The 72,089-nt window shown below is 32.9% G+C and overlaps 1 protein-coding gene and 1 pseudogene across 1 annotated transcript; both read right to left on the bottom strand.

Moving 5' to 3' along the window:
- Nucleotides 1-5,812: 5,812 nt before the first annotated feature.
- On the bottom strand, nt 5,813-8,790 carry LOC149566271 (putative disease resistance protein RGA3). Its single transcript, XM_089817372.1, has one exon. The coding sequence runs from the start codon at nt 8,571-8,573 to the stop codon at nt 5,907-5,909; it is 2,667 nt and encodes an 888-aa protein (XP_089673498.1). The 5' UTR covers nt 8,574-8,790; the 3' UTR covers nt 5,813-5,906.
- A 22,044-nt stretch (nt 8,791-30,834) lies between these two features.
- On the bottom strand, nt 30,835-31,391 carry LOC149566270 (putative wall-associated receptor kinase-like 16; annotated as a pseudogene).
- Between the last annotated feature and the right edge of the window lie 40,698 nt (nt 31,392-72,089).

The raw sequence follows: 72,089 nt of genomic DNA, 5'->3' as shown, positions 1-72,089 counted from the left end.
CTACCTCCTTTTATTAACTGTAGCAAAGTAGTGATGACTACACACTAACCATGATCTTGCCTTCACAACATTAACACTAAATGTTATTTCAAACTTGCAATACTATGATGGTCCTTTGAGTTTAACTACTACTTCATTCGCAAGCTTGCAACTCAAAACTTTGACTCATCTTTTAACCCTATGAACATGTGATGACTATTTGAGTTAACTGCCACTATTTCTCATGTCTTTGTAGCCTTAAAAGCTTTAATTACATGATTACTTGTAACAATGTGATTACTAGCTTTTGCAAGTTTGCAACCCTGACCTTTAATTACCTTTAAATGCCTACAAAGTAGCGATGACCATTTAGAATTAACTATTGCTATCTCTCACACCTTTGTAGATTTGATCACAGGTTATTCTTTAACTTCATGCAATGATGTGATAACCTTATACCTTAACCATCATGTTAACCCTTTGTAGTTTTACAACTTAGAATCTTTGATCAAGGATTATTCGTGCGATGGTGTGATCCATATGTTTTTGCTACTTCACAACTTAAAATGTCTTGAATGCCTTCTAACTTGTGAAGATGCACACATTCACACTGTCACAATGCAAACCTCAAATCAACTTAAACTCCTAGCAATGATGCAACCTTTAGCTTTTTATTGCATCATAGCTTTAACCATAGGTAGCTCTCAACCCTTTGCAAAGATGTGAATACATGTTTTTCCTTGTTCGCGACCTTAACCCAAGGTTGACTTTAATTTCCAATTAGCATGCAATAAGTATGAAGCATTTATGATCTGACAATTGAGGAGATGCATCATTGGATACTTGCAATTTTATCTTAAAACACTATTTGTCAATTTGGTCTTCATCTGATGATCTAGACTTAACCTCTAAGCCATTTTACTTGTCAACTTTGCATTGTAGTCCTGTGGATTAAATATAAGCCATTGATTGGGTTTCAAAATGAGTCATACCACCTTTGATTAAGTTCTTGCCCATTTCTAAGGATTTATTTGCTTATCTTGCATTCAATCTAATTTTTCTCGCTCTGATGGTGTTCCTATGATCTGCATCTTGGTCTTGAGCTCCAATCCTAATGCTTTTATTTGCCATCTACTCTGAATATAGTGTGATCTCTCCCTTTAGATGTATCATGCCTTCAATGAAATACTTGATCATAGAGTTAGGTTTTCTAAACAACTTTCCTCTCATCTAGGAAATGTATAGACTTACCCTCCCTTTCCTAATCACCTAATATGAATTAATGGATTAGATTGCTTTTGAATACCCACCTAAGTGCACAAAAAAGGATATATGAGAAGAGAAATTCCTTAAGGGAAATCAATGTTAGAATATATAGTCCACTGATATAGTTGGGGGGGCGGGGAGTTGGGGAGGCGAATTAGTTATATAACTATCATCATCAACATTAACCTAAAACAAATTTAACCATGTGATTAATATAAATTAAAATCACAACAAAAAACTCATACGTAATTAACTCCATATATGTTAACTAGGGAAACCCTTGATCAAAGGGAAAACCCTGGTGGGGATGGTACCCACAAGATGATGTATAAATATTCCTTGTTAGAGGATAGACCTTGTTAGGAGTTTGTTACAACATTCAGTACATGTATGAGTTCCTATTAGGAGATTTTGAATCACTGTTAGGAGTTGTGGAAGATAGTTGGACCCACTACCCAAATAGCTTCAAGGTTAAGATCAAAGAACCCACTATCCAAATGATCTTTGTATTAGTCCTTGAAGAATAATAGAACTGAAATGTGTTTCCTTCCCATGTCTCTGTCCTATCAACCAGACTTTTGTTCCTTTAGATATTGTAACTAGATCTCATACTGTGCATCCAATGATCCCTTGGATCACTAACATGCATTCAACAAGCATTCTACTCCTTCTTGTACTCTGCACTAATACTTTACATTGTACTTGATCCTCTTGATCCAAGTCTCTCATCACAAACAAAGAAAACAACTCTGCTTTACACCATATCTTTGTAATAATTCCTTGAGTTAGCCTTGAGGCTTTCCCAATTAATTAAAATAAGATAATTAGTTAATTCACAATTACAACAACAATGTTGGCTCAAAGTCTATATAAAACTTTACACGTGTGAAACCATGTCTTGTGCACATGCTGGTCTCACCACATAATTGTCCTCTATCACTTTTATCTGTGCATCACCTTCATTACATCTCATATGAAAGATAGCAATAGATAATTAGAAGTATGTTTTCCAATGCTCTATTTTTATACTACTTGTAGTAAAACACGTAAAACTTCCATACAACATTGAATCAAACATAGTCCTTTAAACCACATCATCAAGACAACCTTAGGAACATGTCTTCCACTATGCATCATGTGAAACTTTCTCAACTTCTAAGCATATTAAGATTACAGACTGCTATTTTTCTAGTCTTAATAGAATTACTACTATGTTGACATCAATTAGGATACCCCCCCCACCCCCCCCCCCCCCCCCCCCCCCCAATGTAGTATGCTAACAATCTAGACATAGGCATGACCTTACATTGACTCAACCCTAACCTTAGAAGTTTGAAAAATATAGGGGGACTAAAAACATGGCAACAACTCTATAACTCCTTAAATTGGTAATTCTTGCTTTTTCATTTTCCATGAGCACCATAGATCTTGAGGTTTACGATCTCATTCATTAGGTTCATTATATCTATTCTTCTTCTTGATCATCCTCTAGAAACTTTTCATCCATTGAATTAGATCATAGGTATTATACCTAATCCTCTCCTTGAATTTAATGATGCAACTCATCAATCATATCTTCAACACGGTTTCCATATCTCAAGAAATCAACTAATTCAGCTGGCAATCACGATTCTCAAAAATATTCAAAATATTGTCACTCAGCAATCATTAAGTTTTGACACTCAATCTCTATAGAAATTTTTGGCTCCACGTCAAATAACTTGCTCAGTTGATATTGATGCTTGGTAAATGTACTAGATTTACTCGACATTTACTGTGACTTGGTTGATACTAGCATCACTCGACATTGCTTGATCTTTTACTCTTTTTCTCAGCTAAGTTTTACATTCATGATATAAACAATCACTTTTTCTTATCAAAGTCTAACTAATCAAATGTCTATTATAGCTTCCTTTTCATGGCTCAACCTTCCTCTAGGTGTTATTGTTATGAGCAATCTCTTAAATCCTCTTCATCAATCAAATAGATATGACATTTGGATCAAATAGAAACATGTCTCATTAGTAGAATTGACATCAATGAAAAAACAACAATTGTTTTGGAATTGTAAGTTTCTAGCATTGTGGCACATAATTAGGAGTAGGTCTCTCAAGATTTCCCTAGTGTTTTTGTGGATGCTATATGTGGAAGGCTTTGCATCATTTTTAACTTTAACAAAGAGGGAACTAAAGACCAAATTACAATAGCCTGACAAGATTTTAGGCCTTATGTATATCAAAATGATTATGTTGCCACACATATCTTCATTGATAAGAAGTTCTCTTCACTACAGATGGAAAATTCTCATTGTGAGATTTCTTCTTTGGATTAGCTTTATTTGTTTCCAAATTCGATTATATAATCTTGTTGGAGTTGAGAGAAGTATGGGTCTCCTTTTTGTACCTCCTCTTTGATCTTTTGTCTTCTAAATCGTATGACTCTCTCCATCATCTTTTTTGTTGGTGTTCTTGTTAGTACTATTATCGCCACCATATTCTATGATTTATGTGAAGTTGGTTGGAAGAGCTCCACTTTTGGCTATCCACTATATTTCTTTAGTATTCTCTAATGATTTTTTTTTCTGTGTATTTGTAAGTCATATATTTTCTTTCTATCAATATATTACATGTATATTGTATTTTATAAAATAAAAATGCCAAAAAAAATTATCATAAAGTGTTATGATAGATATTTACTCAAATATTTGCATGACCATTGTATTTCTTAGTTATTTTGAATCCACTTTGATAAGAATTCCAAGTAATAACATGCAACATGTTCTTATTTTAAGCTTAGTTCATTATTCCTATCAAAACACATTTCACTCCTATAAATCCAATATTTTTCATGCATTCATCATTTGCATATCATTTTTTCTAGCTTTATTCATTATTCCTTCTATTTATGTTCCCCCATTTCAAAATTATTAGTTTATCCTTAAGTTCACTTTTTTATTGAAAAACAACAAGAATTTTGTATTATACATGTGTCTTATTAACACAACTATAACTTAGAAAATTAAAGAAATAAATTTATCATATTTCATTATAAAAAAATTCACAGTATCATTACAATGAATATTTAAAATATGATAATTAGAATTTAAATGGACAATCTAGATTAATAAATGTTTTATTTTTATTTAAATATATTATTTATGTCATGTCTAGAAACAGTAAATGATCTAGTATAAATTTAAAATTTGTATAAGATAACAAAATCCTTAATTATTATGTATATATAATATTATATAAAATTGAACAATACTCATTCATTATAAGTTGAGTTTATTATAAGTTTTTTTAAGGTGCATTGAATTAAATAAAATTATTTAACTTTATTGAATGATATTAAAAAAATTCAAAATCATAGTATTATAGATTCATGTATATGATATTAAAAAAATTTAAAACATCATGTTATAGATTTATGCATAGGAAAAATCTATATTTAAAAATTTTAATTAATTATTATTTTTCAAATAATCTACACCAATAGAACTTTAAAGTAACTAAATGGTCACTAAGTAAGAATTAAAGAGTCACTAGAAGAATGCATGCTTATTCAAATGAAGAGAAAGTTGAATGTACGCACTTGACATTGTTTGGCAAGGGGAGATTTTATCAGCACTAACCTTTTGCATTCCAATTTGGCAAAATTTCTTTGAGACGTTCCATTTAAGCATATAAATTTAAAACCTTGAAAGAGATGGATTTGTAACACCTTTGCACCGTAATAATAAGTGTCCACTACTAAAAAAATTTAATAGTTCACATATGGTTGAATAATAAAAAATATTTTGAAAAAAAGAAAAAACATTTGCACTAATATACAGAATATACAAAAAAAAAAAAAAAAAAAATTGAAAATCTAGCACTATTATACATAGAGATACAAAATAATTAAAAACCTGATACTATTATACATCTAGATTTCTACTTTCCTTGGGAGGATTAATGTGCAACCATTACAAACCATGATCATTGACAATAACCGCTTAGCTTAAAATGAAAAGTTAAAATGATTTTTCATTGAGAAAAATTGAAAATAAATAGCAAATACATAATAAGAGACATCCTTGTAAAGCATGTCTGAAACACTGGAAGGCGGGCATAAAGTACCATAGTAGCATATGATAGAAAATTTAATTTATATAAATAAATAAAACAAAAACAAGCTACAGTTTTACAAATTGTGATTGTGAGTGAATAAAAAATTGATTTTGGTTGTAACAGATGAGCGTGAAATGCTTTTTTTTCAATTTATTAATGCATTTGAATAAGATCAAAAAGAGTTTTCCCTGTCATTTTTTAATCTTCTACCTTCCTAAATGCAAATCTTATAAATATATTGATAACTCTATTTATGTCCAAATAATAAAGTGAAATGAATATTTTATCAAATGGAACACTCCCAATTCATAGTAAAAAGATACATTTACTATGTTTGATTTCATAATCCTGAAATTAGAATACCACGTGGAACCTTATAGTTTTCAACTACAACTATTACTACAAGACTAAAAACTGCAATATATTAAAAAATATATCTTCTAACAAAACAATCATTTGTAATTGTCCATAATGAAAGTTTTTTTATCATAGCTTGGAAAAAAGAAATTTGATCTAAGGTACATTTTGCAGGGAGGATAGGGAAAACTTCTATTTCATTCCTCTAATAGTTAAACGGGGATTTCTGGATTTGATTGTTGTACAGTATTCTCCACCATCCTTCAACGTCGCCCTCAATTCATCTGTCCCTGAGGAGCAATAATCAAACTCTTCGAGTCTATTCAGCCGTTCCAACCCTTCAACTTTATTCACTTTTCTACAATTAGATAGCTCTAACTTTTCAAGGCATGCCATCGCTTCATCTTCTATTTTTGGAAACTCCTCCAAATCATCGAAATAACCAACGAAAAGAAAGCGGAGCTGTGGAAACCCTCCTGATTTTCCAAAAGACTTTGGCAATTTCCTACAGCTTTTATTCTTAGACAACGCCAAACTCATTAGTTTAGGCATTGCTTGAAATTCTGGATAATCATTGCAATCACAACCACATAAATAAAGGCGCCTGAGATTTTCTGAACATGCCCAACTTGGCACTGCAAAACCATACAGGGAGAGATCTTCTAGAGCACTTATTGTCTCCGGGAGCTGAGGAAGATTTGATCGCATTCCTTTCACTTTATTTTCGACTTTCAGCCTACGCAGCTTCTGCAAGGGCGCAAGGATCCCTTCTTCTATCTTCAGCAACTGGGATTCATGTTCAACTTTTATTGCTATTTCCTCAATCTCACTCATTTCCCCAACATTGTCTAAACTTAACACACCATCATCTTCGACGGACAAGGACAAGAAGTCAAAAACTGATCCCCGCAGTGTTCTCAAAGATTTTAGCTTTGCTATTTCCTTTGGCATTCGCTTAAACGGGCCTTCCAAATGCTGAAGAAATTTTAGTTCACTTATCCAGTTGGGTGCCTGCCTCCGATCTAGTTCATCGCATTCAGAGACATCAAGGAAAGTGAGACTCTTTAGACATCTCACACACTCTGGCACCTTCTTAATCTCTGTTCTTCTTAAACTCAACACTTTGAGAAGCTTCATTTTCCCAACACAAGCAGGCAATGTGGAGATATATGTGTAGCTTAAATCGAGCACCCGCAGAACTCTCATGGAACTAAACAACATTTCTGGAATATTTCCCCCAATTTTGCTATTGCAGGAAAGTGACAATGTCCGAACAAGCTTCGGAGAAACAGGGAGCCTCTCTGAGATGGCTTGATCATCGATATCTTTTTTCGCCAAAAATAAGCGACAACAGCGATCACCAACGTCTACGCCCTTAACACCGAAAGCACAACAATTCTGTTTAGATATTGAAATAGCCAATTCAAGACATGAATCGTGAAGTTTACAATATTTGTCGAGAAACTCATTTTCCCATATTTCAATTAGACAGAGATTGGCAAGCTGATATAGACAGTCCCATGGTTTCTCTCCTGTCGGAACAGAACCTTCTCCCATCCATAGATATATGAGATACTCACACTCGATTTCTTCATCCTCAGGAAAGAAGGAAAGATAAGCAAAACAAGACTTTAGATGTGCAGGCAGGGAATCGTAACTCAACTTGAGAACATTCATGACATTTTCGTTGGAAGCGCCTACGTATTTCAGCTTACTGAGCTTGGAATGCCAGTCACTAAACAATGTAGTGCTCGCCAGAGATGCTGCTACGGTTTTGATTGCAAGTGGCAAATTCGCACACACTTTCACGATGTTAAGAGCAACCTCCTTCAAGAATTGTGGTGCCTCGTTTCCCTCATATCTAGGAAATGCATAAAGACAAAACAAACTCCAACTCTCTTCATCTGTCAAACCTTCCAGCTTATAAATCTCAGCTTTGAGATTTTCAGCTACCTCTTTGTTTCTTGTGCTAACCAGAAGTTTGGATTCACTATTACCACCAGTAGGGATGCCCATTCTAGCGATCAAATTATTCTCTCTAGCTGCCCGCCAGACATCATCTAAAACAATAAGGTACTTTTTCTCAAGCAGAAAGCCACTAATCAACTCTGCCGCTTGAGATTCACTGACTCCGCCCTCTTTAATTTGGTTACTTAAATCTATTTTTAAGCGAGAGGCTAAATCACGCTGCAACTTGGAAACCGAATAGAATTCAGAAACTGAGAGCCATGCAGAAATCTCATACCTTTCTTTTACACTGCTGTAGACATTCTGAAGAAGATAGGTTTTTCCGATTCCCCCCATTCCAACCACTGCAATAATTGGATTACGGGGGTTCTCTAACAACTCCAACATTCTTTCAATCTTGGATTGTATACCAACTGGTATCGAATCTCTAGGGGGCAGACTCGATATCCTGAATTGTTGTCCATGGGATCTATTTGATGGCTCTGCTTCTTCATTATCACGAACTACATTTAGTTGGTCTCGCTCTTGAACAACAGAGCTTATTCGAGTTTTAACTTCTCGAATTCTTCTGCCCATTTGATGGCGAAAACTCCATTGATTACATGTGAAAGTGCATGATTTAACATTAGTGGTATACACAGATTCGACGGAAAATTCTTCAAGTATGTCCTCTGTGTCCCAGGCAATGTCTCTAACTCTCTGAAGCCACTTTTCGACAGACTCCTCTTGATCATCACTCTTTTCATGAACCTCATTTAAAAACAAATCAATTTGCTCTATTTGGTCCTTCAACACTTCAAAATCTTCCTCAATGTTTGCCTGATCAGTTGCTTGTTGGCTGACCATCTCAGTAACTTTCCCAACAACACACTCTGCAAGCACGGATGCCATCTCAATCTTCAAGACTCTTTTAGGTTGACATTGGGTGCAAGAAGAAGTATAGAATGACAGGCAGAACTTTAAAGAATATGGAACGAAAACAATGGCCAAACGAATCTCAATGCTCTTTAAGAAATAAGTTTAGAGGAGTTCAGAAAACAGAAAGCACATGCAAACAGCTGTAAAGATGATTGCTAATGGGCATGGTTGTCGGCGTCCATGGTCAAAGTAGGAAAAAAGAGTTCAGAAGACGAGTTAGAAAATGAATGGCTGTTTTGTGTCAGTAAAACAGACAAGGATGTACCGTGCCAGCGCAATCGAAAGGAAATTTTGACTACCATTAAAAGGAGAAGACAAAAGAAACAGCTGTAAAGGTCATCGCGAAGTGACATTGCACCGTAGACAGTGCCCATTGGAGCATGTTGATGTAAAAACCTGAAAGACCCAAACAACAGCAGAGAAAAAAATATATCCAATATCCAAAAATCAATAATATATTAGAGTAAAATACGCTACTCTGCTCAAGAACAGAGGGTACTCTGTTTTTTTTTATTTAATTCAAATTCATGATCAAAATATATGAGCCGCAGACAGCCACAACGTAATTGAGACTTTTATCTATGTGTAAAAAGAAATAGCTTATAGCCCAACTCATAATGGCAGCGTAGACATTATTGAAGGCTACAATCAAGGCAATAATTCAGTGCATTGAACATGCAATGATGTAGAGTTCATCGTATTGAAGATATGGTGCAACTTAAGAGTTATTATTTGAACTGAACTTAAACTATTGATGACTAGATTCTAATGCATGGACTACCAGTCAACATGATCTTTATTAAGAAAGCAAACAAGAAATGGAATTTAGAACTGAAAGCTTTGACGGTGAGAATGAAGTCTTGATCTCATGCCGAATCTACTCATTGTGATATGCAATGGAGTTGGAGTTGAACGGTAGAGCTGGAGTTGTTAACGACATCAATTCTTCATACTCCCCCTTGATGCTGAGAGGATTCACAATCTAATCTCTGAGTACCAAAAATTGATCTTTTGCAACTGCCTTTGTGAAGATGTCTGCGATTTTCTCCTTTGTGCTAATGTACTTCAACTCAACCACTTTATTTTGTACCAAATCTCTCATGAAATATTGTTTCAGATCAAAGTGTTTGGTCCTGCTGTGATGAACCGGATTCTTGGCCAATTTAATGGCACTTATGTTGTTACAAAAAATCACAGTAGACTGAACCTGTATCTTTCCAATTTCTTAAAGAAGCTTTCTAAGCCATAAAGCTTGTGTACCAGCAGAAGTAATGGCAACATACTCTGCTTCTATAGACGAAAGAGCAACCATACTTTGCTTCTTTGAACGCCATGTGATTAAACTAGAACCCAAAGAAAAATAATTACCAAATGTAGATTTTTGGTCATCCAAGCTACCTCCCCAATCTGAATCACTAAAGCCAACAAGCTCAAACTTATTAGAAGAATAGTGAATGCCAAAATCTACTGTGCTTTTCACATATCTCAAAATTCTCTTGGCTATCTTCATATGTTCCTCTGATGGATTTATCATATACCTTGAAACCAATGAAACTGAATAAGCAATATCAGGCCTTGTGTGAGTTAAAAACATCAAACTCCCCACAATGCTCCTGTATAATGTCTCATCAACAATTTCAGCAGCATCATCTCTACATAATGTAACTCCATGAGCAATTGGAATGGAAAGAGGTTTACAATCAGCCATATCAAATTTCTTCAACATATCTTTTGTATACTTTTCTTGACAAATAAAAATTTCATCTTTACCTTGATAAACCTCCATGTCAATAAAGTACTTCATGAGACCTAAATCTTTTATCTCAAACTCATTCATCATAGCAATTTTAAATTCATCTTTCATCTTTGAACTACTACCCATATATAACAAATCATCAACATACAAACTCACAATGAGAATTTCATTACCTTCTTGTTTGTAGTAAAGGGTAGGTTCACTCTTACTTCTTTGAAAGCCATTCTATTGAAAATATCCATCAATTCTTGTATACCATGCACGTGGTGCTTGCTTGAGGCCATACAAAGCCTTCATCAACTTGTAGACATAATCTTCTTTGCCTTGAATCTCAAAACCTTGTGGCTATCCCACATATACCTCTTCTTCTAAGTACCCATTCAAGAAGGCACTTTTCACATCCATGTGATGAATACTCCATTTCTTTTGTGCTACAAGAGAGATTAGCATCCTAATAGTTTCTTGTCTTACTACTGGTGTAAAAGTTTCTTCATAATCAATGTCATACCTTTGAGTGAAACCTTTAGCTACCAATCTTGCCTTGTGTCTTTCAACACTCCCATCACTACTATACTTGGTCTTATAGACCCATTTTGTGCCAATCTTTTTCTTTTCATGTGGAAGATCTACAAGCTCCCATGTCTTATTCCTATGAATGGAATCCATCTCTTCATTCATTGCTTGCATCCGAACCTCATTAGCACACGCATCTTCAAAACATGATGGCTCAAAATCAGCTTTAGCAAGTAATGCAAAATTTACTATCTCACCTATTGGATCTTCTTCATGTACTTGATTTTGACACCTCTCATAGATATCACTCAATCTTCTTACTTTTCTTGGAGGACTTGAGGATGAACTTGCTCTTGGGATTGGTGAGGGATTTCTTGGTGGGTTTGGTGATCTTGAAATAGAACCATTAGCTGATTGCTCATTATCATTATCAGCAATATCATCATCATCCAAAACTAATTTTGGCTTTCCAACATGTTATTTTTTATGACCATAAACTCCACCTTCATCAAAAATCACATCTCTTGAAACAACAATCTTATTAGTAATAGGATTGAATAATCTATAAGCTTTGCTTTCCTCACTATAGCCTACAAAAATACATGATTCACTTTTAGCATCTAGCTTTTGCCTATTCTAATTAGGGATGCGAACATAAGCCAAACAACCAAAATCTTTAAAATGATTTACGTTAGGCTTTTTCTCATACCATGCTTCATATGGAGTCATCTTGTGTAGAGCACTTGTAGGACTCCTGTTGAGAATATATACGGTTGTAGCAACTGAATCAACCCAATAAGAATTGTTCAAACCCTTGGTTTATAACATGCTCCTTGCCATTTCTACCACAGTATGATTCTTTCTTTTAGCCACTCCATTCTGTTGGGGTGGGTATGCAGTTGTGAGTTGTCTTTTGATGCCATTCATCTTACAAAAAATTTGAAAATCGCTTGAGAAAAACTCTCCTCCTCGATCTGTTCTCAAACATCTGATTGTGTTTCCTTTCTCATTCTCTACACGAGCTTTAAACCTCTTGAATTTATCAAAGGCTTCATCCTTAGTCTTCAAAAAAATATACCCAACACATGCATGAGTAATTATCAATAAAAGTAATGAAATATAATGACTTACCCAAGCTTTGTGTTTGCATTGGACCACAAATATCTAAATGAATAAGCTGAAGTGGGTATTGGACCCTCCATGCATTGCCTTTTGGAAATGATTCCCTTGAATGATTCCCTTTTGCACACCCTTCACAAATATGTTTATGCTCTTCAACCTTAGGCAATCCAAGAACTAATGCATTTGATGTTAGATTCTTCAAACTATTGAAATTCAAATGGCCATATCTAAGATGCCACAACCAACTTTTATCCTTATAAGCCATATTGACAAGCTGATTATTATTTTGACCAAACTTCAAAGGAAACATCCTATTCTTTGTCATAGGAACAACTGTAATAACTTTTTTTTTAATTCTTATCATAGATAGTACAATGCATGTTCTCAAATACCACTCTATAATTCTGCTCACATAGCTGCCCACCACTCAATAAATTATGCTTCAACTTGGGAGTATAATAAATATCTTGAACACTTTTCATACCTTCCTTTGTCTAAACATCCATGGCTCCTTTGGCCACAACATCCACAGTATTGTTATTACCAAGAGTAATATTGGATCTGTAACTATCATCAAGCTTTGAAAATATTTCTCTATTACCAAACATATGGTTAGAGCATCCAGAATCCAAATACCAAACATCATTCACATTACTTTCACCTTTCCCATAACACAAAAATAAATTACCCAAGGAAGGATCCTCATCTTGTTGGGCATAATTTGCATTATTGTTACTTGATTTCAGTCTACACTCTCTCTCAAAATGTCCATACTTATTGCAATGATAGCATTGGATGTTCCTTTTATCAAATCTGCCTCCACCTCTTTCTCCTTGAGCACCTCCTCTTCCTCTAGATCCTCTTGAAAAATTCTGATTTTGGCCCCTTCCTGAGCCTTTGTTGTTGTTACTACTACTGCGAGCACCATCGTTCTTTGAAATTTGCAATTGGGAAGCAAAAGCCTTCTCATTAACACTGGTAGATGTGTCCCTTATTCTATCCTCATGTGATATAAGAGATCCAACCAATTCATCATACTCCATGGTAGCTAAATTTTTGCTTTCTTCTATGACAATTGCTACAATATTCCATCTTGGGGTTAGATATCTCAATACCTTTTGTATTATATGCTCTTGAGCAATAGATTCACCCAAAGTGGCCATTTTATGAATCACATCTTTCACTCACACAGAAATCTCCCACACTCTCTATTTCCTTCATCTTCAAGTTCTCATATTCTCTTTTCAAGGATTGTAGCTTCACAACGTTGATCTGTTCATTGCCATGGTAAGCATCTTTTAGAGTCTTCCAGGCCTTTTTTGCTATCTTTGCATCAGCAATTCAAGGAAACAAGCTCTAATCAAGAGCCATTTGAATGTGAAAGAATGCCATTGCATTCTTCTTCTCAGCTTCTTTCTTCAATCTCCTATCATTATGTTGGAGAGTATTCCAATCTACAGGCTCTTCATATCCAGATTCAACGATCTCTCAAAAATCTTTCCCAATCAAAAAAGTCTTCATCTTGATTGACCAATATTGGTAATCAACTCCATCAAACTCTGGAATTTGCAAATTATTTGCCATGCTGCTATCTTCCAAACACCTTCTGCTCTGATACCAAATGTAAAAACCTGAAAGATCCAAACAATAGTCAAGAAAAAAAAATCCAATACCGAAAAATCAATAATATATAAAAGTAAAAGATGCTACTCTGCTCAAGAACAGAGGATACTCTATTTTTTTTATTTAATTCAAATTCATGATCAAAATATATGAGCTGCAGACAACCACAACATAATTGAGACTTTTATCTATGTGTAAAAAGAAATAGCTTATAGCCCAACTCATAATGGCAGTATAGATGCTATTGAAGGCTACAATCAAGGCAATAATTCAGTGCATTGAACATGCAATGATGCAGAGTTCACCGTATTGAAGATATGGTGCAATTTAAGAGTTATTATTTGAACTGAACTTAAACTACTGATGACTAGATTCTAATGCATGGACTACTAGTCAACATACTCTTTATTAAGAAAACAAACAAGAAATGGAAATTAGAATTGAAAGCTTTGACGGTGAGAATGAAGTCTTGATCTCATGCTGAATCTACTTATTGTGATATGCAATGGAGTTGGAGTTGAACGGTAGAGCTGGAGTTGTTAACAACATCAATTCTTCAGTTGAGAATAAAACTCCATTAGATCCTATCATATGTCTTTATTAAAATCAATCTTAATAAGAATAACATTTTGATAAGTCTATCAAGCCCATTCACAAGTTTCCCAAGCCAAAATCATTTTGTTGAGACTGTATCTTCCATCAACAAAATCAATTTGTTTAACTTAAACATTTCCATCATAAAAAAAAACTCTGTTTTATTTTTTTCTTGTTAAATAGCCATCTTTTAGGGGGCATTTGGGTGGGGGAATAGAAATATGTGAATATGAAATGTTATTTTGGAATAGAAAATAGGGTTACAAATTTCTATTTTATGTTTCATTCAGCCATCACAAATACTTGTTTTTGAGCCAAAATTGGTACACGTATTCCTATTATATTCCTATTAGCAATTTTGATTTGGTACACACAAACAGAAAAATAAAAAATTTAAGAATTTAGATATGCCTATTCCACCCATATTGCCTTCCCGCTGCCAAATGGAGAGAAGTGGTTTTCGAAAAGAAACTACCAAGTCAAGTGAAAATCATAGCAGCCAGATTTTACGATGATTTGAATAATTGTGTACCCACGAAAGTGGATTTATGTGTGGAATGAAGCAAATTACAGCTTTCTTGTACAAACTCTGGTCCCATGGGATATGCTTTGCCTAGCATTAGACCACACCAAGAATGCCTTCCCTGTCTTTCTTGGCACTGGCTAAATAGCCACGAAAATGCACCCGACTAATAGCCAGTGTCGTTAACTCCATCTACTGAAGAGACATTAATGATCATCATGGACCTCACACTAATTAACATTGCATGTAAGACCATCTCTGATTTTGTCTGGCTGAATTCGTTAAACAGAGCATTTAAAATAGCTAGTGCATTAATTGTCAATTCAGACCAAACCGTTTGAATGAACCATGAAAGATTGTTGCTGCCTGTGCCATTGCATTTATGTTGTGAACAGTGAAAGGAAGACTTTATTTCATAAAAATAAAATTAAAAAAATTGTAGTGCCTGCCCTCGTTCGCATCTTTTTGGACATATTGTTGTTATTATTATCAGACTATGTTAGACAAGTTCTATGTTGATGGATTAGTAGTATTGTTTTGAGACTATTAGACATTATCTTATAGATTCAATTGGTATATGATGAGATCATTTAGACTTTACATTTCATGTATGCATGATGATCATTACATTGCTTTCAGTTATTAATGATGATTAGTTAGATGGTTTATTATCTCATGTGCTTAATTATGGATACTTACCCCATACTTACATGTGTATGGTGTGTGTGTTTGCTCATATTGTATGGCATTTCTGATGTGGTTAAGGAAGGGAGTCGTAGTCACCTACTAGTCGGGATCTACACGATGCACCACTTCTTGCCATTGCTTGTTTAGCTTAGCATTATATATATTGTATGTACATGCATGGTTTTTATGCAAGTTACAGGTACCAGGTATCAACTTCCCTGAATTGCCAAGATAAGCGTACCCTACTACATTATCTCAATGATAAGAGAAGGGAGATAAATTCTCAAGTCCAAATTCCAAACCCTTAAACCATTTGTCCTAGTGAGGTAGGACAAGTATCTGGATATTTTACCCACCGAATGTGTCGGATGACATATTTCGTGATTTTTAACCCTTTAGACTAATTTTGTGCGAATTGTTCTATGATGGATTTTCATATTTTATCTTGGAGGTCTATGGTGAATTTTCTATTAATTAAGTCTTAATAAATAGATTTAATTAATAAATTAAGTATTTGGAGAAAATTAATATAAAATATCATGATCTTTGATATTTTGACTATAATTAATTAAATGAGAATTAATTGAGGAAAAAGAATTAAATAAAAGAAAATTAGAAATTAAAATTAATAATAATTATAAAATAATAATAAAGTAATAAATAAATAATAATAATAAAAGTTATAAAAATTAAAATGAAAGTTATAAAAATTTAAATAGAAGTTATATAAAAATTAAATTAGAGTTATAAGCTTGCTTAGGAGTCAACGCACTTTTTCATTTCTCATATGTCAACAACATGGGGGTTAGTGCACCAATTAAGCACATGGTGTCTACAACCTTATGACTCATCTAGAAGGTTGGAAAAGACACATGCTTAGTTGGTGACACCTTCTAGTTGTTTCTAAAGACATTCTAGGTGCTTCCTAAGAGCTCTTTATATTTAGGCATTCCTAGAAGCTTAGACATAGCGTTTGGAGAGCTTTTGGAGCATTGAAGGACTTGGGAATTCTGAAGAAGGGAGGAGCTTGCTCTGCAGGTTTTTTGAGGAAGAGCGAATTAGCATCAGAATTCAAGTAGATTCTTGTGATTTTACTTATGCTATTTCCACATCTTGCACTTCCGGTCTTCTTCGTGTCTTCCATATGTTTTTTGAAGATTTTTCCTATTTTAATTGTATGCATTCTCAATATGGGTAGTTAAAATTTATTTGAGAAACTTTATATGCATAGATCTGAAGAGAACATGGGGCTAGGGTTTAAATTCATAGCCAAACCCGTTAGATGAATTATTGGGTAAATTTAGAGATCAAATAGTTTATAGGAAAATTCTAAAAATTGGAACCTTTAAATAATTGTGTATATGCTCATTGTAAAATGTACATATTTATATTTTCGAATATATATATATATATATGTGTGTGTGTGTGTGTGTACACATATATATATGTACACAGATATATATGTACATATGTGTGTGTGTGTGTGTGTGTATATATATATATATGTATAAATATATATATGTTGTGATACTTAATTAAATTCTGCGAATACTTATATATAAACACACACACACACACACACACACACACACACACACACACACACACATATTGAATAGTCGTATTTTATAAATCATAGTAATGAAACTTTATTTCAATTTCGAATCGCAAATTGTATCATTGAGGAAACGTTTTATTAGAAATGTTATATAAAAAAAAATACATTGTGAATCATACTAGGCACGTATGGTACCCATACCCCCATGGGTCACAGAGGCCTGCCGTCGCAGGACTACGACGATAGGGGTACACTGTACCCGTTGTTGATGTAGTGCCTGCGGCCGTAGGTACTGCATACCATGGCAGGGGGGTTATTGTTATGTATGTTTTGTTTAATATGGATGTTGGGGATGGCAATCGATATTGTTAATTCGATTTTTTAATATTTTTTTTTATAAAATGTTATTATTGTGTATTATAATATATGTATATATATATGTGTGTGTGTAAATATGTGTGTGTGTATATGTGTGTGTGTGTGTGTGTATATATATATATATATTTGTATATTAGTTATAGATAATTATTTTATTTAAAATGATTTGTATAGATGGATCAATCTGTAAAAGATAAATGATTTTAAAATATGAATAATAATTTATCAATTATTATTAAAATGAAGAGATATTAATAATTAACTTAATTAAATTTAGTTTAATTAAGGTTAATTATTAGAACGTGTTATAAGTCAAAGTTTTGAAATATGCAAATTTTGTTGATAATATTGGATTCATTGGAAATGTCATTTTTCAAACAATGTTTATATAAACAAAATATTATTAGATCAATTAGAAAATTGAGTCTAATGGTTTTGGGGAGAAACTTTTATCTATCAAACAAATACATGGGTTAGGTAAAACATGAAATTTCTCCACTTGATATCTAAATTGGAAAATGTAAATTGAGACCTCCATATTTAAATTCAAGTATGTAAATTTAGCAAAACCAAAACATGTGTTTGCATTATGTATTCTTTATGCTATTGTTTTGAGTTTTGGGTTGACTAGTGTTGACCAGTTATAGGACATCTACCAAAGGCTTGGGGGTTATGATTGTGATGTCATGATGATGTCTTATTTCCGATCTTTATAAACCCAACCATGGTTATGTGATGGAATGCTCTATGTAATGTTTGTAATTATTGATTTTTATAGTTGAGTTTCTTATGTATGAGACACTTGACCCAATCATTTTTAAGTCATCGATCAGTTATCGTTGGGATATTTTTTAGTCGCCATGATGGGACTAAAATGTTGATTTATGATGTCATGTTGTGACATGTTTGACTCAACCATTTTGGAGTCTTCGATTAGTATGATTTGAGATATATTTTGGTTATTGAGAACCAATGGATACTATTGATTATCAGTGATACTTCAGTTGCCAATAGAGAGCTGTTGTGGTCATGATATTCTATGGATGCTTGCTCATGGAGATTTGATGCTTTTATGCATATTTGATGTTCTTATTATAGATTATCTTTTATGATTTTAAGATTTATGATTCCATGAGCTTATGGTAGGTTGTCTGCTTGTAGTGTCGAGAAGTGGCTTGCAATAGGGGTCGGGGCCCTAAGAGGCTACTAGGGTAACTCATTGTAAGTTGGTTAATAAGTGAAAACATTCACACCTAATACTAACTAAATGAACCTAAAAAGATAATTGTTTTGTTCTCGCCCATGCCTTGAGTTCTTGTACAGACTAGGATGGGAGTAGAGAAAACGCATGGTTACGACCTTGCATTCCATAGTATGGCTTGTCAGTATGAGAGGATACTAGTGGCCGCATGAGGATCCGTATGGACCTGTGGAGTTTAGCTAACTACCAGGGTAAATTGTACATGATATATGCGATGACACTTCCCCGCTTGCATAGTAGGTTCCTACATGTCTTTGTGTGCCTCTGGGAATTAGATGTCAGTTTTGTGCTTGGAACCTTTGAGTTAGTATACTTTTAGGATTCCCCGTCTTTTAGAGACTTATGCTATGTGATTTTGATAGCCTGTTTGGGACTTGAGATTATCTCCTCAGCACGGTGGGAGTGGACCACTTAGGTACCACGCGGTCGGGTGGTAGTGTTTTTCCACTCTTATCATTTGAGATTCACTGAGACATCGTGGCTAATGCATCCTTCATGATGGTGGATATGTATCCTTTCATCGATGATTAGCATATGTTAGATGATGCTATCTTATGCTTATATTTGCATGTTAGATTACCTTTTGCATATGATATAGTATATGTTAGGAGTGACATTCCTACGATGTTAATATCGATGATCTCTTCGGTGATTTGGAATGTTACACACGGAGGGATGGCTAGGGCCCATGATGGTCTAATGATGCTATTAACGATTGGGAGGAACCATGCACTTGGTTTATTATGTTTGATCTTTATGATGGATGTTTATATCTTCTATAATGATGTATCATGTGTACCATGTGATTATCTTTACTTTGATGTATCATGGATTAGAATAGGATGATGTACCTTATTCCACATATGTATATTCTTTTAAGTTTTTCATACCCTGTGACATGTACAGTGGATGATTGAGAATTTAGAAATGTAATGTATAAACATTGGACTTATCCTTATTATTTCATGTGGTTGTTGTATTAGATGGATTCAATAATGTTAGTTGACTTAGATGTAATTCAACGTTAAGGGATCCTTAAAGAATGTAATCTGTAATGTATGTTATGTTTACTTTTAGATGGACATTGCTATTGCTTCCGTTATTGTGTATAAGATGTATGTGGTATTTACCTTCATGTTTTTTTAAAAAAAAATGCTATCAAACTTAGTGAAATTCTAGGTTAATTCTTTGGATCCCTTGGCAGGGCATTACATATTTTTTTATTACTTTTTAGACTTAGAAAATATGTTTATCAACTTTATCATAAATTTAATAAAGTCGATAGCATGTAGAGATAATTTTTTCAAATATTAGTAAACAATTTTTAATTCTCAATAGAATGTTTAATTCTCAATCAAATATATGTTAATTTTATAACGAGTAATGCATGTTCTCATGTTTGATATTATTTTTTAATTTTCAATAAATTTTCAATTAATATCTTTGTTACAACTTGAATTATTATTATGAAATAAAGTATTTATATAAATAATAATTAGTATAGATTTTAATTTTAAAAATTATATATTAGTATTTATATTTCAAAATATCGTTTTCCTCCATACTATCCTCCTTCAATCCATAGACTTAAATTTTAAATTTTTTAATTTTCAATAAATTTACAATTAATATATTTGTTGAAACTTAAATTATTATTACTATTAAATAAAGTATTTATATAAATTATAATTAGTATATATTTAAATTAAAAATGTATATAGTGGTACTTATATTTTTAATTTAAAATGTATATATTAGTACTTCTGTTTCAAAATGTCTTTTTCCTCCATACGGTCCTCATTCAATTCATACTATCCTCATTTAATCCATATACTTAAAATTTATATACTAAAAAAAATTTAAATTTATGAAGAAAAATAATATCACATTGAAAAAATTAAATAGAAAAATCTAGGTCCCCATACCATCTACTTATTAAAAAATAGAAAAATTTAATTTAAATGTTCAAAATTTAATTTTTTAAAAATCTACTTATTTCTAAAATATTATCTCACTATATCAAATACTTCTATAAATTTATTCTATTTTGATTATATTTTGATAAAAATTTTAATCTTTGTTTAAAAGCACACCAATGCATTCCACTTCTAATCAAAAGAAAACTAGAAGAAAAAAACATCTTTAGAACCTTCTAGGTTTAATCAAATTATCTTTGGTCAAACCTAACCAACAACTATGAGGTGTATTGAATGGACTATGTCATCAAAGTCTCTTTTATTCATTATAAAGGGTTGATCATAAGTAGGCGAGGTTTGTGAATTCTATGTTCACATTTAATTCTAAACTTGATGATAAACTCACAAATCTAAAGAGGGTGTTTTGATTAGGTAAAAATAGGTTTTGAAAGGACCCGAAACCTTTTAACAAGAGGAAATAAAGATATAACACTGAAGATCAAATACAACTGTGGAGAACCACCCGACAGAGCAAAGGGACACACCAAAGATCCCAACAAAAGAGCATACAGCCCAAGAAATAAAGCAACCAAGAAATCTAAAGAGGGTGTTCTTGTCCACCAATTTTTTATTTTTTTTGAAACATCCTTGTTTTTTATACTAAAGCGACCAAAAAATAAGGGGGGTGGCCCTTATAACAAAACAATGGTTAAACCATTCACTGCAGATAACCAGTAACTTGGAAACTACCAATGCATTCACAGACCTGTCCCTTCATATCAAAAACACAGGTCTCCAAAACTTACACAACTAGAACAAGTTATTATTTAACATAGTAGCAAAATTACTAGAAACTAGAGCATTGGTCTTCCAATTAATAGAAATATATAAACATACCATCTATACCTACTTAAAATGTACCAACTGCAACTACTCAAAAAGTTATTAAAGTCTGTTAAGGTCATTGTCAGCCACTGTAGAAAGTTACCAACAAGAACATCAAGCACAACCAAAGCATAGTAAATAAAACATTTTATGATTATAGAATAATATTTTATATTTCCACACACACACATATAAAGATAGACTATATTTAGATAATATTAGATTATAACTAGATTAATAACTATCTTAGGTGGTTGGTTCAAATAGCTCTTCGCATTTTGACCTTTCTTTGGTTGAGGATTTTGTGTTGTTTCTAATGATTTGTTGGTTGCCTCTACGCGGGGTACGCATCCTATTGATCTTGCTGACCCATTACTTGTTGTTGTCTCTACATCGGTTTCGAATCAGACTGTTGTTCCTAACTCGTTACCTACTGCTGTCTCTTTTGATTCGATTGTTGTTCCTTTGCTAGCTCTTGATCGTAATGTTGGTGTTCCTTTTCTGCTACTGACTCTGTTGATGAGGGGGTGTTGGGGATTAGTGGCGACTAGCAGAATGCCGCTAGGATGGTTGAGGATGGCTGGACATCTGTTAAAGGAAAAAAGGGCAAAGGAAAATCCTCCTTTGCGATGTCTTTATGATCTCTAAAGATTGGACCGAAATGTAAATCTTGATGGTCCTTTATTTCTTGGGCTGTATGCTCTTTTGTTGGGATCTTTGGTGTGTCTCTTTGCTCTCTTAGGTGGTTCTCCACAGTTGTATTTGATCTTCAGTGTTATATCTTTATTTCTTCTTGTTAAAAGGTTTCGGGTCCTTTCAAAACTTGTTTTTACCTAATCAAAACTATCTTATTAAATATACTTATATTAGACTTTCTATTTTATAAATTCATATAAGAATAAAAAAAATTATAATACAAATGATTAAACATTTTTATTTTTTATTTTTTAATAAATTGAAATTAATATTTTTTTCAATATCCTCATCATTAGATCTATATTTTTGTACCTCTTTAACATTATTCTTTATTCTTTGTGTTTAACATTAATTACTTTAATTTTATAATTTTTTAGTTAAAATTGAAAAATATAATATTCAAATTTTTACCATATATTTAATTTTCTTTTAAAGATAGTATAAACCTTTAATATTATATAATAATAAATATATGTAAGAATTAAGAATTTAAGTTGAAAATTTTATTTAAAACTTTTTAATATTTCTTTTACTCAACCTAATTTTTTTAAAAAAATATTAATCTACATTTTATGATTATAGAATAATATTTTATATTTCCACATTTTAAATAAAATATAAAAAATTGTTTAAAACAAAAATTTATTAAAATATTATTAAAAAAAAAGCGAGTCATTCTCATTAAAATTTAGTTGAATATGTGAAGGATAAAAACTAAGTGTTTGAGGGCTAGTAAGAAGAAAAGGTGGGTAAGAAAATGTAATTGCACGGGCCATTGATTGCAACCGCTTCTGTGCACAGAGTTGCAAAGTACATTCAGACATGCAAAGTACATTTCGCATGCACTGTAGTCTGGTTGTAGACGGAATTAACGGCACTGGCTATTAGCCGAGTGCATTTTAGTGGCTATTTAGCCAGTGTCGTAAGTAAATACAGAATCACTTAATGCGTCTAAAAGGTTTTATGAATAAAATACTGAATCACTTAATGCATCTATTTGTGTTTTGACAAAAACTGGCTATTTAGTGCTCAAAATAGAGGAACTTGTTGATTCTAGGGTTCTCTCATCATGTGGTATTATCCATCAATCAATCAAGGTTGTGATTTCATTTGAATTCATGGAGATATTAGTATTTTAAGGTTATCGCTATAGTTACAATGATAAGAAATTAGATTTTAGGATGCATTGTAGCGATTGAGTTTCAATGGTGTGAAGTCCAACATGGTGTCACTATAGGCAATAGCGATTGGGTTCATCGTTGAGTGGAGAAGGTTTAATGTGTGTGTGAGAAATGTGGATGATGTATATGCAAGACCAACATACTTCAATAAGACATTATATCATAGGGTTATCATATATAATAAATCAAAATTGAGCACACAAGCTATGAAACCACCTATTGCTCTCTAACTAAGGAATGAGTATATAAATGGAATTAATTACTCGCAGAATTAAGACCGAATTAGTGACAATAACACCCCTAGAATGAGAGATTCAAGCTAGCATGAATGCAAAATTCAAACATAGAATTGAAATATTAAGCTAGCATGCAGTACAATCAAGCTAAGAAAAAATCAATTAAGCTAGAATTGAAATAGAAAAGAAATGAAATGAATTAGAATTGAAATAAAGAGTTCTTAATTTAACAGAGTTTCTTTGCTCTAAAATTGCCTCCCTTAGCTCTTAGAATGCCTTGTATTTATAGATTTTTTCAAGGGCTTGGGGTAAAGTTTGATCAAACCATGGTGAGGTTGGGGGTTAATTATTTTATTCATGGTGAAAATCCCACTAGAATAAATAATGCAGAGTGGAGATCCCACTCAGAATAAACAATCTGAAGTGGAGATCCCACTCAGAATAAACAATTTGAAGTAGAGATCCCACTCATAATTGTTTAAGAATATCCTTGGACCACATAAAGAATAAAATATTCATTTTTGGATAGGGGTTCCCTTATCAATATTAAATTGATTTCTTGAATAATGACTCATTAATGCTTATTCTAAAATTAATATTCATGTGCTAAAATTCAAATGGGTTGTAATAGTTGATTTGAATCAATTCATATATTCTTTGATTCAATTAATTCAATTTGAACCATCACCATGAGATATAATTCTTTAATTAAAGGATTGACCAATTTTGGGTGATTACATTTGCCCCTCTTTGAATTGATGTGTGAGTAGTGCATTGATTCAAATAATAATTTGATTTGAAGTGTAGAATGAGAATTGAGATTGGCTCCAATTTTGGTTGTATGAAGATCAACTGCTAAGATTTTTAGGACTATCTCGAGAACAAAGCTTAGTCCTCCAGAGTCTAGGTTAGAATGCCCCAATACCAATCCATGAAATAGATGACAAGACCTATCAGGAGTCATAGGAATATCCCCAAAATGAGGCTTAATCCTCAAGAGTCAAGGTTAGAATGCCCCAATACTTATCCATCGATCTATGATTAGAGTTGTCATAAGTTTGATTGAGATAACTGACATAAATTCAGTTAGTAGATTGATTGATAGGATAGATAGAAGATAGATAAAAGATGGTTATCTTTTATTCAATTTCATCAAAATCTTTAATAATTCAATAATTATATAATCCATTAATCAATTAATCTTAATTAAAATTATATTTGATTATATAATTAATCTTATTAATAAATTTACCACTTTAAACAAATTCTTCATTAATTAGATTTAATCGAACTCATTTTTAATTAACTAATGAATATCAACTACAAATTTATATTAATATCTCAATAAATATTAGTCATAAATAATTAATAAAATTGTCATTAATTTTATTAATTAAAAATTAACTATATAAAACATTTTACCATTTTCATCAATAAATAATAATAACGCAACTTTATTAATAATTATTATTAGATAATAAAGAATCATTAAAATCTTTATTAATAATATTATTAACCATACTTAACAATAATATTAATTTATATTTATATATTAATTGTTAAACAAAACTCATTATTAAATTTTATAAGATTAAAATTAATATTAAAACTTTTATTAAAATTAATATTAAAATGAAACTTTATAACATTTAACATACCTTTTAATAGAAAATTTATTTAAAACTAAATTGCAAATTCGTAATAATAACCAAAACCGAAACTAAGTATTTTATAAGTATTTTATGAAAGAATTTATTAAAGTTTTGATTTAAAACTTTAATGCAAGCGATTAAATCGCTGCCTTCGGGTATTAATGCAGCGCAGGGATGTTTCCCTTTTAATTAAATTGTAACATATTAACAATTTTATAAGAATTAATAATTTAAAACTTAAATTAAATTTAATAATATTTAACAACATCCTTTTTAAACAAAAATAAAACTTAAACAAAATCTACCATGCGAATTTGGAAAATCGCAGGTTTTATATAGCCATGTGTTATAATAAGTCTGTCGACTTGTACCATATACGGCAGCGCTGCAATTAACGCAGGTACGCACGCATGGGAGAGCCGACAGCGAAAATGTCAATGGCGGTCGTATTGATGTCATTTCTGTAAAGATTTTTGGACGGTACGGGAGACGTGGAAGGCAGACTGACGGAAATAAACGCCCAGTGCATTTTCGTGGCTATTTAGCCAAGGCAACGGCTACCCAGCTAGTTATTTCGACTGGCTGGGTATGACGCCGTTTATCGGCCTCCGTCTTCTGTCCGCCTCTCCCGTACCGTCAGTGATGCACGGACTTCGCACAGTGCCATGTACCATCGTGCGTACAGTCTGACACCCACCCAGTCCATCATTTTAGAACTTTCAAACTGTTAAAGGATTTTTATTTAATTTATATATTTTAGTTTTAGTCAATCAAACTTTCTAAACATTTTTAATAAATTTATATATTTAAGCTTTAATCAATCAAAACTTTCTAAGTATTTTTAATTACATTATATTTTAACTTTCAACTTTCAAATCAAAGTTTGTCTTCATAACATTGCACTATATATATATATATATATATATATATATATTATTAAAATTAAATTATCATAGAATGTTTAATAAATTTAAATATTTATACTTATGTTTGACATCTTATTTGTTTTAATTATTGGAATGTAACTAAATATTTAATTAGAAATATATTAATTTATAAAAAATTAAAATGTATTGTTTAATATAAACAAATAAATGAAATAATAAAAATTAAGAAAACATCAATCTAAATACTAAAAATTAATTAAACATCAAATTAAAAATCGAAATTAAATTTTTTAAATATTAAATTTCATTAGTGAAATATAATAATAAAAGTTATAAATGAAGGTAAAAACTAAAAAGGTCAAATTTTAACATAAAAACTTAAAAACTTCAAACTCACAAAATGATGTCTATAAACTTCTAATGATAAAATATTAAAAATCTATTTTTAGTTTTTTATACAAAATTTTCAAAAATATATATATTTAAGTATTTTATCATAAGATTATAAATGTTTTTATGATCCTAAATTTTTGTAATCAAAGTTGATATTTTATTTTATTATTTTACCTTTTTATTGTTATAATTAAATGTTTAATTAAAGACATTTAAGAATATGTTTATTTTTAAAAGATTAAATGCATAATTTTATATTAAAATTAAAATGAGCAAATAATAAATTGAAAAAAGAAAAAGAAATATTATATAAATATGATAATTTGAAATCAATGTTACATTGACTATGTGTAGATGTATATGATATTAAACATTGACAAAATAATGAAATAAAAATTAGGTTCAAGATTGACATTAGAATAATTATTAGAAGTAAAGCTCTAGTTTATCATCATATTAGGTTAGATTTAATGTCACTTAAGATTAAGATTTGAATTAGTATAAGATAAATAATGTTAGGTTTCACTTGAAATGATGTTAGAAATCAATTGACTTAATATAATTTTTAGCATATTTAGGAGATTTTAAATATTGTATGTATCTTATCTTATATATCACTGGATCCTAATACATCAACTATGTACAATTTCGTCTTGGTTCAATAAAAAAGTAACCACAGTGAAAAAGAAAGTTTTCAAAAATATTTAAATAGTTTATCTTACTTTTAACTCTTGAATAAATTAATGAGTAAATAGTTATGTGATGCATTTTAATAAATAAATTGAAAGATTATTTATGATAGTGAAGTTTTCATTTGAGATCATTAAAAGATAGATTGTTTTTTTGATTGATTTTTTAAATTATTTTAATGCTATAATCAAATATATTGAGTTATGATTTATTAAGACAAATCATCAATCATTTTCTTAGCATTAGAGATGTTGTAAAGTTGAGATAATATATTATACTTAAGTAAATGAATAGAAACTAAATTATTGACAATTGAAGTATTAACATTTATTTAATAACATAAAATTTTGTAAATAATTTTAATCATTTAATTTCACTATTAAATATATTTTAAAATGTTAGTGATGTTAGATACATTTTATATTTTTGAAAAGTAATTACTTAAATACATACATTTAAAAAATTCATCAAAATTTAATTTTCTTCAACTGAAAAACTAAAATCTCATAAAGCCAAATGAAATCTGAAAAACTTACTAATTTATTTTGAAAACTTTTAAAACTTATTTCATAGACTTTGAAGTCCCTCTCAATAGTCCTAACATTTGGTCATAATATTTTAATAATAGTAACAATAACCACTTGTATTCAAAGTTATGTGGTTATTATTATTAGAATGTTATTATTATTAGAATATTATGGTTATTATGAAAACTACCTAGTTGAATCCTTCAACTAATAGCAATATCAAAATTTGATTCGTACAAAAAAACCTTATTTCATAGACTTTGAAGTCCCTCTCAATAGTCCTAACATTTGGTCATAATATTCTAATAATAATAACAATAACCACTTTTATTCAAATTTATGTGGTTATTATTATTAGAATGCTATTATTATTATAATATTATTAGAATATTATGGTTATTATGAAAACTGCCTAGTTGAATCCTTCAACTAATAGCAATATCAAAATTTGTCTTGTACAAACTAGCCGGTATGCGTGCCATGCACTATCGATAATCAATATTGTGCATTCCTAGCAGTCTGACACAGGCCCAGATATACGGCCAGTGCATTTTCTATCATTTTAGAACTTTTAAACTTTTAGAAGGTTTTTTAATTAATTTATATATTTAAGTTCTAATCAGTCAAACTTTTTAACTATTACATTATATTTTAATTTTCAAGTTAAAGTTTTTCCCACTATATATATTACTAAAATTAAATTTAGATTTTAAATTTATCATAGAATGTTTAATAAATTTAAATGTTTATATTTACGTTAACTTGTATTACTACATTAGAAGTTTGACATCTTATTTGTTTTAACTAATGTAACTATATATTTGATTAGAAATATATTAATTTTTAAATACTTAAATGTATTATTTAATATAAACAAATAAATGAAATAATAAAAATTAAGAAAATATAAAGTGAATATTAAATTTAAATATTGAAAATATTAATTAAACATCAAATTAAAAACAAAAGATAAGTAGAATAAAATAATTCAAAAAATTAAAATCTTCTTTAAAAATCTAAATTAAATTTTCTAAATATTAAATTTCATTAATGAAATATAATACTAAAAGTTATAAATGAAGGTAAAAATGAAAAAAGTCAAATTTTAACATAAAAACTTCAAAACTTCAAAATTTTCCAAGGATTTTTAATTAATTTGTATATTTAAAGTTTTTTTAATTAACTTTTTAATGTTGTATACAAATTTTAAAAATAGATTTTGAAGTGGTTGTAAATATTATAATTTATTTGAATTTAATATAAAATTATATTAAGTCAACTGATTTCTAACATCATTTCAATTGAAACCTAACATTATTTATCTTATACTAATTCAAATCTTAATCTTACGTGACATTAAATCTAACCTAATATGATGATAAGCTAGAGCTTTACTTCTAATAAGATCTTGAACCTAATTTTTATTTCATTATTTTGTCAATGTTTAATATCATATACATCTACACATAATCAATGTAACATTGATTTCAAATTATCATATTTATATAATATTTCTTTTTCTTTTTTCAATTTATTATTTGCTCATTTTAATTTTAATATAAAATTATGCATTTAATCTTTTAAAAATAAACATATTCTTAAATGTCTTTAATTAAACATTTAATTATAACAATAAAAAGGTAAAATAATAAAATAAAATATCAACTTTGATTACAAAAATTTAGGATCATAAAAGCATTTATAATCTTATGATAAAATACTTAAATATATATATTTTTGAAAATTTTGTATAAAAAACTAAAAATAGATTTTTAATATTTTATCATTGGAAGTTTATAAACATCATTTTGTGAGTTTGAAGTTTTTAAGTTTTTATGTTAAAATTTGACCTTTTTAGTTTTTACCTTCATTTATAACTTTTATTATTATATTTCACTAATGAAATTTAATATTTAGAAAATTTAATTTAGATTTTTAATTTGATGTTTAATTAATTTGTAATATTTAGATTGATGTTTTCTTAATTTTTATTATTTCATTTATTTGTTTATATTAAACAATACATTTTAATTTTTTTATAAATTAATATATTTCTAATTAAATATTTAGTTACATTCCAATAATTAAAACAAATAAGATGTCAAACTTCAATATAGTAAAATAATGTAAAATAAATTTATAGAAATTGTTAATTTTAAAGTAATACAAGATAACATAAGTATAAATATTTAAATTTATTAAACATTCTATGATAATTTAAAACCTAATTTAATTTTAATAATATATATATATATATATATATATATATATATATATATATATAGTGCAATGTTATGAAGACAAACTTTGACTTGAAAGTTGAAAGTTAAAATATAATGTAATTAAAAATACTTAGAAAGTTTTGATTGATTAAAGCTTAAATATATAAATTTATTAAAAATGTTTAGAAAGTTTGATTGACTAAAACTAAAATATATAAATTAAATAAAAATTCTTTAACAGTTTGAAAGTTCTAAAATGATGGACTGGGCAGGTGTCAGACTGTACGCACGATGGTACATGGCACTGTGGCGAAGTCCGTGCATCACTGACGGTACGGGAGAGGCGGACAGAAGACGGAGGCCGATAAACGGCGTCATACCCAGCCAGTCGAAATAACTGGCTGGGTAGCAGTTGCCTTTAGCCAATGCCGTCTTTCTTTCTAATACGAACATTTGTCTTTTAAAATCGTCCTTTTACGTTTTGTTTTAATTGAGGCGCCTACAACTATTCATTCTATATCATTCTTCGCTTTTTTGAAATTTCCTACTAAAATTTGAGCTCATATTCAAAGGTTGTTTCAAGATGCCAATGCATGAATTATTATCAACAGTATGAAGATTGATTTCTTCCTTTTACAAAGATCTATTGTGATGTCTCCAATATTATTAGTCTCTGTCTTATATAACACAAGGAGCTAATGTTTTCTTTTTACCTGCCTCTTATTAAAAATTTTCTGGAAACAAATGTTATAGACCAAAGTTTTCGAGGTCAAATTTTATAAATCAATTATACTATGTTTTTTCCTAATTTCTGATTGGTTTAAATGAATTTGCTGGGATTTTTGCATATTTTCGTTAGTCGAAAACTCAGAAAAAATAAATGCTATTGCGGTGGTCTGACAGCGAATTTAGTATAGTCGGACTTAATGTGACCTTATCGTGGCCAGATTGGCATCATATAGTTTTCATCGGTTGCAGCGTCAAAATGAGGATCCAAATAACCCAAAGTTCCCTGCACAGCTGTTGTGACATGTGTTTTCCCCATCGGCACCAGACGAGACACTCCGAAATCTATAACTTTTGGACTATAATCATTGTCAGCAAAATGTTTGAAGATTTGACATCTTTATGAACAATCGGTATCAATGCTGAAGAGTGCATGTATGACGCGGCTTCTACAGTTTCTATGGCTATGCGGAGGCGCTTCTCCCAAGAAAGCTGCTGGGGCTCTTGCCTGTCACCGTGCAGATGATCGAACAAAGGAACCAAAGTTTCCAGGCAACACCCCATTAACCTCACCACTTTTCTATGATTGATTTGGCTCAAGATAGAAATCTCATTAATGAACTATTCGATTTCTTTGGAATCCATTTCCTTGGGCTTTTTCAGAGCCACAGCAAGTCCATCGGCAATAGTGCCTTTGTAAACGGTGCTGTACCCACCAGCTCCCAAGATCAAATTTTGAGAGAACTTATTTGTGGCTTTCTCCATCTCAGACAATCCATGGTTGACTCTTCTAGTGCCATGATTGAATCAGGCAAGCATGAGCTTACCAATCCTCAGAAATTTTAGGCCAATTCAGAAAATCCTGAATTGGATTGCAAGGAAAATTGAACATGTAGGTTGTGTAAATCCAAGCAGAAAATGATGAAGTGCCGCGAGAAGTTGAAAGCAAGAAGTAAAAACAGCAGTTCTTCTTCAGAGAAGGAGATTTGTAGCCATGGATCTTTAAAAAATTGTATTGAGAGGCATCTCAATCCCATCTCTATAGACTGTGAGAATTTGAAGGCAGAAACAGGGAAAGAAGATACCGATTTTGATGAAATTTCGTTTGGGCATAAAATAGGGGAAATTCTTGATTTTTTCCATGAGTATTCAAGCTGTACACCATCTGAATCTCCACAATCAAGGCCCAAATTGCAGATTTATAGTTTATTAGATATGAAGAAGTTTAAATCTATAAAGTTGTCTCAGTTCAGCAAGTCCAACAGATTTGGTAGTAGTATTTTCAATTCTGAAAGTCCTCGGAGTAAACTGATTGAAAATATTCCCCACCACACATCTAACATATGAACCTCAAAAGGTAGGGACTGTTGCTTGCACAGAGCTCTTGTTAACTAATAATATTTTGTTATGTGGTCGAAAATCAATGTTTTTAATATCTCGAGCTTACTCTTTACTTTTGTTTAGTACTTGTCGGCCTATTGACATTTTTGTAATCCTTCGGGAAGCTTCCCTAAAGCCCTTTATAAGGCCTTCTTGTAGGTTGCTTTAGGCATTCAATTTGAATTATTTTCTTTGTACTGCAAATCCCTGTTGGAGTTCCCTATTATTCGTCATTTCGGGAGTGAAAGGTCTTCCTTACTTGGCTCTCCGGTTTCGTGTCTGTACTACTTCTGGATTTGACAAATTAGAGCACCATCTTTGTTTGTGAGTATTAATTGGAGAATATCGGTATTCAATATCTATTCATGCTTGACATTTATTTGATGGAGTTGTATTCTAATATTATTTGCATATGAGTTTGTATGCTCTTTCCAATACCCATACTACTTCCCTCCATTCATACTTCCCCCTTCATTTGTTGTACAACCTCCTTCCCTCTGTACTCCTCCCTCCATCCATACTTCCCCCTTCATCCATCGTACTACCTCCCTCCATCTTTCATTCATACTACCCCCCTCCTTACTCCTCCATACACTTCCATATTCCATCTTCCTTATTCCACATTTCATATTCCATACATTTCCATCCCCTCTGTAGTTCATTTTTGATCTTCCAATACCAACCACCGTACTAGGGTCCTCTTCACCATACATATGCCACAGTTCATATATCCCTTCATATTCACAAAAAGTTTGACATACGATCTTGTAACCATTATACTCCTCTTTGTCTAGACAAGAGACATTACATCTATTTGTTGGGGATATCCTTTAGCTTCATAATTGTATGTGCTTGTAGCTAATACACTTGGTGTTATGCTTCAAAGTGCCAACTAAATAAAATTCATGTTAGGAATATCTATCCCTCAAAATGTTATTATTAATTCTCATTATATATCATAGTTTGTTGTTTCTTACAAATCTTTGAAAAGGATATCTCCAATACAATGGATATTGTGGAGTTCTATTGCATTGTCTTTGGTTATAAGCTTGCTCATGATAAAATTAAATTCTTGATGGGTATATTCTTCAATGGATATCGCATGATTGAAAAAAGATTATATTTGGAGAAATTATGAGATATTTCACGATACCATTTGGTCTTAGGGTTCCTCTCTTGATATGTGAAACCAGTATCTCAATAGAGTTAAGCTAAACTTTTTAATTGAAAAAATAAATTCCTCTCTCTAAGTCGTAAAAGCCAAGTTACCAACAAGTATTTTTTATTATTCTTATTAGATGCCTTCTAACAAAGATTATGAAGACTTAGTCAAATTATTCATTGGACAAAATGAGATGGTATATTGATTTTATTACCACTTAATTGCATTCAATCCAAATGCAAAGGAAGATTAGGGTTAATTGATAAAAAAATATAAGGGATCTACTTAGCTAATAATCGACCGGATCTACTTAGCTAACAATGTGGATTATCAGAGTTGTTAAAGGTGATGAGCCTTGGAAAATCCTTGTTCAAAATGGATGGTATTAATCTAAACGCATGCAATAGGATTGTCAGACAAAATCCACCATGCATTTTTGTTCTCTATTAAAGGTTCTTCCTCTTGTAAATCCCATTATTGTAATTCTCTTGGACTGTTCAGTCTGAAAACTTCCATTATAATCCTTGAATCATTCGTTCATTAGCTAGCAATAGGAAGAAAAAAGGGACTGCGTTTTTGGAAGGGAAGATGTCAGCTAAGTCAATATTGAGCAGTGTGTTGCTATCGCTGCAACTCTGCCTTGGTTTTTGGCAGATCGGAAAGCTGACCCCAGTTGGGGCACTCATGAGATGCGGAGTAGGCTGGTTGCTTAGCAAGTTCCCCAAAACATTAGGCCTCTCTGCGGATCATCATAGGCTGAAACGTTTTGAAGGTCGTTTGTTCAAGACTGTGCGTTGCCACGTGACCATACCAGCAGATCATCCGACGGTGCCAAGGCAAGGACGGTTGAGAGAAACAGAGAAGAAATCGTCCTATTTGGGATATGACTTTCATCTAAAAAGAGAAGAAAACAAGTTGTATCTCAACGAGAAAATTTGCTACTACATCACCGATACAATCTGGTTTACCTTGCTGGACTTCGCACAAGCTGCCCCCAATACTGTGTTCATCAAAGGGTATAAAGAATTCTGGCAACAGATAGTCTCAGGTGGTGTCATGGAGTTATCAGATGTGCTTGATAGTTTAATACTGGAAAACCATATTATCAAAGTTCTGGACAATGATCTACTTTTGCCTGTAAATTTATCAATTTCTGAGGAGAAAATGTTAAAGGCTTTAAACATGCTGGGGTTATTTCTGCAAACCAGGAAAGTATATTGGCCGATTCCTACACTATTGAGTTTTATAGCAGCACTATTGGAGTTCAACACATCAGTGAGAGTGTGGCTGTATGGCAAGATCAATCTGGTCTTCTGCTGGGTCATGCATATCATATGTGACCGACTGCCTCGGTCAAAGAGGAGGCATCTTTATTCTCTCGGAACCTGGGTGGAAAATCTGAAGCCCTCCAATGATCTGAGACTGAGGGTTGTAAAAGAAAACGTATGTGCAGTCATTGGAGGAGGTGCAAAAGTGCACCAAGAAGATGCAACTTTGTTCGAGGCAGAGGACTTTGAATGGTCACGCTTTCACGGGCATGAACGAATTGAAACGACTATCAGTTGTGGCAAGATCGACCCTGACTATCCTCCAATTGATATCGAGTGCTGGTTTGATTCAAGGAGCGGGAAATGCCACTTGCGTGCGACCAAGGTGGCTCTCGCTGATGTTGACTGTAGCAAGGAGGAATTTGCCAAGCTCTACAAGTTTCTGGCTTGCATAGCGAAGAATCGTTCAGGTTCACTGAAATCTTGTGAACCTTACAACAAGGTCCGTGTCCGTGGGTTCACAGACTCTGTCTCTTGCTATTCCAAAAATGGGTTTCCACCTGTGTATGAACTGAAATTGAACAATGTAGTCGTTGAGTGAAGTCGCCTGAAACCAGGTAATTCCCATTTTAGAAGTCAATATAAAAATGTTAAATTCTAGAAAACTAATTGTCTCTTTGTAGAGTTTTTAATAAAAGTTATCTATTTATGAAAGATGCTACAGTAACGGATTGTGGAGAGGCACCCCCTCAATATTAAATTGGAAAAAGTTCAACACACTGATGAATTAAAAAAAGGGTTAAGTCCAAACAATGTCAAAGCAGTTAAATACAAAATCAGGAACACAAAGATCTTAATCAATTGAATTGTCCCATAAAATTTCAGGAACACCATCATCAATTCAATCAGCTCCCAGCTAGTGAGAGTACCTCCTCCTTCTTTATGAAGATTATCCACTGAATGCAGCTCTAAGTGAGAAAAATTTCCTAGTTCGGAGCAACTCGGAGTGCCTCCCTCCTCACAAACAAAGGTCAAAAGCATTCAGTCCCACCCACTGCGAGTAGCAGTGTTCTTGGGAGCAAGAGGCTGTAAGTGGAAACTGGATCCAATATTAAGTCAACCCAAGGAATAACATAGGGCCCATTTCCCTGCATTATCAAAGTTTATTCTGAGAGTGATGTAAAAAAATACACAATTTAGATCAGAATTAGTGAAAAATTATTATGGTTTGTAAAAAACTGATTTTTTTAATTCTAAAATGTTTTCAGTTACACCTGTCAATTACTACTTTACGCTTAAAATATTCTCTACCTTTACTTGAAATGGGCTTATCTAGATTTTTGAAGTTTCTCTTCTTCCTTGCACCATTAATTTTATTTTGTGGGGATGGACTGATTTGTTCTTGTTTCCTGAGAATTTTCGCTTTCAACCTGAGAACTCTGATTTTCGTAAGATCTTATTCTATCAAGTTTTTTAGATGCATGATCCATTGAGGCCTTATTTTCTATTACTTCACCTTGTAATTTTTATTATTGAATTGGTCTTTCGATATGATCTAAAGAAACTTCTACCCTGTTGTGGCTATTGTCGAGCTGGCTTATTCGTGTGTCAGCAATTTGTGATGGGAATAAGATTAATAATTTCGTTGTGGTAGTGATAAGTTGTATTTTTAATCTTTACAACTTTCTATGGATGTCTTGACCAATTAACAAATTATTAGAATAGTAGAAACACAAGATCACTATGACATTAGCATAAGGAATGCTTTGTATTTAAAAAAAAACCTTGTTAAAGATTTTAAGACTATGCAGGAAGCCGAAAACTGTACCAGCCACAGAAACCCCTACCATTTGATCACGCTGCAGAGTAAAACTTCCCTGACTTGGTACTTCAATATTACAGTGTAATAAAAACTTCAGCTAGAGGACTGTAATACATGAACTTTTTTCTTAATACCGAAACTGTTACTAAAAGGGATTAGTAAGGGATACCCAAATTGTTTCACTTACTGCCTTTGATAATGGTAACAAGGGCTAGTATGAATGTAAGGATGAATTACACCACCACTGACGTCAAAGGTTATCCCACAGGAACATTCTCAGCAACATTAGCGGATGTGTTTGTCATCATTTCATGGAATGCAGCTGCAGCTACTGTGGCACCCACAATCTGAGATACAGTATAGATGGGTAGCTGACAATAACACAACCACATGTAAAGAAAATACCAGATTACCAAAAAAACAGAGAAAAATACATGTAAGCATAGTTTCATCCTAGCAAAATGTAACGATAGGGGTCATTTAAAATTTTAAAAACAGTCCAATTTCTTATATTTGGAATTTCATTTTGATAAGATGTGTAAAGTTCAAATTCAAATTGAACCGAGTTTGAACAAAACATAATAAACTTCGATTTATTTAGATATTTGACTTCACAAATTAAAACTTAAGACGTCTTTTTCAACCGTAAATTCTAAATTAGACTCTAATATGTTAGCTTACCTTTACCACAGCTGAGACAGCAAGACCGACTGCAGGATTTATGTGAGCTCCAGAGATACGTCCAAAAAAGTATATTATCGCCAGTTGAAAAAAGGAAGTATAATGTCCTCAGAGATATATCAGATCAGAGGAAGTGTACCCAAATGCCTTTCCTCTTCATCAGTTGGATATCCCCGTAATTGACATGGACATGTGTTTGAGTGACTCAAATGTCTGTAGGCAAAAGGAATTGAAAAAATTGGTATTGCATGCCAGAAATGGAGGTTCTTTTAGGTGGGTACAACAGTTGATCATAAACTATAGAATTGCTAGAAGTAGTAGTTTACATAAACTATGACAGAGCTTGGGCAATTCAAGTTTAAATGGACCACCTGATTAGATGAGTTCAAGTAACCCAAAACAAAACTACAACAGGGCTAGGTTCCTTTGTAAACCAGCATAAAAGGTCTTCTCTTTTTTTGTACAGAAGTAGGGCTTTAAAATGACTTCTTCAAACTGCCTTTATGACATTATAAGATTCCAAATACAATACTAAGATGGAACTTATTTGTCTATGACAGGTGTGAATCATGGAATTCCTGTGTCTCTGACTGAGAGAATGAAGGGAATTCATTCGACTACCTTTGGAAGAAAAACTCAAATACAAAATACCAAATACCAGAGCTTTCTGGTTTCAGATTGGTCAGATATGATTCAGTTGGCAACTCGTCCTCTGAGAACAGAAAAATGAACTTTTAGCCGATCAAACCAGACAATCCTGTTCAGACTATGTATGATTTACAGGAATTTAAGAGCAATGCTCTACAACAAATATTTAACATGAAATGCATATGTAGTAGTGTTCTACAATTTAAAAGGTAAACTCAGATAATCGTACCTTCTGGGAAATTATAATCACAATATAACTTGCTCAAATTATTGTGCTGCAAGCGATCAGTCATGCCAAGCGTAGGTTGAATATATGTTTGTATCAATGTTGCTAATAGCTATTAAAGTTAATCAATGTTGCATCCAAATTGAAACTTTTGGATAAGGAAGGACACATCCCTCACCTATCTCCATGAGCGCTTATAGATCTTAAAGGAGAGAGAGTGATGTTTTTCCTTAGAGGTTAAAACAACACACATAGGGTGATGATAAACATGAACTCGTGTGATGTTTCAGTGCCTTATTAACATTGCTCGAATGCACATCCATGCATTATATAATATCAAATCTATGATATATCTAACTCAATTCCTATTCATCCCCACATGTAACAAGAGACATTTTCGGTCACTGAGTTAACCAAATGATAGTTGGAGAATTGAGAAAAGAGAAAAAATTTACAAACAAGTATTTGATTATCAAAATCAGTATTATATGCATTATATTACAATGGATTTATATTATATTCAGTTCTTGGTGCTTCTAAATGTTTATATTCTTTTTAATGCTTGATTTATTCAGGTGGTGGTAAATGATCTTGATGTAATTATTCATATGGACTCATTTAAAATTATTCAACTTCATCAAAAAAAAAAAAAAAGTGTACTAATTAATAGAAATTATTTGTTTATCAATGTATAAATTATATATTTTAATTGAATTGACCAGCTTATTTATCTTTGTAAATTCTAATGTCACATAAATTGTTGAAATTACAGCCTTACAAATGCATTTCTTATTTGAATATCTAAAACAACAATTGCCTTCTAAACCGTTGACCTCATATTTGTTATAGAAAAATTTGATGATAGACTTCTTGTTGGTAGTCTTAGAGTCATGAACTCATCAAAATAAAAATAGTGAGAGTTTATTCTTAATCCTTTCAATCCATAAGTGATAACTAAATTATTTTCTAATCTCGGACTGCAACATTTTAATGATGGAAAGTCATCAAATGTGAAAAGCCATAATATCTTCATTAGCAACTATTATAGAACCCAACACCTTACTCAATTCTTCATCACTTCTTATAACATCCATTTTATTTCTTATAGGACTTATCCTATTCTTATCGTCCTACGTAAAATTTACTCTAAAATGATAATCAAATAGATAGGAGCTCTTTTTCCTTTATACGTGTTTTCTATGGATACTTACCCCATGCAAGCATACTTGCATGTGTATGGTGTGTGTATGTTTTCTTTATGTATAACATTTCTAATGTGGTTAAGAAAGGGAGTCATAGTCACCTGTTAGTCAGGATCTACACCACTTCCTACCATTGCCTTTTTAGTTTAGAATATATGTGTTTGTACATGCGTGGATTTTATGCAGATTGTAGGTACCTGTATTGACTTCCCTAAATTGTCAAGATGAGCATACCCTATTGCAATATCTCAATGGTAAGAAAGGGGAGATAAATTCTTGAGTAGTGTTGATGAAAATATAACACATCACACACTAAACAAACAATGGAATGAACAACCAAGCAAGAAACCATAAAAGATATGAGAAACCCAAAATAGGCTCTGCCATTCTATTCCCGAGGCATTCAGTTTATAGATTACAACATTACTATAATAGTATGTTTGGATGGCTGGAGTTGTTTGTCCACACATTACAAAAATATAATATTAAATACAATATTAAATGCTTAGCAGTTAGAATGGCTGGAGTGGCTATGGATGGTTGTGTGTGATTGTTTGTCTACTTTGTTGAACAACATTGGGCGGCTCATGAATGGCACATGGTCTACTACTTTTGGCAGGTTGAGGATAGCGGGGTAGGTGAGAGAAATTACTCCACCAACAATCCCCCTTAATTTCTTCCACTAATGCTACTACATTTATATTATTTTTCCTTGTCATAATTACTTTAGGTTTTACGGCTTAACCCTAACAACGGAATACAAATGGTTTCTAGCTAACCAAAAACTTTGCATTTGAATGGTTTCGGCTAGCCATAAACCTCACATAATAGTGGTTACAATAGACCACCAAACATCACTAATGGTTTCAGATTACCACAAGCTCACATGATGTGGAAACATCACAAATGGTTTCAGATTACCAAAACCTTGCATAATGGGAAAACTATCATCACTTTGGCTTTTCTCCTTCTTGACCTGCATCAAACTCATTATTGAGTCTATATAAAAATAAATCCATCTACTGAGATACATGGGTACCCAACTATTGTACTCACCAGTTCTATAGGAATTATTTTCAAATACATGGTTCATCAATATGTTAAACCAAACTCTTGGATGTCGGATACAACTGATAACCCTTACAAAAACTTAGGTACAATACAATGTCTAAATTTGCCTTTAACAAACACAACTCACATGCAACAAATTTGTCCAAAATACATAGCCCTTGAGGATAGAAAACTATCACAATTTCAATTTACTACCAACTTTGATCTTCCTCATACACATGTTGACAACAACACATTTAAATAGATATATTCTCTCAGCTTTGATACCATGATGATGATATAAACATTGCTCTAATACCATGATGAAAATATAACACAACATTGAACAAATAGTGGAATGAACAACCAAGCAAGAAACCATAAAAGATATGAGAAACCCAAAATGGGCTCTACCATTCTATTCCTGAGGCATTCAATTTATAGATTACAACATTGCTATAATAGTATGCTTGGATGAATAGAGTTGTTTGTCCACACATTATAAAAATATAATATTAAATGTATTATTAAATGCTTAAAAGCTAGAATGGTTTGAGTAGCTATGAATGGTTGTTTGTCTGCATTGTTGAATGGCATTGGGTGGCTCATGAATGGCGAATGATCTGTTGCTTCCAATAGATTGAGGATGGCGGGGTAGGTGAGAGAAATTACTCGACCAACAAGTGTTTTGCTACTTCATTGCCTTGCAAAAGCAAATGATTTGGCCTAAAGGTGGTTATCATCCTATTTCCTCTTGCATTCTATTGAAAGGGGTTTTAGAGTGAACAAACTCACCATTTTGTAAAATATTGAAAAAGGAGATTGACATTATAACTGCTTCACTTGGTACTACATTCTTTGTCATCATAACTATCTTTTAAGTTAAATAGAATCTCATAACTATTTTGTAAACCTACTCATCTCGGTGATGTGTACAGTAACAATATAGATCTCATTTTCTTTGATGTGCATCATCAAATCTCATTAGCTTTACCGATAGATAGAGACATCCTAGCAAAATGTATGTTCCAAAATCAAGAAAACCAAAAATAAAAGAGCTTGCCACTTCACACGATAGATGCACAAATACAAATGAAATTAATGCTTTTTTCATGTACTGAAGCCAATTCTGTTGAAATATTTAATGCAGATAGTTGTTTGCCCCTGGAGCCAAATGCCCACCTACCACCTTGACAGCATCAAAAACCTTGAATATGGGTAGGTGAGTTCAAATTTGAAAAAAGGGGGAAAACATTTTTGCCAACAAATAAAAAGGAATGCATTTTGATTCTTTCAATTAAGTTTAGTAGATCAGAGAGTTGCAGAAGAGTAGAGAAAAAGAAGGAAGTCGATCAACAAATCAAATCAGAGTTTAGAAGATAGAAGGAAGTTTTAGTTATTTGTGTTTGTAGTTGCATGTGTTGGATACTTCTGTCATTCTATAAGTTATCATTGATTCATCCTATAAAGCAATGATTACTCTAGGCATTGTTGTATGCAATCATTAGAGCTATAAGTTTAGAGTTTAAAGTTTTATGAGTTTGAAGATTTTAGGGTTTTCTGGTCGAAGCCAAATGCTCCCAAATTTTGTATTAGTTTTTGTTGAATAGAATATAAGCAAGCAAGAAAGTAGGCAAACATATCTTATTTTTCTCTTATTTTATTCATCATTGCATGATATTTTGTATTTGTGAAGTTTACTGTTCAAAGCTTCAACCTTTGGCTCTTTGTATTTTAATGGCAGTCTGTCATATTGCTCACTTGGTCTAGTCTTTGACCAAGTTCCTTCTCTATAGTTATTACCAAGCTCACTCGACATCCTCTTCTGTCGAGCACCACTTTGTAGTGGCTACTGAGATCACTTGGCATCCTTTACTATCGATCTCACTCGACATATTCTTGTGGCTAGTTTCCCCTTCATTTATCAAGTTTCACTCAACTTCCTCTTGTGCCAAGCTTACTTGACATTGTCCTCATGTCACTCAGCATCCATTAGTGTCGAGCAAAATTGTCACTTGGCATTAGTTGTTGCCAAGAGAATTTTTTTTTAGGGTTTTGATTTGTTGTTTTCACATGGTATTAGAGCTTTGAGGCCCCAAATCCATAGTGAGTTAGGGCATTTGTTTGTTCTAGGATATTTGAAATGGCAGGAGATGTAGGAAAGATATGGCAGCAACCACTATCCTTTAATGGAAAAAATTATGATACATAGGCAAAGAAGATGAAAACTATAACGGTTGCAAATGATTTATGGGAGTTTGTGATTAATGGTGATGTGATAGACCCAACTTAGTATGTTAACCATGCCAACAATCAAAAGACTCAGTTGAAAGAGTCAAGGAGAAAGGATGCTAAGGCATTAAGTTTGATTGAAGCAATAATGATAGAGACAATCTTTCCCAAGATTGCAGAAACAAATTATGCAAAGGAAGCATGAGACATCCTTGAGATGAACTTCAAGGGAACTGATAAGGTTAGAGTAGTAAAGCTACAAATGATCAGAAGAGAGTTTGAGAACCTTCAAATGAGGGACAATGAACCTATTATAGAGTTCAGCTCACGAATGTCCACTTTGATAAACTAGCTCAAATAAAATGGAGAAGATTATGATGAGTAGAGAATAGTAAAGAGTTTACCTCAGAAATATGACAACCTCGTGATGACCATGGAGGAAGTAAAGGACTTCACCACATTGACCATGGATGAGTTGATGGGAACTTTTCAAACCCATGAGCACCAAATAAACAGATTAGCAAAAACTTCCCAAGAGCAATCTTTCAAGGCTTAAGAGAATTCAAGAGGTAGGGGGAGAGAAGAAATGGCTTCGATAGAGGCTCAAGAAGTAGAGGTCATGGAAAGAATCGTCAAAGGAATGCTGGTGCAGAGAGCTTAGGAAGAGCAAGCAAACAAGAGGGAGCAAGCACGTCCAAAAATAGCTCTAGAGGAGGTAAGAAGAATTACAACTTCAACAATAACAATGTTGAATGCTACTACTATCATAAGTATGGACATTATGCAAGTGAATGCTAGAAGAAATAAGGTGATCAGTCAAAGAAAAATGTCAATCTGGCTAATGTGAACATGGGAAATGAAAATAATCCCACAACCTTCATCATGTGTACCATCAGTGAAGAAAGAAGCCCTCAAGTGAAGTACCTGGAAAGTGGATGTAGCAACCACATGAGTGGTAATGAAAGTTTATTTTCTTTCATTGATAAGACTTTTAAGTCTAAAATTAATATGGGAAATAATGGAACCATTCCCATAGTGGGCAAAGGATCTATTATGGTTAGCACCAAGCAAGGTGAAAAGAAGGAGATATAAAATATATATTTTGTCCCCGGTATGAAGAACAACTTGATGAGTGTTGGAAAACTCATTTAGAATGGATACAAAGTGTTGATGGAAAATGACAAGTGTGTCATTCATGAGAAGGATGTGATTAATAGATTACTTGCAGTAGTCCAAATGACAAAGAACCAGATGTTCCTGTTGAGGATAGAGACATGTTTCTCTTCTCAAGTCAATACTACACCTCCCAAGCATGCATGTATAGTAGTACATTAGCAATCAGCTCTTAGGAGCATGATTGAAGATCCCTCCAAGCTTTGGCATCTCATGTATGGACATCTTGGCTTTGCTGGTTTAAATTTGTTATCTAAGAAAAGAATGGTAGAAGGTTTGTCAAGCATTCTAAATTCATATGACAAGTGTGAGACTTGCATATTGGGTAAGCAACAAAGGCTTTCCTTTAATTTTGGAAATTCTAGAAGTGTTAGGGCACCATTACAATTGGTGCATTCTGATTCGGTATGCACTATGCAAACTATTTCTATTGGGGGGAGTACCTATTTTATGACATTCATAGATGATTTTAGTCGTAGGACATGGGTGTATTTTTTGAGGAACAAATCTAAAGCATTTGATAAATTTTTTGAATTTAAAGCCTTGGCTGAAAAAGAATGTGTACACTATATTAAGGTCCTTAGATCAGATAGAGGAGGGGAGTATACCTCCAATATGTTTGTAAATTTTTGTAGGAAAAAAGGTAAACAAAAAGAGCTGAAAGCCAATTATACTTTGCAGCAAAATGGAGTGGCTGAGAGAAAAAATAGGATCATTGTTGAAATGTAAAGAAGCATGATGAAAGCAAAAGGGCTCCCAATAGAATATTGGGGAGAGGCTGTAGCAATAGCAGTATATTTTATTAATAGGTTTCCTACAAAGTCAGTTTTTGACAAGATTCCTCTTGAGGCCTGGTCAAAGAATATATGGACAGTTGAGCACCTGAGAGTATTTGGATGTGTGGCATTTGCACATGTGCCTAAGAAAAAAATAAAAAGCTAGATGAAAAAGGTGTGAAGTACATCTTCACAGGGTATAGCTCAGAATCAAAGGCCTATAGACTATATGATCCAATTGCCAAGAAGATCATCATTTCAAGAGATGCGGAGTTTCTTGAAAATCAATAATGGAATGGCTCAGTAGATGAATCCACAAGCACTTCAAGTAAAGTGGCTACTATTGAAGAGGAAGAAGATGACATTGGCGATCAACAAGAAGATGGAGCATCTAACATAGATTGAAGATAAAGGCAAAAAGGGAAGCACCCCTTAACATGCTGAGCAATAGCTCCAAGTACTTCAAGATAGCCATGAGCTAGTATGCAAAACAATAGCAGCAACAATACTAAAAATTCAAATCCCACTCTTGTCTCCCTAGTGCCAAGAAAGACCAAGAGTCTAAGAGAGATATACCAAGAAGAAAGGTATGATGAAGATTATGATGAGAGTATAAATTTTGCATTATTTTCTTATAGTGATCCAATTTATTTTGAGTAAGCTATGAATGAAGAGAAATGGTGTAATGCCATGGATGAGAAAATAGATGCCATTGAAAGAAATGAGACATAGGAGTTAACTACTTTTCCTCCCAAGAAACAAGTAATTGGAGTGAACTGGATATACAAGACCAAGTGCAATGCTAAAAGAAAAATAGATAGGCATAAGGCATGATTAGTGGTCAAGGGGTACAAGCAGCAGTATGGTGGGTATGTGCACCAAGTTGTGGTGCCAAAAAGGTGACAACCTTTTTTTTTTTTCAATTTTCAATAGCGCATACGTGCTTTTAAAAAAGAAAAATGTTATAAATGGGTTGCATACCCACAACCCATTCATTTTAACTCTTTTGTTTAACCTCTCCTCATAGCAGCACATACGTGAATTAGAGAAAATTGAACTTTTCACCACCCGCCTTGCCAATATGCCTCCTCGCCAGCAAAATATAGATCATGAGCACACCGTATGTGATCTAAATTTTATTTTTCATTGTTTGATATGTTTTTAATATTTTTTTGTAGGCTTTTAATATTGTTTTGTAGGGTTTTTACAATTTTTCTTTAGATTTGTTTATTTATTTAGATTTCAATTGATTTGTTATCAAGAAATGTCAATAATCAACTGGCAAATCCCCAAGAAGCTAAAAACCCTCAAGAAAATCAAAACCAAAACCCTCCCTAAGAAGAACAACAAATTTCGTAGCCTGAACCTAGAAAGAGGCAAAACTGAATTATAAGGACTCCTTGGTCGGTTGAAAGAATCTAGACAAACCAATCCAATGGGGGCTCAATTGGCATCGTCCCTTGAATCCATTAAGACCCAAATAGCTTTAGTTAGTGGTCAGTTAGATGTTTAGCAGGTTAAGAGGGATGAATAAAAAATATTTTATGCAAATACATTGTCATATTAAGATGCTAAGAAAAAAGAAATACCAAAATGCAGAATATGTGCATTATTTAGAAAACCCAGTGAACAAAATACTGTTAGAGAGGGTAATAAATAGTTCCCCATCCATTGGTGCATACACGATGCTATTAGAAATAATTTTTGAGATAGATGGTCGATGGTTTTTTATGCCCCTCCCTGCAACAATCAAGAGGTCCTCATGTATTTTTTAAAGAAATTGTATTGTGAGTTTGTCCTTGGGGAGATCCCCAATTATTTTGATATATTAGACTCCTAGGGTAGAGGTGGGGGGTAATCATTTGAGAGGTCGAGGGCACATCATGACCCTAATGTAGTTAGGGCACCTGTGGTCAAGCCACAGGGTGAGCATGTGACTATTCCTTCATTTGTGAAGGAACATGTAGAGGTCAGCGCTTTATGGACCATTAATGCTTTGATGCAAACCCTCATCCATTGCATGAGTCCATTAGTTGAGGGGCTCGTCACTAATCAGTTCCTAAATGACACATTTGACATTGACACACAGGTAAATTACAATTATAATTTACTAATTTGATCACATTTCATATGTATAGTGAATGATTAATTAATTAGCATCTATTGACATTGTTCAAAATTTAGGGTCAGAGTGTTGGTGGGCCTAGTAGCGATCTCCTGGCCCCATTTTTTGCCTCGTCCATGAGTCTAGAGGTATGTATCCATTTAATCATTTAAATTAGTACATATATTTATTAAGTAATCATATTAAGGATTGACAGAAAAAATTATGCACGTGCATCAGTTCTCTATAGGACCGTCAACATTTACTATGGACTCGAAGCATAGACATCATATGAGCTTCATAGAGGTGCATTTGTTTCATGTTAATTTAATTCATCTGATTATATTTGTTTCATGTTTCATGTTACATGTAATGTGTATTGTATGATGTGCAGCTCATGACATCAGACACTCCTCATCTCTGACAATCCGTCGATCATGGAGTGGCTGTAGCTATGGTTAGTTCATAGCCATTGACTGAGGTATGAAAGAATTTTCTTGGTTTTAGTTGTTGTTTATAATAGTTAGGATCAAAATTTATAATATTATTTATAAGTGATTATATTGATTCAATTGTTGTAGGGTCTTGTCACACTTGATCATCCACAAGTGTTCGTGGTGGACTTGCAGAGCGACTATATGATGGCGGTAAGAAAATAATTAATTTTGTGTGTACGTATATTTGATTTCAATGTATAATAATTATTCATTCATTTCTACTTTTTTGTATCAGCTGGAGTTAGATAAGAGCCTCAACAAGAGGACAAGTGAGCATGTGAGGAGGACCCCATCATCGCCACCGTCTCCCTCCACATGACGACTTAAGGCCTTGAGAGATTTGTTTCCTTCCCCTAATGGGAAGGAGAAGATATAGTTGATAGACATGTACATGTATAGGCATCAACAAACATATGTTGGATTTTATGTCAGTGGACATATTCGATATACATTTGATGTATATATAACATTTTATATTTGATGTATGACATTTTTTTGATGCATGAGATTATTAGACTTATAACATTATTGGTTAATATATGATATTTTTGTTCATGTATGACATTATTGGTTATCATAATATATTATGTGTTTGTTAATGTACATGACATTATTGGTTATCATTTTATATTATATGTTTGTTCATATATGACATTAAATTAGATATGTTCGTGTATGAAATTAAATTAGATATGTTCATGTATGAGATTAAATTAGATATGTTCATGTATGACATAAATTCAATACCTAATCAATTCGAAACTTTGATAGAATATTGATTAACAATAAACTTTATCACTATTTAATCATAAGTTTATCATTTCCAATATGTCATCATCATATGATTTATGATCTTGCTCATGTTTAAATTTCTCCTTCTCTGTCATTTTTTTATCAAGTTTAATTCAATGCCTAATTAGTTTGAATTTTCTATACAATATTGATCAGTAATAAACTTTATCAGTGTTAAAATAACAATTTTATCCCCTTACCTCTGTTTGAACTTGGTGTGGGGCCTTGTGTTATCTCCTAGCTTAGGGGAGTAGGGCAGTAAGGTTCCATGGTTGGGTGGAAAGTCTTTTATCCATTGATTATTTTTTTAGAGTTTTTCAAGAGCCTTGGATGATCTTTCTTCACACATTCTAATTTTGCATCTTTTTTTGTGTGTGACTAGATGTTGCAACATCATATTTTTGTATCATGACTATGATATAATACTTATGTATCCATTTTTTATAGAGATCATGTTGGAGGAGAAAAATGTTAGAAGTATATGAAAACATGATATATAATGATTGCTTGCTCCTTGTAATATGCATATGTACACATGCTTATTTGCAATAAAGAAGAATGGGTATATCAAGATGATTGTCCTTGGTATGCTTATGTGATTTTTACACTATCTAATTGTAATAATGGATTCAATTATTTATAATGAAATCTTGTTCATATATTTATGATGGTTTTTACTTATGGGAACTTATGTATGTGTTTCTAGTAGTGATGTTTGGGAACCTATAGGAACTTGGTTGTTGAGTTAATATAGAATATTCATATATTTAATCAATGCGATATATCAAAATATTTAATGTTAGAAGAATAAAAAATTGAAATGTATGTGCTTCAATTTTGTGTTAAAAATAGAATAAAATTTATTCCACTTTTACCCTTATTAGTTATGTGATCTCTTAGGTTCCTTGTCAGGGGGATACAAGGAAGAATTACTCTCTAGATTTCTTAGATTACTGGATGGATTTCTTGTAATATTTTGGTTATTGAAATTGAGACTTGTGATTCCTTTGATTCTTTAGGTGTAGATAGGCCACAAAACTTACAAGCAAGTTAAATTCACTACTAGTCTATTTTACTTTTTCAATAACTTTTATATATATATATATATATATATATATATGGTGCAGGGTACTCAAGGCACTCAAGGTCTTCAAGGAAGCATTTTTAAGGACTCTTCATCATACCACCTTTCTAGGTAAAAGTGGATTTGGTGTTTAAATAGTCGCTAGAAGAGATCCTAAGCCCTACACCTGATGCAAAGCCTCCCACTATTCCCCTAGGAATCACAACTCAACTCCGGGATTCCTTTGTACTCTTGGAATCTACCCAAGGAATCTAACTCTACTAGGGTTCAAGAGGAGGTATCTAACTTGGTAATTCCTTTCCACAACCATATCTAAGAGGTTATAACTCAGTTCCTCAATTTGTCTTCAAAACACCCACGTTGCTACCCATGCACCTAGTGTACCCTGGTGCCTCCAACATACCAAAACCCATCTTAGGCTTCACACCATGACCCCAACACCTTGGGTCATCTCAACACATCCCATCTAACATGTTCCAACTCTTTGCAACCTCTCAGAAACTCATCTCTTAAACTTTCCCAATTTTGCCTATTCTAGGCTTGACTCAACTAGCCCTTGCCATACAGTAATTCTCAGTTTTCTCCAAAATTTTCCATTGACCTTCCCAAACCCTTTAGTGTTCCAGATAACCATTATGCCCTTCTAAAACATAAAAAAAATTCAACTACAATTTTTTTGGAAAGTATCTCTCAAATCTTGCTATCTCAGTTACATAACTAGGCCTAATTAGTGGCCATTTACAAAGCAACTCATATCCCCTTATTTTCTGGAACCTTAACAACCTCAAATTGTCTTGTAATATGACTCAAATGAAAGGATTTCAATTTTTTTTTGTCACTCTAGCATTTTTACATCCCCTTTCACCAAACCCTCACTTCTAGGCCCTTTACCCTAGGGCTTTCCCAAAAACTCATCTCCCAATCTTTCTAGATCTCATAAATGGATCAAAAATACTTAAAATCATCCCAATAGATGATATCAAACATAAAAATTATCCTTTTTTGGAGAAAACTCTTACTTCTCTACTTGGGGCAGTCACCCATGCCCATGATCTTCACTGCCCAACTAGTCTTTGGTTCTTTCTTTCTGTCAAAACTCTTACCCTGCACACAAAATCATCATATATACATTCATTAAAATTGTAAAACCCTCTCCCACAAGTTACATCTACATCACAGACAGTGGGAGGGGTAAATCCATTAATCTAGCCTCAAAACAATGAAGGATTGTCACGTGATAGAGATAGACAGTGATGTAGAGCCAGAATAGGATTCTCAAGGTTTAGTTATGATGTAGAGCCTAATAGGATTCTCAAGTTTTAGTTATGATGCAGAGCCTAATAGGATTCTCAAGGTTTCATTAATTCCATATGTTAGATCTGCCATCATAGAATACCAATTGTAATGGGCACTCACATGTATATGTGCACCTCATAAATCGATCAATCTATAGCCATGGAGACTGGATATCTATGTATATTCCAGGATAGGTCAAATGGTCTAGCAAATTGTGTTATTGATAAGTAGGCTTAGATCTTTTTTCACAACTCAAATTGTGATAGTACTAATGGAACTCAAGTGTGTAATGTTTTAGTCAATCTCATTATCCCATGTTTCACGAGTAGTGGGACACAAGAACCCATCTCTCGTGAGAGTAAATAGAACACTTAGAACTCATTGGATCTAGGTGATTCTCATAGAGTTGAGGTATATGGACTTCCTAAGATGTCACCCACCCCAGTACTACTCTCGCTTGAGCACACTTAACTATAAAGTTTCCTCTATGGTTAAACCCACTCTTCCTGCAACACAATTTGCAAAAATTTCACCAAGTGTTGTGCCTTATGAACCATTCATTAGAATTCCCCTTAAGCTCATTGATTGATAAGTAGGATAAATTTCTACAAGAAGTCAAATTGTGATATCGCTATCAAAATTCAACTGTGTAGTATTTGAGACAAATTCATTAACCCATGTTTCATGAGTAGTGGTTTACATGAACTAATCTCTCATGATAATGAATAGAACACTTAGTACACATTGAATCTAATTGATTCTTAGAGAGGTGAAGTATGAATACTTCTTAGGAGGTCACCCATCCTAGTACTACTCCAACTCAAGTGCGCTTAACTAAAAAGTATCCCCCATGGTTAAAACCACTCTTCTTGTAACTCCATTTGTAAAATCTTCATCAAGTGTTGTGCCTTATGAACCATTCATTAGTAATCCCCTTAAGCTTTTTAATTGATAAGTAACATATATATTCCACAATATGTCAAATTGTGATATTTCTATCAAGATTCAACTATGTTGTTTCTGAGTCAAATTCATTGACCCATGTTTCATGAGTAGCAGTTTGCATGAACCCATCTCTCATGATAATTAATAGAACACTTAGGACTCATTGGATTCCTACTTATCAATTAATACTTGCCAATCCAAACAATACACTACACCATCCCCTCAGCTCCTAGAAGCAGTAATCTATACGCCAACACTAGCGATCGTCACAACACAAACCAAATGAATTGAAAATCCCAAATCATGCACTATTCCATGTCTTCTACCATGCATTATGCTCCCAAACCTTAATTCTAGGTCACCAACAAGTTATAACCAAAATATAGTAACAATACCTGATATATTTCTCTATCACTAGCTCACAACTAGTCTTTACTAAAACATCTGTAACTTACTCAAATCATTGCATAAAGTATTGCAATTGTAGACATAAGGTCTATACTCATCTTGCAACACATATCCAAGCTCACATATCCATGAACGTTGTACACTATTTTTATTGTTCTAATCATTGACCTTAAAACTATTCATTTTGATAGGGTTTACCCAGTCATCCAGAGGTAACAGAGCAGACAATTAGATCCCACGATGAAAGGTGAGAGAGATTTGGAAATTGGCAACTTTGTACTAGCCAACACTAAAAGTTTCAACATCGCCCAAGATGGCGTCGCAAAATCAAATTGGAGTATGATCTCCAAAAAGTGAGAGAGGTTATTGTAGGTCTCTGCAACACAGTCCTATAGGAACTGGAATTGCATCCATACCTTGCACGAGCTCCGAGATATACCCCATCAAAGATCACAACTCTATGGCATTTAGTGACCCTTAGGGACATTCCAGTTCGACGTGCCCAAGAATGTTCGAGCACTAAATGGGACTAGACAAGGTTGGGGATAGGGTTTACCCGAGCACCTAGAGCTAACCGAGTAGACAATTTGATCCCACGATGAAAGGTGAGAGAGATTTGGTAGTTGGCAATTTTGTACTAGCCAACACTACAAGTTTTAGCATCACCCGAGATGGTGTCACAAAATCAAAATGGAGTATGATCTCCAAAAAGTGAGAGAGGTTAGTGTAGGTCTCTAAAACACGGTCCTATAGGAACTAGAATCACATCCATACCTCACACGAGCTTTGATATATGCCTTGTCAAAGATCGCAACTCTATGGCATTTAGTGAGCCTTAGGGACATTCTAGTTTGGCATGCCCGAGAATGTTTTAGCACTGAACAGGATGAGAAAAGGTTGGGGATAGGGTTTACCTGGCCACCTAAAGCTAACAGAGTAGACTGTTTGATCTCACAACGAAAGGTGAGAGAGATTTGACAGTTGGCAACTTTGTATTGGCCAATACTACAAGTTTTAGGATCACCTAAGATGGAGTTACAAAATCAAAACAAAGTATGATCTCTAAAAAGTTAGAGAGGTTATTGTAGGTCTTTATAACATGGTCCTATAAGAACTAGAATCCCATCCATACCTCGTACGAGCTTCGAGATATGCCCCATCAAAGATCGCAGCCCTATGGCATTTAGTGACCCTTAGGGACATTCTAGTTTGACGTGCCCAAGAATGTTCGAGCACTCAATGGGATGGGACAAGGTTGGGGATAAGGTTTACCTGGCCACCCAAAGGTAACTGAGTAGATAGTTCGATCTCATGACGAAAGGTGAGAGAGATTTGAAATTTGGCAACTGTGTACTGGCCAACACTACAAGTTTCAACATCACTCAAGATGGCATTGCAAAATCAAAATGGAGTATGATCTCCAAAAAGAAAGAGAGGTTATTGTAGGTCTTTGCAACATGGTCCTATAGGAACTAGAATTGCATCCATACCTCACATGATCTCTGAGATATATCCCATCAAAGATCACAGCTCTATGGCATTTAGTGACCCTTAGGGACATTTCGGTTTGGCTAGTTGCTTCACAAACTCAAGACTACGCTTGTAGCCTTAAACATGGAAAATAACAAAAATATCCTCACAACCCAAAGCAAAGAATCATTGATTTGGATACCCTTTTTGTTTTTATACAACATACTAAAGCCTTGGGATCTTAAGAGAAGTATGTAGTAACTGAGTTTTTTAAGGCTCACTTAGGAATGCACGCAATTAGGCATCCATTAACAATGGAAGTACCCTACACCTTGAGAAAAACTTCAATCTAGAAATTGGGACATGAGGGGGATCATGTTAGATGATCACATGCCAATTTTCAAGCCTTGAAACCTTCTCTGTAGCAAGTTATGGAAGATGTTGTTACGAATTTCTAGCATGCACATGGATCTTGCATGCCTAGGGCATCAAGTTTTTCTCTCTAGTCTCATTATTTTGAACTAAAACCAAAAGGAACATAAATTTTTTTTTCCTAAATTAGATTCCACCAAGGGTCATTAATTTCCCATGGTGAAATCTCAAGATATGAGGGAAAATAGATGAAACCCTAGGTAATGGCACAAAATGGAGACATTAGTTAGTAAAATGGGAATATCTTGAGTTGTAGAGTGAATGAGAACCTCATTCCAATTGAAATAGAAAGAAGATTAACAAATATATCCAACCATACTAGATATCCATACTTATATGTGATCAACTTGACCAATGAGCTATATTTTTTCATGAATTCGAGTATAATAATCTATCTTTTGTTATGATTAAGTTCAATATTTTAGTGTTCTTATTGATTAGTGTTGAAAATAATTAGTGTTAGTGTTGATAAGTGGTTTTGATAGTTGGAGGAAATCTATTTAAGGTTTCCATGAGAGGAGAAACCTATTTTACGGACAGGTGAACAACAAACATTGAATAAAAGTCATAATTTCTGCCTTTTTCTCTGTTGTTTCAATATTGTATAGCCTGTATGGATTGGTAGGGGTGAAATTTTGGTATGGTTGGATAGAGAATTGAGTTAGTGTTCCATTTCATTTGGTTTAAAGTCTTTATATTATCTACAACAAAAGTTACATCAGTTTTTGTAGAGGTTGGTCAGTTTTACCCTAAATCTGAGGGTTTCTTCAAGATGGCCTCCTAACTTGCAATTCCACTGTGGGATTTCAATGTCACTTTGAGGAATTCAAGTTAGGAGAGGATACTTCAAGATGTTAGAGATTTAGAATTGTAGGTGTAGGTTACCTATTTTTACCAGAAAGCCCTAGACTGAACATTATTATATGTCTAGTCTACATTTGAAGAAGAAAGAAGGTTTAGGCTTCCAAATTGATTGATTTGACCCAGGTGAAGGGTGTAGGAGGATTAATTTGATGTGAAGAAGAGTTCCAAGGGGTGGAGTCAAGTCTCTGAACCCATTTACTCATACTTCCTTTGTAACCTAGCCTAATCTGGCCAATTAGGTCTATGACTCAAAGTGGGTGTTAGTTGGTGCTAGAACAGAGTTAGAGTTTGATCTTTTAGAATCTCTAAGAGGTGGTTAAATGGTGTCTAAATAGGTGAAAAGATAGTGTGTCCCTTTGCAAATTTTAGGAGTTTGACCCAGAAAGCTAAGATTAGCCCTATTAGAAATGTCGGTAACAATTATGCAAATTAGTTGTTGGGGGTTTGAGAAATTTAAAGTTGAGTTTTTTTGAGAGATTAGGTCCATAGAAACCTTTTCCATCAGGAAAGTTGAGTTCTAAACCCATCTAGGGAGATTTTTCCTTTTTAGGCCTATTGGAGAAGGGGAGTCCCTAAGAAGTTGTGATTGATCTAAGTCAGTTGAGAACCCTAGTGGTGCAGGGAACCTAAGGCTCTTAGGCATGAATTCAAGGAGTTTAGTAGGTTAGAATCATTAGGAAAGAGCTTTGATCAATACTTGTAATAAAAGACTCAATTGTAATGTACAATGGCCCATTGGTGTGGTTATAAGCCAAGTGACCATTTGTAACCAAGGAGTCATAATAGGTGTGATTTTGAGTATTTTGATGTTTTTAGGTGGATTTGAGTCATTAAGACACCTTTGGATTAAAGGTTTGTAAGAAAGTGTAAAAGTGAAAGAAAGTTGCAAAATGCAAAAAATTACTCTATTTTTGCAATTTTTGTTGTCAAACTAAAAAAAGGAAGTTGTATGGTCTTCCAACCATCCAAATGGAAGTTGTAACTATTGGAAGGCACTTATTTAAGGTCTCTACACGTGGGGAAGGTCATTGTATGGATAGGTGGACAACATTTGGTGAATAAAACTCAAAATTTTTGCCTTTTTTACTATTTTTTCAATTTTGTATGGCCTATACGGATTGGGAGTGGAACAAGTTGCATATGGTTGGATAGAGAGTTGTGTGAGGATTCCATTGCATTTGGTTTGAAGTGTTTATCTTATCTAGAACAAAAGTTATAGAAGATTTTGTGAAGGTTACCCAGATTAACCCTAAATCTGAGGGTTTGAGCAAGATGGCCTACTAACTTGCAAACCCACCATGGGATTTCAATGCCACTTTATGGAATGCAAGTTAGGAGAGGGGTCTTTAAGATGGCAGATTTTTAGGGTTGTAGGAGTAGGGCACCTATTTTTACCAGCAAGCCCTAGACTGAATATAGTCTTATGTCTAGTCTAGTTTTGAAGGAAAAAGAAGGATTAGACTCCCGAGTTGATTAATTTGACCCAGGTGAAAGGTGTAGAAGGAAAAATTCAAGGTGTAGAAGAGATCCAAGGGGTTGAACTAAGTCTGTGAACCCATTTTTTTTTTTTTTCCTTGTAACCTAGCCTAAACTGGCCATTTAGGACTATGACACAAAGTGGGCATAACTTGATGCTAGAGTAGACTTTGTGATTAATCTTTTGGAATATCTTAGGAGTTGTTGAAGGGTGTTTAGTGATGTAAAAACATTGTATGTTCCTTTGTATGGTTTGGGAGTTTGACCATTGAAACTAGGAATTGTCCTAATAAGAAGTGTTGGAAATAGTTTCTGCAATTTGATTGTTCAGTGTGAGAAAATTCAAAATTGGGGTTTTCTTATTGGTTTGAGTCTATAAAAAACCATTTCCATTAGAAAATTTTAGTGTTGGAACCATTTGAGAAGTATTTGTCATTTTAAGCCTATTGGTGATAGGGAGTCCCTAAGTGTTGTGGTTGGTCCAAGTTGTTTGAGCACCCTAGGTTTGAGGGTTGGGGTTGTGAAGTGGAGTCCACTTAGAGATAGAGTCTACCTATGTTAGAGGTCTATTGGATCAGTAATTAACCTTGGAAGAAGGCCTAGTTGCTATTTGATGCAGAGTAAGCACAAGGAAACACTAAACAATCAACCTTCCACCCCCCAAACCTCCAAACTCCACAAGGGTAAAGAAAAGGCTATGACTCACTTCCAAATGGATACTACTCTGATATTACAACTTTCCAACAGGTTTACAAACCCAACTCTTCAAAGAAGACAAGAATCCAACTTCTTACTACTTAGATCAATAATGGCCTACTATCCCCCAACTTGGCAAAAGTGGGTTTGTGGTGTTCCCAAGCCTTCTAACACCAATGATGGCTTGAGGCAACCTTAACATGACCAAAATAAGGCAAATCACTAATTAGACCTACTGCAAACAACCCACAAAACAAAATGCAATGTTTGACCTACTAGGCAATTAGGCCTCCTACTTCAGTTTTTCAACAATAACACAAAATGCTTCCAAAGGACCTGGCCAACAAAATATAGTTTTAGATATCCTTTTCCAGGGATTAAAAGACTCCAAAGTTTGAAAACTTCACTCCACTCCAACATGCCTTAACCCCAACCATGTACTCAGGCCTAGTTAGCAACTTTACACATGATCTACAAGGTAATGGCCAAGAAATGGGTTCATGGAATCAATCTTCCAACTCTAAAGTGTTCTCCTAACCTAGATAATAGTGTTTTGCTAATTCACCAAGTCCTCAACTACTTTTCTTCACATTACTCAACCAAATTGCACAAACAAGGTCTAATAAATGGGTAATATTAGACCTAGGGCTTGCTCCCATAAATCTTTACTGCAGCCTCCTATCTCAAGACCTTTAAAATATGATAATGCATTGCCCTAACTTGCTCCATACAAATTTGGAACAATTTCCAATAGTGGAGTTCCAAGTTAGGGCCATTTCTTTGGCCAAACCCTTGTTTTGAGGGTTTCATAGGGCAATGACAAAGAAAAACCAATAACTTGATTATCCTGACTGATGAACACTTGAAATCAAAACCAAAACTTCATAAATAAGTAGGGCTATCAAATCAGTACAAAATTTTTGACTTCCCAATCACTACAGGTCGTACTGTATGGAAAAACCAGTCAAAATAGTCCAGAAACAGAAGATTTTATTGATTCTAAAGAGCAAGTACATATATTTGTTCATGTTATCTCTCCCCTCAGGTGTCTAGAGCCTTTATAGACCATTACAAATGGGTAGAACCACCCCATGGTAGTTTTAGCCACTAGGAGTGGTTTTTTAAAAAAGTTGTCAAATTATTGCAAAAGTTGCTAATCCACGTTTGTAGAAATCCAAATTTTTTAGATTCCACAAACCAAACGGACCCTAACTTTCACCCACCTGAGAATTAGAATAGTAGCTCTAGACATGTACTTAGTTAATATTAGCTGTACATTTAACAATATTTATTAACTAATTAAAATTTAAAATCTTAAATTTTAATTAATTGATAAGTTGAACAGACAGTGAGTACGGCTTTGGTCAGATGGGTTTAGCTGGAGACAATGTTTTCGCTGGACTGTGCTTGTGTTTTTATTGAAAAAACAAAACGTAACGTGCTACACCTGATTTCGCAAGCAAACATCTTTCCTTCTTTTCTATCTTTAATTCCAAGCAAGAGACACTCGCACTCATCCAACACTCTAATATGACGTTGGCTTTCATTTGACGTTTTCAGCGAGTTATTAACTATCAAAAAAACTAATTTATTTTAAATATTTTATCAATTTAATGAGTCGTGTACATTAGATTTTATATAGTAATACATTTTTAATGAGTCGTGTAGATTAGATTTTATGTAGTAATATACTTTTCAACAATAATTAGACTAGCTATATATACCTCTATATATATTACGCCGAGAGTAATTGTTCTCGAGGCGCCTATTTTTATTTAATCCCAAAGTTATTTTAATCGAAGTTGGGATTAATGAAAATAAAAATAGGCGCCTCGAGAACGATTACTCTCGGCATAATATATATAGAGGTATATATAGCTAGTGGCAATCGCGGCGCAATAGGAAAAATATTTACTTTTTATTTTTTATTTTGATAAGGTTACTATAAAATTGTTAATTAATTTTTAATTAGAGTTGTATGAAGTTAGTATAAAATTATGCTTCAAAATATTTTTAAAAATTTAATATAAGGAGTTTAATATAGATTTAAAATATATTTTTTATTTTTGGGATATTGTAATGTAAAATGTTATAGTCATACATAGATATATGGTTAGGGACAAAGTTACCATTATAGTTAATGTTAACCTTAGGGATAGAATTAGGGTTAGGGTTAGCATTAGAGTTAGGGTTGGAGTTAGGGTTAGGGTTTGAGCTATGGTTAAGGTTAGGGATAGAGTTATGGTTATGGTTATTGTTAGAGTTATGGTTATGGTTTAGATTAGAGTTATGTTTATGGTTAAGGTTAGGGTTAATGTTATGGTCATGGTTAAGGTTAGGTTTAGAGTTATGGTTATGGTTATGACTAGGGTTAGTGTTAGGGTTATAGTAAGGCTAACGTTAGAGTTATGCTCATGGTTAAGGCTAGGGTTAGAGTTATGCTTATAGTTAGGGTTAGGGATAGGATTAGAGTCCAATTATGGTAGAGTTAGAATTAGGGTTAGAGTTAGGTGTAGAGTTATGTTTATGGTTAAGGTTAGGGTTAGAGTAATGCTCATGGTTAAGGTTAGGGTTACGGTTAAGGTTTGAGTCAAATATTATTTTAAATTTAATATAAGGAGTTTAATTTAGATAAAAATATATATTTTATTTTTGGGATATTGTAATGTAAAATGTTATAGTCATACGTAGATATATGGTTAGGGACAAAGTTAGGGTAAGGGTTTGAGCTAGGGTTAAGGTTAGGGTTAGGGTTAGATTCTAATTATGGTAGAGTTAGATTTATGGTTAGAGTTAGGGGTAGGGTTAAGGTTAGTGTTAGGATTAGAATTAGGGTTAAGATTAGGATTAGAGTTAGGGTTAGGATTAGGGTTATAGATAGGGTTAGGGTTAGGGTTAGGGTAAGGTTCTAGGTTAGGGTTAGGGCTAGGGTCAGGTTTAGGGTTAGAGTATGAGTTAGGGTTAGAGTTTGAGTTAGGGTTAGGGTTATAGTTTGAGTTAGGGGTAGATAGAGCATTATAATTTGGGTTAGGATTAGGGTTAGGTTTAGGGTTTGAGTTTGAGTTATGGTTAGAGTTAGGGTTAGAGCTAGAGCTAGAGCTAGAGTTAGAGTTAGGGTTAGAATTAGGGTTAGTTTTAGGGTTTGAGTTACCAATAGAGTTAATTTTACAGTTGGGTTAATGTTAGAGCTAGGGTTAGGGTTAGAGTTTTGAGTCAAGGTTAGGGTTAGGGTTAAAATTAAAATCCAATTATTGTAGAGTTAGATTTACAGTTAGAGTTATGGGTAGGGGTAGGGTTATGCTTACAGTTAGGGTTAGAGTTAGATTTAGGGTTAGGGTTAGGGTTAGGGTTAGGTTTATATTTAGAGTTAGGGTTATATATAGAAAGAGTTATATCAATGTTAAGGTTAGGGTAAGGGGATTGAGTCAGGGTTAAGGTTAGAGTTAGGGTTAGGGTTAGGGTTTCAGTCAGGATTAAAGTTAGGGTTAGGGTTAGAGTCTAATTATGGTAGAGTTAGATTTACAGAAAGAGTTAGATTTAGGGTTAGAGTTAGGGGTAGGGTTAGGGTTAGGGTTAGGGTTAGAGATAGGGGTAGACAAAGGGTTAGGCTTAGGCTTAGGGTTAGGGTTAGGGTCAAGGTTAGGGTTAGGTTTAGGGTTAGAATATGAGTTACGGTTAGAGTTTGAGGTATAGTTAGGGCTATAGTTTGAGTTAGGGGTAGACAGAGTATTAGAATCCTAGCTACGATTAGGGTTAGGTTTTGGGTTACGGTTATGGTTACGGTTAAGGTTAGAGTTAGGTTTTGGGTTATAGTTATAGTTAGGGTTAAAGTCCAATTATGGTAGAGTTAGATTCAGGGTTACAGTTAGTGGTAGGGATAGGGTTACAATTATAGTTAGGGTTAGGGTTAGGGTTAGAGTTAGAGGAAGGGTTATATTTAGAAGTTTTCTTATGGTCACAGTTATAGTTAGGAGGGGAGTAAGGGTTGGGATTTTAGATTATATTTATTATTATATAAGGTGCCCTATATAATAATATGTATATTCCCACGCTCATGGATAAGGTTAGGGAAAGAAGTAGGACTGTGGTTATTAGTGTTACATTTAGAATTTCATTTAGGAGGGCATTGTGTGCTATTTTTTCCCCCTATTCAACCCATCACTGATGTCTGATCTGAGAGACCTTAAATGGGATAGGTTCTTTGCAGAGGGTTAACATCGCTAAAGTTGGCGGCTAACATTTTGTGTTGGCTCGGTTTCTTCATTGACCACGCTGGATCATTTTTTCTTGGTCGGGTTGATTCATGCTGCGAGATTCGATAACTCTTATTTCTTCGCGAGCTATCTTCCCATCTTCCCAAAAGTGCAAGATGTTGCCATGCATTCCCATTCTAACTTTTCTTTATATGCTAGTGTCCTCGAAACACTCTAAAGCCTAGAATTGCACAAGATGCTGCCATGCATCTCCATTCTGATGCATCGTCATGCTACATTGTTTCTTCAATTCTCTGAAGCCCAAAATTGCATCATGCTACCACGCATTGCCTTTCCAACATTTCCTCACTCCACAATGCTTTCATGAGTCTTTAAGACCCAAAATTGTGCCACATGGAGGGGGTTCACACCTTTTGTGCTATCTGCTTCGTTTGTTGGGAGGAATCTCTTCACTACATCTTAGTCATCCATTGGAAATAAAGCCAATCTTGATCGACGAATGTGACTTAATCCTTCATTGGGAGGAGTTTCCTCGTTGCATCTCAGTCATCCTTTTTGAGGGGAGAATCTACATCGACAGTTGCAACTTAATCCTTCATTGGTGAGGATTCACGATGCATCTATGCCGTCTATTTCGAGAGGAAGACCTTCATCGATGACCATCATTCATTTTTGGGGAAACCAAATTCCCCCTTGGGATCAACCTTGCATTTTTTGTGGGAGGTTAAGACATCATGTTATCTCTTTTCATAGTTTTTTGCCAACGACATGAATGTCTTTCCTCTTCTTTCCATGAGTCTCCATTCTAGCGCCTCCTTAAGCTGCATTGTTTCTGCAATGCTCTAAAGCCCAAAATTGCATCATGCTACTACATGTCACCTTTATGACATTTCCTCACTCTGTAGTGCTTACGCAAGGCTCCAAGACCCAGAATTGTTGCATGTAGCGGGGGTCCCCACCTTTCGTGCTATGGTTACAATTTAGATTTTAGGGTTATGGTTAGAATCAAGGTCAATTCTAGAGTTTATAGAATATTTAGAGTTAAGATTAGGGATTAAATATACATGAGGGTTAGCATTGGGTTGTATGATAATTACAGTTAGGATTATAGTTAGATATATCATTTAGATTAGGTTTTAGTCAGGGTTTAATTAGACTTAAGATTAGGGTGAGGATCAAGGTGAAGTCTATATTAGGGTTCATTTCATGGTAGGATTGAAACTAATGTTAGGGTTAACATTGAAATTATGATTAGGGGTAAGGTGAAGATTTATATTTGGTCATGATTGTGGTTTGTGCTAGGATTAGGGTCTAAGCTATGATTAATTTTATGATTGTACCTTTAGGGTTAGGGTTTTGTTTAAGTTTATGATTATGGTTACAACTATGGTTTATGGTTCAAGTTTAAAGTTTTGAATGTGATTAGGATCAGGGATTAGTAAATTTTTTAAGAGTTCAGTTATAGGTTTACACCATGGTTAGGACCTTGGGACTGGATTTAGAGTTTAATATCATGGTTATCCATAAAGGTAGGTTTAGGATTTTGATCAATATTTTGGAGTTTTTTTTTACATTATGGTTAAGGGTTAGATTTTAGGGTTAGGACTATAACCAATATTAGTGTGTAGGTTTTTGGTTTAGATTATGGTTTGGGCTGAGATTTTCGTTATATCAATAGGGATATGTTTTAGTGCTATAATTATAGTTTAATGTTGGATTACAGTTATATTGTACATCATTGTTGGGGCTAGGGCTAAGGTAGGGGTTGCTGTTAGGGTTAACTAAGGATGACATTTAGGATGGTTTATCTTTTCAAGTAGAAAAAAAAACTCATATTGATTCAAAAACAAAGAAATTATACTTTGAAAATATTTTTCTATGTCATAATAGATTCATTTATTTTAATTATTGTATTAGTTAATTAGTTGTTTGATGTTTCAAAGTAAACATGGCTTATTTTATTTAAATTTAAATAATATTATTGTTTTGAATTGAATTTAGCTTAATTGTTAATGATCATATTTATATTTCTAATATTAACTCCAATTTGATCAAAGACCAAATATATTTTTGGTATTTTTTTAAACGAACTTGCTTAACACTTCCCTATTTCAAAGTTAATAAAATATCATTTCTATTGTCTTAGATTTGAGAGTAAGTATATTAAATAATTAATAATAAATGAACATTATGATTAATATATTTCTAAAATAAAAATATATTACTTAAAAACTTGTTTACTTTAAATGAATAAAGTACTCATTTACTTGTAAATTTTAAAAATAGAAATTAATCTACATATATATAAAATATTTATTCTTTTTCCTATTTGCATAAAAATTAATTAAAATCTAAACTTTAAACTACATAAATATTTTTAAAATATATATCCATCAATAATTAGTTTAGAATAAAGTAAAATCTAAAAATTAGACAAATATAGAATCTTTTTAATTTCTAGATACATGTTTTTCTAATTTATTTCTACAAACATGCAACTGATATTTCTATTATCCATTTTTTTCCATTCTAAAAAAATCTAGATGTAAATAGATTTTTTTTAGATGCATGCAATCTTTCTAATTTTTTCTACATACATATATTAACATTTCTATTTTATATTTTTTTTTTACATTATGGTTATGTCAATCAAAATATCTAGATGTAAATAGAATTCTTTTCAATAAATCTAGATGTATATAGAATTCTTTTAATTTTTTACATACATAAAATCTTTCTAATTTTTTTCTACATACATAAAAGAATAATTTCTATTTTCTATTTAAAAAAAAAAGCTATCATAAAGATTGATAAAAAAATTGATTGCATATGCATTCTTTAGTTTGTGCACTAAATGCACAAAATAAATTGTATAGATTAAAACTTCCTGTGCTGGGCACGGGAATATACAATAGAAATATTAGTTACCAAGTATAGTCGGCCATAAGCAATCAAATCTTAAACTCTGCAAAATTTCTTGGAGGCAATCTTTGTTCTGTCTTCGGCTGAAAAGGAAAAAAAGAATTTCAGATCTGAGATTGTTTAGATTGCCCTATTCGATTCAAAAAGCCATGGAAGTCACCGCAATTACATCTCCAAGAGGCCTAATGTGCCTTGATTCAGTACCCACATGCTTATCTCCACGAAAAACTCTGCACAGGTCCTCCAGTGGCCTCAATTTCGGTTATATGAACAGAATTCTAAATCTAAATGAAATTAATTAAAATTGAAATATTAATCAAAGTAGAATATTATAATTAATTTTGAATTTCAATTTACTTCTACATCTAAATCTAAATGAAAATGTAAATAAAAAAATAGAAATCTCACCTGCAAAAATGTTACTCCAAAACTTCAATTTACTTCTATTCAAAAACTCCAATCTAATCCTCCAATAACCTCCACCTCTTCCTTCCTGCAAAAACATAAAATGAAAATGAAATGAGGAGCCTTGGTTTTATAACTTCTGAGAGGCTCCTCATATCCCCCAACAGACGTCTCTTCATATTCCACGAATTTGTTTCAAATTCTCCCACTCCCCGCAAAAAAAAGGCATGAATGTGCATGCAAAATTATATTTAACAAAAAAAAAAAGCATATTGAAATTATTTCGCCCCTATTTTTTCGGGTCCTACTTTTTCGGGCCCTACTTTTTCGAGCCTATTATTTTAGCCTCCATTTGGCTTCCTATTATTTCGGCCAGCTATTATTTCGGGAATTCTTTTTTAATATTTAATTTGGAAGTTTGTAACTGCTTTCAATTCTTTTTTATTGACAAAGAATCTTGGCATATTCCCGTGTTGGGCATTTGTGCTGCCATTGTATAGAACGCCTCTCGGCGTAAAGAACGCCTCTCGGCGTAATTATTCAAATGTTTCTATTTAAAATAGTTTATTTTGAAACAATTATACATTATAATATTAAATATATGATTTGTAAAACTATACATTAATAATTAGGCTATAAATATGGTATATATTTAAAATTTAGTTTATAATTATATATTTAATTTTTATTCAATAAACTACTTAATCAAATGTTTAAATAAAATGTTTAAATAAGAGTATATTAGGAGGATAAAAAATGCTTAATCAAAATACACAGCATTAGATCTATATTGCAAAAAGACAAAGAGATCTAATTGGTAGAAACTTGTTCGAATTTTCTTCCACTTGTTCACTCTGATATGGGCCGTAAATCTCATATACTATTTGACCTCTACTTATTGAAAAATTTCATTCATTCTATCTTTACCGACAACAATCAGTCATCACGTGAACAACAAAAATATCAGTCATCACGTTCAATCTTTACCGACAACAATCAGTCCATGATACAATTTGGAAGATACCAATAATTCATCATATCGACAAAAGATCAAAAGATCTTAGAAAAAATAGGGTTCATAAAACATATTTGGAAAGACGACAATAAAAATGAACCATCTTGCAAACAACGAAACTAAAAAATGTAACACGTCATCGCACAGAGTCCCAAACGGAGTTACGAATGTTAATGTTGACTTGAATGGTAAAACAAGTTCTCATGACGGAGATGAATTCGGTATATCATGAGGTGGGAAATTTCTCTTGATTATGAACTCTTGTATAATCTAGAATATCATGTTTTGAATCTCAGGGGAGAAAATTCTCCAGACGGGCCTGGATTGTCACCACTATCTCTGAGATTTTTTTATGATGATTTGATCATTTATATGGTTTTCAAGAAATGTTTAAATTGATTGATAATTTTAATATTTTTATTTTTATCATGCAAAGTAATAAAATATTTTAAATATAAACATTATTTTATTAAATAAATTAATAAAAATAATTAAATTAAATTAATAAAAATAGTAAGTTTTTTTAGTTGAATTAAATATTAAATATTTTTGTGAAAGATGAATTCTTCTGAATCACTATTGGTGAAACATAAGTCATAAATCCTGATAGCAATATTACACTATATAAAGTAGTTCTAATGACGACTTGACATGGCAGGTCGTCCACAATATTGCTGTAAAAGACATTCAATTATTAAAAATTAAAAATTATCGTACTCATTTAACGCGCTCCGACAAATCCTCGGTTAAACAAAGTTATGGAAAGCGAGAGAATATGATAGAGAGGAAAGGTTACCCTGTTTTGTCACATCAAAAATGACATTTTCCATCGCGATGGAGAAGCTCTGGTGAAGTGGGACGTCCGTGATAGGCGGGCTTTGACGTGAAGTCACCGAACGTACTGCTACTGATTTAATTTGACCGGTTTAAATCATAACTTTTGAGCTAGATTATTGTAGAAATAATATAGTAAATAAAGTGATAAGAAAGAAATTTAATTTTAAATTTAAAAGTTAATTCTATTAAACTTCTTTCTTCATAAAATACAGAGAAATTTATAGAATCATGTAATTGTAAAAAGTGTTCTTAGATTAATTATTAGTTCTTCTCAAAGGTACAATACTATTGGTTTCATTCAATGCAATTGTCGAATCAACTCATGAAATTTAAAAGATTAAAAGAAACTTCAAATGTTTATATCTTTTTTCTATTTTATTATTATTTTATAAATCACATTTTTCATTCATTTGATGGGACCATACTATTTTTGGTGGGCAGAAAATTCAATTTTCTCCAACAAAAATACAAATATTTTCTAACAACTCTATCATGCATTAATGAATGCATTACAACTTTATCTTTTTCACATTTGTGACGAGTTGATTATATTTTCAAAAAACAATCATTTAAATGTCTAATCGATATTAATTATCACAATCTATTTTTACTACCAAGTTCAAATTTAGAGTTAAATGCTTTATATTTATTATTTCAAATATATTTATTAGTTTTACATTTGATGTTTATTTTTACCAATTATAAAATGTTATTTCTTTAAGTTTATACTATGTTTTACTATCTACTTTTTTCAATCTTGTTCTAACTTTTTTAATAGTACTTTACAAATTGTAAAACTAATACTACCCCCTTAAACTTACTAGATATTTTGGTAGTTTGAATTAAGTAATCAACAATTTATTTTTAAAAATCAAATATTTCAATTTATAATTGAATTGGTAGAAATGAGTAGTTCACTCATATAATATAATTTTGTTGCCCGGTTATAAAATTCTTTCAATTTTATAAGCCTTGGTTAATTTTTGAAAATTGTCCGATTTTAAGCTTTCAATTGGCCATTTTATCTCTAAAATTTTGTGAGTCTCTAAACTTCCATGTCCCCGGCTCATTCCCAATGCCACACAGCACTTGAAATTTATAAAATCTGGCTTTTAAGCTCCAACTTATCACAGGTTAATGTTGTGACCTGAAATACATATTTTCAAGTCTATCATTAACCATTAACCTCTCAAAAGGTTAATGATAACTTTCAAATTGCGCATTTTGGACTAGGTTAATTAACCTCTCCAAAAATACGTTTTTCTTAACCTCTCAAAAGGTTAATGACAACTTTAAAAATATGCATTTTGGAGTAGGTTAATTAACCTCTCCAAAAACATGTATTCATTAACCTCTTTGAGATGGTTATTAACCTTTGGAGTTTCTCTCTCTCACCATTAACTTTTAAGTCCCGAATACACTCTTTGGCATAATCACTAACTGGCTGGTTATTAAAAGAAGCCAAATGCATCTCAAGAGAGAGGAAGCCTGTAACAGTAAAAGGAAAGAATAAGAGTATGCTATTGGAGCCATATCATAGACTAAAGCTTCATCTCAGAGCTAGCTCAGGTTTTTGAATAAGAAAGGCTGTGAGTATAATAGCTCGAGTTTTGTGGAAGCATGGCCACTATCAAACAAAAGAGATCCTTTATTCACCACCAACAAAGAAGAAACAAAGATATAAAGCAACTAGAGATTTTCAGCTGGTTGCAATAACCCATCAATACATAGTGTAGGTCATTTCCTTCATAAAGTGCAGAGAAGGATCTTTTGAAAGGAACAATAATCTTGCAAATAAACTCATGCCACCTCATCCAATACACCATCAACTACCAATGGATTAACCCTCAACTTGTGGTTCTTCTTCACAATGGAAAGTTTTTAAAATTTCATAAGCTTGATAATATAAAGCCGCCAGCATGTGTTATGGATAAAAAGTGATAAATATATATATATATATATATATATATATATATATATATATATATATATATATATATATATATATATATATATATATATATATATATATATATATATATATATATATATATATATATATATATATATATATATATATCAACCTGCTAACAGTAAAAGAAATATCGCCATATTTATATAGGCATGTATAGAGGAGTGTCGATTCCTATACATGCAAGCAAGGGAAGGACACTTTAAAGAAACAGTTGCACTTGTGGTTTATTCAACAGACGCGCCATCTTCCTCACCTTATCAAAATGTACAGTCTCTCCATATAACCAGTAGGATATTTATGAAGCTCAGGTTTGAATATGTGCCATCACCACTAGGTCAAAGAACACGCAGCCACAGTACCAATCTCATGTCCAAGTGTAAAAGCATTGACGCAGGACTATAATGCCTTTGCAAATGCCCTTAATCAATTAAAATACAAGCTATAGGTCGGAGCAATTTGCAAACATGAGTGAAGACTATCAAACATGACTAGCTCGAATGATTGGAGAAGTAAGAATGCAGAAATAAACATAAAGAAAATCTTATTGATGCAAGACAATGGTAGTCTTAAATCAAAAAGAAATCTAATGGTCCATTTTCAAATCCATGGACACGTAACAAAGAATGCAAGTAATGCCTGAGATTGTGCTTAACATGTTTGACATAATGTCTCAATAAAAATGGTAGGAAAGCGTGCAAAATGTTTGACAAAAGCCATCTTATTTGTGATATGCTTCCAATGGGTGTTTGATCTCATCAAATTCTTTTGGACTTAATAGATAGTTAGATAATCAAGGAAACTGGAAGGATCCTCTGATGTGGATTTCATCATCATAACATATATGCTGATGAACATCAAGGAAGAGTAATAGAAAGCATGCCAATTGCTTGACATAATTTCACTATAGCAGGTTAGGTTTTTATAAAATGACTATCCACATTTAAATTTTCTACAATGTAGAGTGCACGGGAAAACACAATCAAATTCTTCCCATGGACATGTTGTCACTTTGGTTGAAGAGAATCAAAATTGCAAAAATACCTTGGTCATCAATAATTGGCTCACTTTGCAAACATTCTCAGGTATCCCGAGCAATGTCAAGAATGTACAAAGTTTGATGAAACATCCTTCTTTTGAAATTAGCAATCCTAACAAAATTTACTCTTGTATTGGAGGATTTTGTGGTTGTTCGGTCAACTTTCATGCAAAAGATGGCTCCGATTATGAATTGGTTGGAGATGTTGTATTGCAGTTAGGTAAACTTAATCCATAGGTTGCATCCCGTATGTTTTAGCATTCTCAAGGTGGAAGCGGTTTAATGAGGGAAGACAAGCACTTGCAAAGGCTCAACTAGAGTGTATTGTAGCATGTAATGGTTTGTGAGAGAATGTGTATGAGATTGCATCTAAAAGCTTGATACTGTAATTTTCAGAGAGAAGACTATGAAGTAGAATTTTCCTTTATTGGATAAATGATCTAAAGAGCAAAAGGGGGTCAATAAAGATCAATTAGTCAATCATCTTCTCAAACTGTCTAAGGTTCAAATTTTAGGTCATATCGGTTAATTTTGTTGAGGTTAATTAACCTCATCCAAATCACATATTTGGATGGTAGTTATTAACCACAAAGAGGTGATTATTAACCTCTGTGTCTATATAAAGACACCTTTTGGCTTTGTAAAGGGACTTTTTGGGCTTGAGAATAAGGGAACACTATGCTGAAATTTTGATTAAAAGATGATATTTGGAAAGTATGTACAGATTTTGTCTTTATAATCAAAAATTCCTCTTAAGTTCTTGGTCCAAGAAAATAATGGAATGTTTAGTTTGAGTTCCCTCTTTTCAAATCTAAATTGTTACAAATGTTGATTCTCTTTGTAGTGAGCATTCTCACGGTATGGTGTAGATGTTTATGAATCTGTGGATCAACATTGTGCTAGTAATAGTTTTCAAGTGTAGATCTTGATCATTGTTATTAGTGATTTTAAGATAGTAGTTTGGGAAAGCTTTGAAGTCTTGTGGTGCATTCGTCATCATGAGCTTTCTCATCTTTAAAATTTTGATTCCATCTTTTATTTGAAAAACTTCAAAATTATATCATACGAGGGAGCTGCCCCTCTAAACGCAGAGGAAGGCCGCATACCAAGGGCCTCTCCAACTATTGTGAATGGTTTGCCACACACTCCATTGGGAAAATTCTACTATGACAAATTTGTTTACCAACAAATTTTTGGCGACTCCGCTGGGGAGACTGAATAAGAAAGATTGACAATTGCCTATAATGAAGCACAATGGTACTTCCACATGAGAACATTTTTCTAGTTCTCCAACCAAACCTTGGATTCCAAGACACCCAGGAGGATATCATCTCAGACTTGAACAATCTAGCCTGGAGGTGTAGACGAAGTGCTCAACAATAGCATCTAGTGAATCAAGTTCTTGAAGAAGAAGAAGAATTTGGGAAAATCTTGCGAAGAGCTCCTATTGGTCACAATGTTGTAATCATTGAAAGAATAGTAGTCATTCCAAGAAGAATCAGACAAAACCTTGGTCACATCCAAAACCAAGTGAACAATAATTAACAACATGGTTGATTAAAGGTACCTTCCTTGGAATGAAGGTTGGCAACTCTATTTGAAAAAATTGGTTATCAGCGACTCTATATGAAGGCGGAAATTCAGAATCATGGTTTGGTATAGGGGAAAAGTTGAAAGTGACAGTGATAGCCATAGTGATGATGAATACTTTCAATATCCTAAGAAATAGATTCCCGATGAGCCTCTGCAAGTTGAATTCTTGAAGAATTTATATGGCGGCAAGAGGTTAGATCCTAAAATGGTTCATCCCCACTTACTTCAACTTTTTCTAAAGATTGAAGAAGAGGATGGAAAGAATTATGTTTTTCTTTTTCATGATCAAAAGTCCTTTTTGGAAAAAGATTCAGCATATAAAGATAAAGAAGGCTTTGCTAAAAAATGTGCTTCATTTAAATTAGCAATGAGGAATATTGAGAATGTCTCTCATGCACCTGCACCTCAATAAAATCAGGGTGATTCTATGCAAGCTAGCTTCTTGAAGAGTTTCTATGGTGGACGGAAATTAGATCCAGGAGAGACTCATCCATCTTTGCTCTAGACATTGCAAAAGATCAAAGAAGAGGATGGTAAAGATTATCAGTTTTTCTCTCACAAGCCCAAATCATCTTTAGAAACAAGTTCTACATGTAATTATAAGGAAGAGTTTGACCAGAAAAGTGATTCATGTCAATCAAAGATGGATAGTGGTGGTCAAAAAGGTGCCATAATTTCTGCACCTATTGCTCATCAAAATCATGCTCCCATTGATCCTAATCAAGTTGAATTTTTAAAAAGATTCTATGGCAATGCATGCCTGGATCCTGACAATGTACATCCTTCTTTACTTCCAACATTGTGAGAACTTGAGAAAGGAGACTCATCCAAGAATTATTTCCTTAGTAACAAAATATCTCTTGATCCAAATGTTAGAAACGACTCATCTAAATCTTCATGCATGAAAGAAGATGGGGATTCTATGTCTAATCAAGGAAATGGTCAAGAAATGATGTCTATGGGAGAAGGGTCTAGTAATGTATCAAGGAATCATTGTGAAAATTCCAAAAAAAAGGAGAACGTATTCAATCATCTCAATCCTAATGAGAAGGAAAAAGAAATATCAAATATTTCTCAAGGAATTACAAAAGATATGATTAAAGAGGAGGGAAATGCAGATCAAGATGAATTTCATACTACTTTTATTCCTAGTTGGTGCCTGAATGCTTTAGATGACGACTTCCTCTATGGAGAAGACCTTCCTATTAATTCATCCCTAATCATTAATGATGAGGACTCTATTGATAAAGTCAACTCTTTAGAATATTTTTCACAATCTTCTACCACCACTGGTGAAGAAATAACCTCAAGTGAAATCTTGCAGACATCTCCATTAACTCCTGAGATTGAAGTCTTTACTTTTGCGGATGTTGAGGAGTTTTCAGAAAGTGGAATGATCATCACAAGAGTAGAAGATCATTTTCAAGAGAAAGATGATGAGCTATCAAGAGATCTCCTTCCAAGTTACATGCAAGTGGAATATGAAGTTTTCCCATTTTGTGAAGATGGTCATCAAGAAGAATTAATGCACCAAGCTTGTGTAAACATTGATGAATATTTAATGACAAGTACAATAGACATCAAAATGAAAGATAAGTTTCAAGTAAGAGAAAATGACACATCAAGTTCTCATTCTTCCTCATGCATGAAACTTGAATTCGAAACATTCCAGTTCACAAGTGGAAACCACATTGAAGAAAGCATTATGATGGTACCTCGCACTAGAGAAGTAATTGGCCTTGAAGAAATGTGTTGTGATTTAATGATTGAAAAATGTGAAGA

The sequence above is a fragment of the Cupressus sempervirens genome, chromosome 3, assembly GCF_028749045.1.
Source record: "Cupressus sempervirens isolate cs-2001-9-10 chromosome 3, ASM2874904v1, whole genome shotgun sequence".
Classification (NCBI taxonomy): Eukaryota; Viridiplantae; Streptophyta; class Pinopsida; order Cupressales; family Cupressaceae; genus Cupressus; species Cupressus sempervirens.
Note: the sequence above shows the minus strand (reverse complement) of the source record. Positions and strands in the feature narration are given on the sequence as shown.

What these genes read in the sequence shown, in the direction of transcription:
- LOC149566271 (XM_089817372.1), bottom strand. Translation starts at nt 8,573, where the DNA reads ATGGCATCCGTGCTTGCAGAGTGTGTTGTTGGGAAAGTTACTGAGATG.